The 53,746-nt window shown below is 40.0% G+C and overlaps 1 protein-coding gene across 2 annotated transcripts; it reads right to left on the reverse strand.

Annotated features, from left to right (window-relative positions):
- Positions 1-7,901: 7,901 nt before the first annotated feature.
- On the reverse strand, positions 7,902-18,182 carry HSBP1 (heat shock factor binding protein 1). Of its 2 annotated transcripts, none has more exons than XM_074881484.1 (4): positions 18,069-18,182; positions 17,196-17,262; positions 16,909-17,028; positions 7,902-8,231 (listed from the first exon to the last, which is right to left on the reverse strand). In XM_074881484.1, exons 1-3 carry the CDS (start codon positions 18,111-18,113, stop codon positions 16,910-16,912), a joined length of 231 nt encoding a protein of 76 aa, XP_074737585.1. In that variant the 5' UTR covers positions 18,114-18,182; the 3' UTR covers positions 7,902-8,231; position 16,909. The 2 variants fall into 2 exon arrangements, with proteins under 2 accessions (XP_074737585.1, XP_074737584.1); XM_074881483.1 differs by lacking the exon at positions 7,902-8,231 and adding an exon at positions 14,061-15,480.
- Between the last annotated feature and the right edge of the window lie 35,564 nt (positions 18,183-53,746).

The raw sequence follows: 53,746 nt of genomic DNA on the forward strand, positions 1-53,746 counted from the left end.
AATACATGACATGGATTCTTGGTTATTAAGTGAAAGATTGTACTATGTAAAACAGTGATTTCTTATTTGAAGCCAATTAAATCCTTCTCACGGGGGAATAAAATTGAGTTTAAAGACACCAACAGCATATGCATGTTTTGCCAAAAAAGAACTAACACCTCAAACTGAAATGTATATTATTGAATGGCTTCCAAGTTTGGCAATATAGGCCCTCTTGTACCTTAGAGAAACTGATTTTCTGCAAATGTTCAGCAGATTTTTTTTTTTGATCATACTTTTTTTTCCCCCATCAGAAGAAGGAACTACTGAATTTCTTCATATTTAAGCAGACATTCTGGAAGCCTGAGAATACGTGTTGTATATTTGCAACTTTTGACAATCTGGGAAAAGGAGGTAGGTATTCAATACCTGTCCCACATGGTAAAGCCTGTCTAAATCAATATATACAGCAGGAAGGGCAGCAGTCTTGTAGAGCGTTACAGTTATAGTTGCCACCTGTTTTTTGGCAAGTACCATATTTACTGGCATAAAGCCTATTCATCTTTGAAATGCTCCAGCTGCTGATGATCTATTCTATTTTAATAAGGTGTTTAAAAATCTCCAGCTGTTTATGAAGAACCAGCGCAAAGGAGATGATGTATTTGACAGGCAGAACGTGAGTATGGGCCTCACAAATACTCCATTGTGACTTTGGTGATTAATATTGACATGTTGAATTTGGCAGCTCTTATTGAAGCAGTCTACTGCCAGATGGTGAAAGAATAGAGGGAGGCTGGAAGGAGAGGCAGAGGGACATTCCACCTGCTGCTCCTCAGTCAGTAGTCACAGTGGCTGGCACAGCTAGGGATAAAGGGGAGGCTGGAGGGTAGTACTGCTGCATGGTGGGCTGGGTGAGATGCACGTTCTGGTCCTGCATCCCATCTTCTGTCAATAACAAACCTAGGATAGGTCATCAGTTCTTCTCCCACAAGGGAAACAAGCATCCATGGCCTCATTCCAACCCTCAACAAATTACCTTTGTTCTTCCAATTAATTTAGCCTTCTGCTTAGTGTGCAGCAAATGTATAATTAGCTCTAGAAAGACAGAAATGTTATTTCAAAAAACTGTTTGAAATATCCCAAAGAGGTATTCCAGCAGGCTTTACCCACTGTTCCTTTATCTTCATTCCCACTTTAATTACCAATGAGCCTCCTTGTTTAATACTATTTTATGGAGCTCTTCTTTCCTTCTGTGCCTCTATTAGAAAGTTGCTGATGTGGAAAAAACATGGAAGTGTTATAAGAAGAATCATGGCAGAATGAGTTCGTTTTGAAAAATCACTATTCAAAGCTAAAGTGGAGGATTGGTTTTTTTTGGTCTGAAACACAAAAACTCTAGGGGCAGGAATGAATTCTCAGCAGAAGAACACTGAATCTGCCATTCTTTCCTTTTTACTTGGGGAGTTGGGAGTAGCATGATGGGTGGAACATCATCTCTCTTGACCGTGTATTTGCTTACGAGAGTGGAACAGTGCAGGCATAAAGTACAACATAAATTTGACTTTCACTGTAATTGGAAATTGTGCTTATCCTATGCTTGTCAGGATGTGGTTTGAAATTCAAGTGAATATAAGAAGAGAGAAGGTTGTTATTTTCACCCAAAAGTGAGATAACAGTGTGATCTACGGCTTTCATCTGTGGATTCCCTGCCTCACCATCCCTAGAGTCATGGGTCTTTAATATTCCGAACTGTCACCTGAGCTGAGAGGAGGAGAATATCAGTAATGCACCCATCCATCCCACCTCACTCATCATGCCAGCCCTCAGGAACAAAAAGGTTTATTTCCTCACACCCATTCTGATTCTGCCTCATTGAAGTGAGTTGTTTCTGATTTGTGCTTTTATTAAAAAGCGAATAGCATTTTTGCAGAGGAACACAGAGATGCTACAGATTCTTGTTTTGCTTGGAAAGAAGTTTAAGATCTTCTACATCTATTTTTGCAGGACAAAGTGGGCCAGAAATGCTACTTCCTATTTGGTCACCAACACAATCTCATTGCCAAGTTTCTGACCCATTTCATTTTTCAGTCACCAAATTTATAGTAAGTAAAATACCTTCTGATTGTTGTACTGCTCGTATTCAATTTTGCATTACCTTCCCACCCCCATTACATCCCTAAAATGCTGCACATGTATACCCACATGGTTTTATCCATAGTTGATATGCAGCCTAGGTTGGAATACTGCTGTCACCAGTGATTTAGGATATGAAGTAAAGGATACCAGTCTGTCCAGTTTTAACACCATCAGGAATTTGGTTGCAGTCTGACCCTGTACTGAAATGAGTTCACAAAGGTGCCACTCTTGAAATGTGGCTGTCTATCTCTTTTAGACTGAGGTCAGAGAATGACTTTCCTTAGCAACAAAAGAGCTGAAAAAAGGAGACTGGCTGTGAAAAACTGAAGGACTATGTCTTCATTTGCTTAATTATGTAACTTGTAAAGTGTCTCCCCTAAGCCTAAGCGAAATATCTTTGACATCTTTCAAGATATTTCTTCATCCCCAGTGGACTACCAAGTGTTACATTTATGCATCCAGAAATCATTCAGCACAGCCTGGAATACAGTTCACTGCTGGGTTGAGAAGTGGCACTGAGATGACCAAGGAGTTTAGGACAGGAAATGAATGATGCCATTATGCCCAATTTCAACTTCACAGGAATTTTGGGAGGCAGATTGTCAATACCCAGTCTACAACTAGGTCATTGGGCTATCAAGCCTGGAGTTGAAAAGCACCCTGGATCTTGCCATCTGTTAAGGCCTATCAGTGGCACTTACTGCCACGGTATCTGAGCATCTAATGAGTACAAGGAGTAAGGATCTCAGCTATACTTCTCATCCAGAACCTGATTCTTCCCTTAACACTGTGCTGAAGCATGGCTTCATTACAGAGGGTAGAGTGCCATCTACTGAGTCAGGCTGACAATGTGGTTTTGTACCTTCCTCAAAAATGTGAAACGATCTTGTACATTTATCGATTTATCCTAGTGCTCTCTGCTGACGATTCATTTAAGATAGCACTCTCCGCTCCTTCAGCTTGGTCTGAGCCCTCCTGTATGTTCTGTCTAGAGCTGAATACACTAACAATAAATAATGGACAATAACTTAGCATCAGTAGTACAGAGTAGTCACACAAGCAATTTTGAAATCGCGTTATTCCAACCGCTTCCCTGTACAGTTTTGTGTCATTTTGAAGACTTTTTGACAGATTTCATAGAAAATGTCTAATCTTTATCCAAATCACATGTATTTCCATCAGCTCTTAAGCTCTTTTGCAGTTGTTCATCTCTTGAACTCTTAGCTGTTTGTGAACAATTATTGTATATGCCACTTACTCAGAAGCTTCCCAGTTATACTGACAAATATACCCACAACATGGCTGTTCTGAGAGAGGAAGGGAATATGGGATCTACTTGGTGGGCCGGAATCCTACAGTAAATGGAGACTGATTCTTAACTCAAGCAAACACTGAGGTTTTCTATAGCTAATGAATTAAATAGTACTGTCCTGGGTTTTTTTAAAGGCTATACGCACCTGTCATCTAAAGGGGAAAATGGATGAGATTTGCTCTTTTCATGTAACCTGGGAGGTTTGCTATCCCACCGGCTCCAAGTTTGACAGTTGTAAATGCTTTAGTGCTGCTTCACTCCTTCCCTTCAGGCAATAAATCTGTTCCTGTTCTTTGGAACAGGAAAAATCAAGGGATTGTTCTTGCTCTTCACCATGAGGCTCTGACTCCAGTGTATCAACTGTAGAATTGTAGCTGATCTATTTTGCTAAAGGTTGTGGAGACAGGGAAGTTTGACTCTGAACCTTATCAAAATTCAGAGGCTAGGTTGGGTCTGGCCTATGTGTCTGCTCACTGATGTGATCTCTTCAGAGCTAATCAGTTCCAACAACTGTACCCGAAAAGTGGTAAAATCAAAGCAATGAATAAAGTAGAAGATTTATGTATTTTACATGCAAGCCAGCTTACCTGGACTCTCAAAAACCTGGACTAATTTCACACTGAAGCAAAACTTCAGTTGTAATAAGCTCCTGTAATAAAAATGTAGCACCAGTCCAAATATGTCAGCTCAGAAAAAAACGTATTTCTGCTACTCAACCTATAGAAGGATTTTCTCTGTTAGCAAGATTTTTGCCACCCAGCTGACAATTCACTTCTATGTGCTAGAGAACAGTGGGAATCTAATCAGTTAACATTACCATAAGACTAGGATTTAAAAAATAGTCATTGTAACAAGTAAGATGGGCTGATGTTTAAACAACAGCAGATATTTGGGTGAAGATTAGAAGACTTTTAGTCATGGATCCAAATTCCTTAGTTAAATAAAAATTCTAGTGACATTTGTGCAATAATTCTGAGGAATTATACTGTGTGTATTTAGTTTGTGATAAAGCTTAACCTGTAGATCTCCTCCTACAGAAGTATAAGAGCCTTGTTTATTATAAAAAGTTGACCTGCTTGACCTGTTCTCACTGATTCTGTGATTCCACCTTGGCATGCATCATCCAAAGCGCGAAGAATTACAGGTTGAGCATCATCCTTTGAGGCGGCTCCAAGAGGATGATCAAGTGGGAGTGCTCCAGAATCACAAAAACTGACTGAAATTTCTATTATTGAGCATCTGTACCAACAGTTAAACGAAATCTGTCAGACTTCATAGCATACTTATGCTTTGGAGCAGACCAAGAGATAGCTGACTTCTCAAGGTACTTTCTTGTTTTTTCTATGATTCTAAAGACAGAATAGAAAATAAAGACAGAGCTAGAAAAACTGGTATGGCATAATTTTGGTTAGCAGTTCCAATTTCCCATTTAAAACAGACCATTTTCAAGTAGACTTGCATTGCGAGGCTCATAGTCTTTCCCATCTTTAAAGAAAATTTCCAATAATTGTATATTTATGCTGTGAGTGTGTTTTCACCCATCACCTTGGAGTTGGAGATAGTGTTCACAGTACCCTGAGGTGAAGCATATATCATCTGTGTCCTTGCAGCGAGGGTGTGCGCCCTCTACTCTTTCTCCCTCTGAGAGCTGAAACTCCCTGTTTATCTGCAAATAACATTTTTTTTACTCAGACTCAGTTAATACATGCTAACTTTAGTGTAAACATTTTTTCATAGATAAATTCCCTCAGGAAAACTTTCTGCTTGATTTTTGTGGAGTTACTTAGCTGTAATCATGCAGAATTCTCTGGGTTTCAAGCCGTGTGCCTCCTGCAGAGGTGTTCTGCCTGCTAATGATAGGCACTCAAGCTGTTCATTTTGTTTAGGCAAGGGCACTTGAAGGACAATTCTGTACTTTTACCATCCCTTCCTATCTTGTACAAGAGAAACTGCAGAACTTTTGCAAAGTGTCATAGTCCCTTTGCTTAGTAAACCTTCCTCAGAAAATACAGGGGTTTTGCTATCAAGAATGAGCCACTTGGTTCTGTGGTTTTTAAGAGGTTGCTATAGGGAGACATTTCTATCCTTTTCAGAGACAAGCTGTAAAACAGTAAGAAAAAGACTAACTGATACCAAAAATGAAAGCTTTCTGTCCTCGGAATGAAGATTCATTACACAAACACCAGGCAGATCTTTAAGAGTGAATTTGGAGTATGCAGTGAAAATAACTGTTCACTTAATTCCAGGCAAAGCTGTCTCCTTCAAATTATCTGCTCCTTTTTATAGGAATCAGGCTTATTTAGCAGGGTTTTTGAGACAGCCCTATTGCACAGGGTTCCTACAGTCTTTGCTGTGCCACTATGAAGTATTGCACTGCACTTCTGCTTTCTCCAAGGCAGGCACCAGCCTTGTAAATCCCAGTTCCAGTGCAAGTCCCTCTGCTACCTGAAATGGCAGCTGCCCTGTGGGTAACTGGCACTAAATCATTTATACACATTCGTTTGAAGGGGCAAAGACTTGCATCTATGCCAACTGGTTTTTGAGACGTGAATACGTGTGCTCGACACTGTCCCCATCTCCCTGTGCCTTTCAAGCAATCATCTGCAATATCCCTCCTTTCTTGGAGGAACTGGGAGAGGATGTGAACATCCTCTGTGCCTTCTGCAAAGAGCGCAAGTGCGTGTTACATCCTCCTGCTAGACAAGCAGTTAGGCTGAGATGCTTGGGAGTGCATATTCCAATAGCGGGCTGTACTTATACACAATATGTCTTGAACAAGAAAAGGTAATGAATCATGTTACTGGCTGTATGCACGCAATTAATAAAGCATTAATAATGCAGGGGATAGTAGCCCCTGTGTTAACGTTGCCTGCCGGCTAAATTCCTATAAATAAGCTTCTCCTCAAATTTCACTCATTTCTTTGCCAATGCTTGGGATATAACGTCATTTGTTCTACAATGATGATTCTGTCTCCTTGTTTATCTAGCGTGTTGTTTCCTTTAGTAGTGAATGAATGGAACTCGGGGCCGTGTAAGAGGCTTCAAAACATGTGGTGTGCTTCAGTGATCCAAACCCCCTAATGTCTTCGCATTGAAGGGTTGTACATGGTGCAACAAAGTCAGAACAAAGAATAGAGGAAAGTGCAGAAACTGGAGGTGAGGGTAATGCAAAGAAGATCAGACTCAGCTATCTGGATTCTAAGATTTCTGTAGCATGGTATGTGGTGACTGCTTGCTCTCCCTGCCCGGAGAGCCGGGCTGTTGGTCTGTGTAACAGTTCAGTTTGAAGAGATTTAGTTCATGCCTGATAATTTTAGTATTCGTGGCAGGAGTGACTGCATCTATATATTCCCTGTAGAGCTCTACGGTCACCTGTTACTGATGTTAAATAATCATTCTTTCCAGGTATAAAACATGGGATTCCAGTGGGGAAAATCTGCAGGAAAAGCCAGTGAGGTGAGTACATTTGGGTATTAAACATGGCTGAGAGAGATTTCAAATTCTCATCATGACTTTTCCTGAAGTATTTGTTCTGCCCTATCAGCTAATACAGCAACGGTGCATGCATTAACATCCTGAAATTGAAATAGAGATCAAGGGTATAGGGTATAAATTGGTTTTAGAGCATAACATTAAATAATCAAACCATGCTGGAGCAGTGTCTGTGACAAAATGACTTACATTTTTGGTGCTGCTTTTTAAATGTGATTATGCATTTTAATTGTTTAACTTCAGTCTATGGAGTAGTTTCAAAAATGTTTTAAAATAACTTACGGCATGAAAAGCCTCCTGATTTTTAAATACACCTCAGGTTCAATAAATTTGTTTTTAATTTTGTGTGATGTGTGAAACAGTGATTTTGTTCAGTGCTTTCAGGGGGGTTGAGCAGGATTTCCTAAAACACTCTGGATCAACGAGGCTACAAATGTGTAAAGACAGTAGAAATTTCCATTCTCTTTGTTGTCTTGTATCACTGGAAGAACACAGAGCTCCTATAAATTTCGCAGTATTTGGAAGAACAGGACACTTCTGCTAGTCTCTGCCTTAGAAGGAACAGCACTGGGATGTAAAGGGCCTCCAAATAGAGATGCAGAGGTGACTGGTTTGTCTTGCTGCACTCCTTCAGCCATTCATCTCGTCGTTATCTCTACAAAGCAGAACCCTATCTCCAGTTCCAGGTGGCCCAACTGAATGCAGAACCAATTACAAAACTCAGTGAATGTGCTTCAGCAGTGACCATATCCCCTCCCATGAACATGAGGCAGAAGCATGTTAATCTGGAAACCCATCTCACAAGCTCAGTAATGTGTGAAAACTCAGATTTAAATCTGCACTTTATTTGTTTTTGCTCCTCACTATTCAGAGAGCAGAAAATCATAATTTATAGTGCCAATTGTCAGTATTTATAACCAAATCCTTGCTTAAAACGCTGGAAAGATGACACAAAAGAAAAAAAAAAAGGCAGATGGTGTCATTCTGCTAAATATTGTTTACTGTTGCCTGTTGTTTTAGAAGTGCTCAAAATGGAATTTAAACAAGAGCTTTATTGTTCAAGTGACAAACCTTTCCTTCAAGGGCTTCAATTTGCTACATTTCTTGCTAATGAGTGGCACTGATAATCTAACTTGTCAATCACCTTGAATCCCAAAGAGTGTCTTCAGTGGGGATGTAGCCGGGAAGGCCTTGATCATACCTGGGATTTCTGTGAAGCAATTAAACCTTCATGGTCATATTCACTTCCACAGTTGCTCAGTAGTAAAATCTTAAACCGCTGTCTTGATTTTTATTTAAAAGTGGTTCTGAGCTGAAAGAAAAACAATGTTAATGTGAAGACGTTGTAGAAAAACAAAATAAGAACATTTAAAACCAGATTATCAGAGGTACCCCAATCATCTCCTCCACAGCCACCTGCAACACTCAAAGAATTTAAGAGCTCTTGCTTATGAATTCTGTACTGGTTCTGAATATATTTTTTTATTAAAAGCTTCAGTTAAAAAGGTGAGAATTAGGGCTACTCATGAAGAGCAGCACAATTCTGTACCTTCTCATATGACAGGGTAACACTAATAATTTGGAAAAGGACTTGCAAAGAATTGCCAGAGCATTGAATCCTGTTCAAGGATCTACGGTTAATTGTCTTTCAAGATGCACCCAATTCTCAGTTGCATGGTACACTTGTCAAATTTATTAAAATGACACATCTATTTGTAACCCTCTGGTAAGAACCTGATTAAATTTTTTGCCTGACTTGTTGGAGATCCCAATGATGTCCCTTCTCATAAATGTTGATTGCATTTGTCATCAATTTTAACATTTGCAGTTGCATTAATATTTTAAGATTTGGTCTGATTTATAATATGTTTTGTGTGTCAATAGCAGGAGTGCTGGCTTCACTGTGTAAGGTTCTGGTTTGGTTTTTTCCCCCCTTCTATCACATTAACATTCATTAACAATCACTTTTCCAGTTGTTGGACCTAGGTATTTTTTTAAAAGATTGTAACATGACTGAGTCCTGTACTTGTGTTTCACAGCATGAATTTAGGCAAGCCAGCACTCAGGTTGTTTTATCTCTGGTGACCAGTCGTTTGCATTAAAAATTTACTGCTCTGTAGAGCCAGGAAAAAATTCACATACTTTTTCCTAAAAGATCTGGTGACAAGCCTTGAAGCATCTTCTTTCTGGTACTTCAGGAGTGAACAAAGGCCTTGCAGAATCAATCTGTTCACAACAATCAATGACATTTGCACTTTTGGGACTTAGATATTTAACTATCGCAGTGCTCTCTGATTTTTCTCTTATTGCCTTCTAGCTCTAAAGAATACTTTTTAGAGTGAACATGTTTTGAAGAGAGGATTTGGCTGAGGTTCAGCCTCTTACAGCCTAACAACTGAATTGAGCACCTGTTGTACGATACAAAACTTCTCCTGTTTTATAGCAGTTGGCAAACTAAATTAATTGCTGTTCTTCTGCTGAGCAGCCTCTTGGGAAGCTAACGAACGCTCCTTCATTATTGCCCCTGGGATGTGTTATAGGTCAGAGCTCAGACCATGGTGGACACTTCATCACACAAAGTCTCCACATGTGGGGTCTTAAATGCCTAGAAACTAGCAGCTAGCCTCATGTCTTAAAGTTTGCCTCTTTTTCCTCTGTGTTATCAGTTACTTTAATTTTCCCAAACTACACAATGTCTGTCCTGGATATCCTTGGCCTCCTGACTTGTCAATCTGCTTGTAAAAATAAATGAACGAACAAAAACTTCCTGGAAACCTTCCTGTGTTGCTCCTAAGGAACTGATATTTCTGTGCCAGTGGATAGAGAACAGCTGATTGCAGTGATTTCCTCCAGTGTGGTGGTGCAGGATAAAATGCAAAAATCTTCCCTAAGATGTTTTAAACAGAGAGGGATCTGGTCTTCAAAACTAAACATGTCTGCAACAGAAATAAGTGAAATATTTATTAGAGCTGTGTGGGAATCAGAAACTTTTATCTGTTGGGAAATTCATATTCTTAGAGAAGGAGAAATTGGACTGAGGAAGAATGTTACAAGTAAAAGCTGAGGTGCCCTGTAGGTGAATTACGTTGAGCCTGAGCAACTGGAAATGTCAGCTGGCAGAATACCAGGCAGGTCTTTGTCAGTAATCCACCCACCTGAGCTGATGATATTCCTACGTGCCCATGAGATGGCATTTGGACAAACATTTCTCCACTTGACACCTACGTAAAAAGAGAACGCTATGCTGCATCAAAATGTGGGATACCTTTGGCTGAAGACAAGCAGACTACGCAGCACGTGTTTTTCTGATCTAAACTCTTAAGGGAATTCAGATGTGAAGGAGCAGATCATTTTTTGCAAGTATACCTGCCTGCCTACCTGTTTTGGGAGACAGGCAAGTGTTTTTTGCAGGTCACTTAAGAAAGATTTAAATCTAAGACCTGGCTCAGCCACTGATCTGCTGTGAAGCCTTAAGTAATTTTTCTCATATCTTTTGCCTCCACTTTTCAGGTAGCCCTTTGCCTGTTTTCTCCATTTTACCCATAAGAGGATGGATTCTTTTGCTGTTTTCCATATCTGTATGGGGGCTTGCACGAAAGGGTCACGGGTCTTCCATCCAGACTTGTCATATGAACACCCGTGAATCTGAGACTTGGGAAACACTTAACTCCATCACTTCTATGGTTGCTATTTTGAACAGAATTTAATCTCTCAAGCAAGAATTGTATATTCTACAGCTTTGTAAACTGAAGAGTTCTTTACATATGTATCTAACTACAAGAGCCTGATAAATAAAAATGTCAGGTCTGTGGCAAAATGGCATGAAAGAACACTTTCTATTAATACATGTGCATTTTTCAGAGACACAATTCCTGTTTAACCTTTCTTATCTCAGAGTGCTTATAAGAAGTAAAGTCTCTATTCCCATGCTTTATTTTCCTAATGACCTAAATTCATTAACTCTACATTGGAGGCAGAAAAAAAACTTCAGCGAGCATCAGGTCTTTTCAAAACACAGTAAGGCTTACAGCTCAGGAAGGGATTTGTGTATTCTATTAATTTTCTTAATTGTAAACAAAGCCTCGGTGTCTTGTGTAATAACCACATTTCAAAGCAGCATGTGGCTCATTAAAGTCCTAATATCTGAACTGGTACACTGAAGGTAACCGAATAATTAATCTGAGTACTGTTTCTTCTACTAGTGAGAGTGTGCCCACTAGAAGGCACTATCTGCTAGAAAGTAATGATCTTGAGGAAAAGTGGAGAGCTTCATTAAATAATTTCATGTGAATACCTCTAGAAAAACTGCAGACTCAGGTGTAATTTTAGAGAGAAGATGGACAGCGTCTCTGGCCTTGATTACAGGTGTTTCACAGCAAAACCATAAGGAATCAAAATTATTTTCTTTCTGAAGGCACAGTGTCAAATGTATTTACAATATGAAGGAATGAATTTCATGAGCTTTCAAGTCTGGAGGAAGAACCACTGACTTCAGCGCTCCCCCTGGGTTTGGAAGACAGGCGGGTTAGGTCTCTTACTGATTTCCATAGTAATCTCAGGCAAACCAATTCCCCGTGCCTCATTCATCTAAAAGGAACCAACAGTACTTCACTGGGAGTGCTGAGATAGTAAGTCTAAAGGAGGCCAGATAACATGAATTTGCACAAATGTTCGCTGTCTCCCCTGCCAACAAAAGATTGTGAGAATTGCAAGATAAACCCCAAGTAATCTCTCATGAGCTCCGTCCCAAAGCAGGCAGCAGTGCAGGCACTGGTATTTGCCAGGTGGCTGGGAGACCCGGGTTCAACTCAGGGAAAGGGGGGCTTCTAATTAGCTCCTGCAGACAGTGAGTGTGGCAGTTGGGTGCATCTCTCTGGCCTATAACCAGCTTCCCTTAGTGCATGGACCAGATGGTGATAGTCGAAGAGCTATCTGTGTGCGATCTTACATACCATACATTGTCTTTAGGGCAGAGATTAAATGAAAAATCCTCTTAAGGATACCATAATTTTGGATCACTTATCAGCGGGCCTAAGTGTTTCAAAACATGGATTTATTATAACACTGTTCCTCTGTACTGGGAGAGTATCATTCCTGCTTTAAAAATGGGAATTAAGACACCAGAAGAGACGAGACAGGCATTTCAGATTTATTTCTGTTGCCCAGTGTAAAATACATAGGCCACACAGCTCCTGAGATCTTCAGCTTGTTTCTGGGTTCTCAGGTCCTAAGTCTAGCATTCACAAAACAATACTGCTATTAATGACTGGCTAGGAAAGCTGTGGTTTTAGACTTGCATGGTGTCACTTCTAATTCCTGTCATAGAAAAAAACCTGATTGTTTGCTGTTCCTCATGTAGATCTTTGTGAAAGAGCATCAGTACTTAGTAGCTACCTGGAGGTAGTTTGGAAACTGGCTTTTTCCTCAGTAACAGCTGAAATTGGGTTCTGAAGAGTCAGAGTGGAAGAGAAGCAGGGGTTAAAGAGGGTGAGGGCAATGGAAATCTGGAGTAGAGGTGGTGAGAGGTGAAAGCAGAGACAATGGAGAGCTTAAGGAACTTGAGGGGGGGGTAAGTATTCTCCACCCTTAGCTCTTCTTCCTTTTCCCTGTAAGCGCAGGACCCCTAGACTCTACTTGTCCTGTGTAATTCCGTACCTCACACCTGCTTACGAAGAGGAGCTTTGCTATCCCCTTACCTGCTGTTTGCGCTAGGATGGGAAAGAAGGAAGCGGGAAGTTCAACACAGTGCATCTTCCATCTATCTCACCTCCTCCTAGATTATGCCAGAAACCCTCTTCCCTCTTGCAGGTAGGCAGGAGGCAGACGTGGGCAGATGCCCACCCTCACTCACACAAGCAGAGCAGACAGTTTTCCTGCCATAGCGTAGGTTGGCTATGCCTAGGAATTACAGCAGGTCCGCTCAAAGTTACACCAGCTTTGAACTGCAAACTGGAAAATACAGCATCCACCACGCCTGTCTGTACAAGGAAATCACAGCAGGGCACAGTTAATCTGTAACTGTTTGTGAAAATAAACTGTAGGAGGTAAATATGTCAATGATAAAATCCAAGTGTATGTTACCATGATGACAGGTAGCAGAAAATTTCTCTTGAAGTAGAAAGTGCTTATCTAGACTTTAGCGTAGAGATAAATAACTAAAAAATGCAAGTTGCTGTCTCAAACAATCCTGATCAGAACACAGCACGTAGTTTGATTTAAATGGAATATATGGAACAACTTTCTTCATATTCTGGTAACAAAGACAGTCCCTACTCAAGAGCTTGATTCTTTTCTTTGCAAGTGAAGCAGCCCAGTGGAAGGGACAAGTATTTGTCAGGTAAGATGTGAACCAGCATTATTCAGGAAAAAAAAAGAACACTATTATTTTGTAAAGTGTTATCAAATCCATATAAAGTAACACTTAAGAACCATCATCTTCTGCTTTGCTTTGTCTACTAAACTAACTGTACCTCAAGAAAATGTGGCTAAAAAGGACTGTACTTTGGCCTGCATATGCTGTTTATATGCAGAAGCTCTATCACTGGTTCTGAGTAAGAATAAAACATGTTTCTCAAAAATAAGCAGTATTTAAAGGGCTGCAAGTAATACCCTCCTGTCTGAAGTTTTGAATTGTTACTTTCCAAAATCAGTTAACTGTTAAATTTATGAGGGACAACTATCCCTATTGACTAGTGATTAGAATCCTTCCAGTGACTTGAAGAATCCAGCAGCTTCTTAAAGCTGAATAATTTTCCAGTAAGTTATTCTGACACGATAAACTTCAGGAAAGCAGGCCTACTACTGCTGTGTACAGGACAGTGCAAGCAAATTCAAGAATGACCATTTCTCCCACAGGAGGCCAGATGAGAATTATAGTTGTATCAAAATCATACAAAATGATCCTCCACTTTAACATACTCTCCTGTGAATTTGGTCTATATTGTAATTACCTAGTGAAATCCAGATTTGACAGGGCATGAATCACGCTCACCCTTTTAATATACAGAACACACTACATTCTAGACTATATTCTATAAGCAGCGGCTGTGCTAAAGTCTTTCTGTAATGTATAACTAAATACAGTTTCACATACAAGGATATACTTACACTAGATTTTGCTTTAATATATATGACCTGACTATTTGTTACCACATAATAGTTTATTAGATCTTTTAAATGACATTACAAAGAACCTAAGGCTGGTATTACAAAGCATATTGATACATTTCCTGTGTTCACAAAATTCCCATTATTATGAGCTTTCATTACAATTTCCCCTCAGTTTTGAAAAATGACCTGTCATATTGCCTTGGCAACACACAGGCGCTAACATGGTGGCGTTCAAAGAGCAGTCTTAAGCATGGTCCACGTATAACTGCTGACTGCCACTAGTGCTTTCTTAAATTTATATTTCCAGCTGGAGGAGCATTGCAATGATTGTCAGTAATATCCCACACTGGTCATTTTTCTTCACAAGTGACATAGTACAGACTCTTTAAATACACTTTTCATTGCCAAAATACTCTAATGTAATCATTAAACTCCAGGCCCATAAAGGTGGGTATCATTATAAAAGCAAACACCCTTCTAAACCAAATATTTTGAACAGTTCCAGCTAGTTGTTACTCAAAGAGAAGCTGGATCCTCTCCTTTTTTTGTTACTCAGTGTATCACTGCTTTGTTAGCAAACTGTTTTGTACGACCCAGTGATTTGAACTGAAAGCCCACAGACACGCCTGCAATCCCATCCCTATTCTGTCCTGTATCACTATTCTAATCATAATTATAGTTCAAAGGTGATGCTAAATGACATATCAGTTTCAAAGTAGTTTTACAGTGTTAAAAAACTTAAATCCCATAGCAAGATTTTTCATAGTTAATAGTTCCTTGTCTGTCTAAATATAACAGATTTGAACGGCAGTGGTTGCTCAGCTGTGTACCGATGTCTCTAATGTTTAATCTCTGTTTCTGGTTTATGTTCTAGGAACACACAGGTAAGGTAACACCAGGAGTAGGAGACAGGATTTTGCTGTTCAGTGTCTTATGTTTCCAAAATCACCTTATTACATTTATGAGAAAACAACATATAGTCCTCAACTAGTTAAGTGACTGATGCTTAGAGCTAAAATTAATGCTATGTTTCAATCTTGTGCTTCACTCCACAAAGTTACATAGGACAAGTTAAGATTTCCATTCCATAGGAGTCACTAGATGTTTAGCTATCAAAAAGAAAACGTCTAGAAAAAGTATAAGAAAGAGAAAAAAGTGACTTCACAAAAATATATACCCAGTAGTTGAGATCCATAAGATCTGTGTTTTAATAACACAACTAATTGATCCTCATAACAAGAATTCAAAGTGAAATTACAGTACACAAATCAAAATATAAACTAACCTATCCCTAACTATACAATATACATTAGGAATGCAAGCTCTGTAACAATATAAAAATGCTTTTACACACAGTAGTTGCAAAAAGCTGTTCTGCAATTCCAAGGATTTGTAATTAAAAAAAAAAAAAAAAAGAAGTCTTCCAGGATTCATCTTAAGTTATTGGCAACCTGTTGGGGAAAAATAATTTTAAAAAATATATTACTGAGAAGAATAAGAGAATCGTGCTCATCAGAAATTTTCATTTGTGGGGCTCAGGCTATGGGAACTGGCACTGGGTGCAACAAAGCCCATAATTTGTATTTCTGTCAAAGTATCGCAAAAAATAGGTACCTTAACAGGCAAGACACTCCCATTTCAAACATACAAGCCTACTATACAGGCTACATAGTATTCTGGATGTGACCTCAGAATTTCAAGCCTGAGAGGCTGAGACATGCCTTTCTTAGCCACCTCAAAAATAATCTAACACAATACATCTAGTATTTTAGTAAGCAGTTGCCTTCCATGCATTACAAAAATCAAGCTCTATACAAACTGAAGTGAAATCTTAGTGCTAATATAATTATAATTAAGCACCACACACCCACCTTGTTTATGCTGTAACAGTTCTAGTACTCTTGCACTGCCCCCACATTCTGAAATGCATTTAACAATTGTAAATGCTGTGTGTGGTGCCACCTGATCACTTGAATTTATTTACATGTTTTTCTACTGAATTTCAAAAGGCTACTTGCCAAGTAGATGAAACATCTACTTCTCCAATGTTTTTGTGTAATATAGGGAGAGGTTATCAATTAAGAAATTATGTAAGAAGAATAGATAATATCATCACATTTATCTCTCAATAAGAAATTTCTTTTTCCAGGAAGCGTTGCCCTAGAATACATCTTGTCTTGTGTCTCTGAGTGTTGTCTTACACTGTCCGAGTCAGGACCTGCTGCTTTGCAGTGGTACGTGAGAGTCACTTGCTCCCAGCAAGCTCCGAACTTACACAGCAGGAATTACAGCTGATCAACAGTAACTCACTCATCAGCCCCTCTGCATGGCAGCAAGTCGAGTCTTTAGGAGCTTAGTGGGAGCTGAACTCTACAGGATGCAGTGGAAGATGGAAGAGTAGCACCATGCTCAGGGAGCTGATGCTGGTAACGTATGTGAGATTATGGTCCTTTACAGAACGTTCAAATATGATGAGAAAAAAAAAAAAACAAAAAACCAGCTCAGTTTGTTACTGGTATTTTTTCTCATCTCTTCTCCTTCCCGTGCTGCAAAACCAGTCATTATTTCAGATCTCACTCAGAGAACCAGAGGATGAACGCAGTTATTGCACTTCCTCAGAACTAACTAGACATGAAGAACATACCTCTCCTCCCAATACTGATGAGGAAAACATCCTCAGTGAAGAGGCTAGTAGGAGCCTGCTGAGGAGCACTTCTTAAGGCTTCTTGTATTATAATATATAATTATATATATATAATTCTGCTCTGAATGAATTTCAGGCTACTGCACAAATCAAAGGAAAAAGTCCATCTACTTTATAGTCAGTAATTTCAAGTGACCCAAGGGTTTGTTTCAAGGCTAGCAAGCAATTGTCTCACTTTAACTCTTGTTAGTAGCAGGGGTCTTGTTCTCGCCTTCCAGTTCTTCCACTCCTGCTTGCGTCATGAGGTCCGCTATGTTCTTCTCCAGGTCATCTATGCGACAGCTCATGTCATCAAGTTCACTGGAGTTAAGGACTGTGATTGCAATCTAGTAGCAGTTTTATTACAGCTTTGCTCAAACTCTTCTGGTCACTTTAAATTTATCTTACAAATCCCACTGATCAATACACTTTAAAATACTTATGATTCTGCAGTGTATAGCACCTGACTTTAAAAAAGGATATTTCTTCCAATTATTTGGTCAGACATGGTTTGAAATTTGTCCTGCATTTGCTGAAGCAATGTCTGCACCTAATAGAAAGGAAAAATAGAAGTCTGTTTTGTTTTCATTAAAGAGGTTGCTACAGTATTTGATCTCAAGTAGTGAGACAAATACATTTTCTTTCATTGCTGAGCTCACCTGTGCACAAATTCTGCGACACAGTTCCATATTTAAGCATCATTTTTACATATATATATGTACAGAGAGAAGAACTGAGGCTTACAGTAAACAATTTTAAAGATCTAGAAAACGCCTGCGTTCCACAACCAGGACTAAACCCACAACAGCTGCTTCCAGCATCCTGTTACTCACACGATGACACTTTTTTCGGTATCAGCATAACAGCCTTCCTCTCCACACTCCCAAGCCCTTGCTTGTATCCACATCCCACCCAGACACAGGTAACTCCTCCTGGCACACGAAGGCCCCGGCTATCCTGGCTCAGCCCAGAGCACTTCAGATAAGCGAGCAGCTTTAGTGCTGCGAGGGTGAACACGGCTGTAACCGCGCTCCCACCTGAGCCCTTCCCGGGGGACCCAGCAGAAACAACTCTACAGTAGAAGCGGTTTATAAGAAGACCCGGGGAAAAGGCCCAGGCCACACCACCAGCCCAGCAGCCCCTCCACAGCAGGCAGACGCGGGTCACCCAAGCCCGGCCGTGCCGGCCCCAGGAGGCAACGCCCAGGCCCGCGAACGGGGCGAGGCCGGAGGCTTCCACCCCCTTCTGCCGGGGCCTCCCCTCAGGGAGGCCGCAGCCCGGCCGCCCCGGCCCGGCGCTCCACTTGGCACTGCCCGCTCCCCCCGAAGGCGGCAGGCCCGGTGCCGGCAGCCTCACCACGGCGGTGAGGTCCTGCACGGTCTTGGGGTCGGTCTCGGCCATGGCGGGCTCGGCGGGCGCTCGGCTCCCGGCTCTAGCGCAGCGGCGCTTCCGGGCCGCGCCCCGCCACTTCCGGCGCCGCTCTCGCGAGAATAGCCGGCCGCAGGGCATTCTGGGAAGCGTAGTCCTCCAGCTGCCCCTCCCCGCGGCCTGAGGGGCGAGGCCGGGGCAGCGCTGGGCGGGAAAATCCACAGCCTGCCCAGTCTCCAGGCTGTCCCCGCTCCCCACCCTGAGGCAGCGAGGGTGGCACTCGGCAGGGCACGGCAGCCCGCTCACACCTTGCCAGGCTGCCCACGGCGGCGGGGGCCGCGGGCCCCCAGGCTGCCGGCCCGGCCTCATCCCCCTCCGCTGCTGGCTGTGGGGTGTGAAATAAGGACTCTGTGGGCCTCCTCCGTGTGGGGTCACTCGGTGTAGGAGGCGACGTCTGGTATAAACAGAGCACTGGCACAGCAGTATGGGAGGGGAAGGTGTTAAAATGTATTTTTTCCCCTCAAAGTGTCAAGTTTACAGGTAATCTTATGCCTAGAGTAAAAGCTTTCCTCACACACAGATTTAATAGTTTTGCTCATGCTCTTAAAAAATCAACTTTGCAAATTGGAGATTACAAATGTATTTTTCTAGCATGAGAAATGGTGCTGCTTGAAGAGGCCTTCCCCCTTTTTATGGTTTTATTTAAAAAGGAATGAGCAGTTAAGCCCGGCCAGCAAACATTTGCAGGTCATCTGCCTTCGGAGAGTGGCAAGGCAGCATTAGGGATTAGCACTGGAAGTTGGAATGTTATGTAAGTGGATTGATGAATAAAGGGAATATATTATTGTGGCATATTGTCTTCATGAAAGAAAGTACAAATAACTAAGTTGCATACAGCTGATTAAATTCATGTCTGCCACAGATTAGTGACATGGTCTTTAAGACTGTAAAGCTTCATAGACTGGATTTTCGCGGTGGGGATTGACGTAGGATAAGTATTTCCTAAGTGTAAGTCTATAGGCTTTTTAGTCCTAAACAACTCATTTGTAGTTTTCCTTTGTGAAGTGAGTTGATATTTACATGACTTGGTTATTGTGTACTGAGAGAAGATCTAAACTGAAGTTAACAAAAACATTGTATATGAATGTGTAAATGAAGAACATTTCCCATTAGCCGTAGATGATTCTCAAATGTCTCATTTTGCCTGAAAGCCAATACAATGTGCTGACACACTCTGCCTTATCCCATAACTAGTAACAAATGTGAGATACAGGGCATTTGCATTATTAATGTGCCTTTTGGAGCACTGCGGTAGTAATAAAAAAACTACTTAGTGCCAGTTTGGGGAAATTTTGTTGTCCGTTTAAAAGTAACTATGGCTTCTTGTTCTGAAAAATGCTAAGAAATTAAGTCCCATTTATTTGTTTGATGTGTTTACAAAAGGCGGTTGTTTTTATGGCTGCTATTTGAATCACATAAACTGTTGTTTTGAAAAGGTCATCATATCAGGTCTCCCGGGCACGTCAGAGTGCAGATCTCTCGGCTCCCCCGAGCGCTGATGTGAGTCTCATGGCAAGTGGTGATGCTTACGGGGTCGGGCTGCGGCTGCTGCCCGGCTGCTCCACACCCAGAAGGATGTGGTATTATTGCAGTGTCTGTCTGGGGACTGTGTCTCCCCCAGCACACTTTTGAATGTTGGACTGTTCAGGGAGCGACACGGTGCTCGCTGGCATGGGACTCCCCCGTCTGCACCGTGTGTTGCTCTGTCAGGCAGTTCTGGCTTTCTGCGATGACTCCGGCAGATGCAAACACAGTGGGGAGAAGCTGCTTGACATGTCAAGCTGTTGGAGGCCATTTCTGTCTCTTCTAGCCACGTGACCAGGGTGTCAAGGCTCCAGCCTGTAGCTAGATGCCAACTAGGAAAAAAAATATGTCCGAAAGCCCTCTCCCTGCAGCAGTCCTCCGGGAGTTTCAACAGGTGACAGTGCACATGCCTTTCTTGGTTCTCCATCATTTAAGAAGAAAAAAAATCATGGATTGGCCTGATTCTCCAGCTTTGTTCTTGTAGATGGTTTTGTTGCAGCTTGACCTTGAGAATGCGACATTACTGATTTGACTTCACTACTTTGTGACCAAACTGATACCAGTTGTGGCAAGTTTAGATAAGATGCTTTGTAGATTCAGCTGGTGCCTCTTCTAGCACAATTGTCCCAATACTATGTTCCATTTTGGGGCAGGGACAGGCCCTAGATGGTTTTGACTTAAAATGTGTGTCCACTAAATGAGCATAGCAGTTCTTGTTATGCAGGGAGTCAGATCTGACTAACAAAATGATTCCTCGGGCCATTAAGATTTTTAGTAAGTGTCAAATGGCTGCACACTTGTTCTCATAACTTTAGGATTTTTTTTTTCATGTCAGGATAAAACATTTTCATTATTCATTTGCTTCCCAGCATGGCACAGTTAAACAATGACTGACTGAAAATTTGCAGGGTTTTGTCTCCTTTTTGAGACTGGACTGAAAGAAAATGCTATGCAAGGAGGACTGGTAGGATTAATGATCCTTTCACAGTAATGTTCAGAGATTACTAAAATGAATGGAGCTGTAGAAGGCTGAATTCTCTTGCTAGCTTTTTACTGACAAAGTCTTAATTTAAAGTGTACAGAGAAGGAGGGCCTTTAAAATTTACAAAGAGCCTGTTGTTTTCCTTAAAATCAAGGGAAATTTACAAAGATAAATTTAAAAACAGTTAATGAAACTCCTTTAAAATGCAGGGATATGTAATTCCAATGCAGAATGATTTGACTTCATGTAGCAGTAAGTCATGGTCAGGATTTGTACAAAAGCAGCCACGTTTTCAGTTTTCCAGAGAACTCAAAATGAACTTTGCCTTTGTGGGAACCTGATAGAGATTTCTGGTACTGGTCTCTTTACGTCTGATTCAGCTCCTGTTTCCTTTGGTGACGCAGGGTTACAGCTCAATAACTTGAAAAAAAAAGGCTATTCATTTAACAGCTTTTTTTTTTGTGCCATTAACTGGCACAAAATCACCTTAAATAGTCAGTGCTGCAGAATTAATTGTATATTTGTTGTTAGGCCTTCTTTCCAGAAATCTCAACACAGGGATTGGGAGGGATCTAATGAAATCGAAGTTTAAAAAGGCAGAATAAAATTTCCTAAAGGCAATTTTTGCAAAGAAAGTTTTTGCAAAAGACCCTGTTCTTACCAAAAGCACTGTTGTCAATTTTGTAATGACCTCAAAGAGTTGTAGTCCTATATTTACAGCTTTTTTAAATAACAGCTCTTCCAGAGGACCTAGTACAATTATGGTGCATTAGCTCAGTGGTAACAGCTTAGAAAAGACGTTATTATTATGTCTGTGTATTCTGTGAGGCAATAAACAGCAACTATACTTAAATTGCTTTGACCCTCAAATCTTTTTTGGGCTCCCTGATGACTTTCAGATAATTGTGGTAGTTCTGAGTATTATTCATACAATGATTGTTCACGCAAACTGTTGCAACTGTTCTTGCCTGCTCCCTTATTTGAATGTGCTGGATTTATGGATCTTAAGATACTCAGCACATAAAAATCACAGATATCTTCTTTTTATTTAAGCCAAAGACTTACAATGAAATCTTGAGAATGAAATTTTAATATTTCAATTGCGACCTGAGTTGCTCATGGCAGAAATTCTTGAGAAAATATAAAAATATAACAAATAGAACTCATTTATTACTTCTAGGGGAATAACACTCCTCAGAGGCTGTCAAATATACATGAGGTCAGAACATATTAAACAAAGAACTGTGCTTAGAAAACAACTGTCAAGGGAAAAGTAAATGTTCAGCATCATGACTCATGTGAATATTTAACTGGATAAAGCACAAATTATGGAAACAGCAAAACCAGGTCTAGAATAAATGTGAAAGTGATTTGTATTAAAACAGAAACAATCCACAGTGCTTTTTTCAGATTATTCTTCAGCAACTAAAACAAATAGCTTTTGTATGAGTAGTTCTCACATGAAGTTAACTCCTGTTACAAAATGAAATTGTGGTAGTTATTCCCCTCTGGTAATTTATCCTGTATTTTGCATTTTCAGTCTTCGATTAGCTTGCTGTTACCTGCCATCAGAACTGATCAAGGAGTATTTCTCTGGGCGCTTCAGATCCTTTGGGCCACATGAGGGAAGAGAAGGACAAACAGGGATTCATTAAGAGTAGACAGATTTCACTTTAGGAGGTCGGACCAGAGGAAGGCAAGCAAGGTAAGAGATGGAGATAGAGGGATGTTATCATATTTCATACATTACACTTTCACAGTCTCATTCCTCCTTGCTCTCCCACTTCATTCTTGTACACAGACACTTCAGAATGTTACTTCTTTAGCATTGCTACTAAACCCTCTGTGACTGAGAGAAGAAAAGCTTTTGTAATCTATACTTTCCTGAAGGGAAAAGCTTGATGATGATCAGTGACCACAAAGCCAAAAGCTCTTTCCAAAACTCCTGCTGAGGTGGTGGAAGGAGAAAGATGTTACACTGTTCTTCCTTTAGATTTACTAAACTTTCAGCAGCAGAAGGCAATCAGAAGCAATGCTAAAGTGTGGCAATGCATGGCAGTATCTGTGGCCTAATAATAACTGCTTTGTAATTCATGGTAGTGTATGGTATTGCTGACTGGCATCTCTAGGGCCAGGACAAGAGGAACTGTGCTCAAGGAACAACCTATAAGAAGACAATGAAGAGATTATAAGATTATACTTCGTTATTTTTAGTGGAACCAGTAGTTCTGTAAGAAAAAGGACAAGTCATATGTACAAACCCAGACATTTTACTAGTAGAAAAGCCAACTAAATATAGATACTTCCATTGTTGACAGGTGAGCCTTAAAAGAAACTATTAAGATATGTTTTTCTTCACATGGCCATCTGTCCTCTGGTAGATTCAGTCTTTGGAGATGTTGGTCAAAGAATCCACCATCAGCACATGTATAAAAACTTGTACGTGATCTACATGATCAGCACATGTACAGTTTGTTTGGTAGCAGTCCATTAAATGCAGTAATTAAATTCACCAAGAGAAATGTCTGATTGTACAAGAGCAAAAAAGTGTAGTAACTTTATAAAACTATTTGAATTTTGGTATTTTACATGTGGGGGGACATTTTAAATTGAGCATGAGAAAAGACTGCAAGATGGAAGAGGTAGGAAGGGTAGAAGGGACCTCAAAAAAGAGACTTGACTTTAAAACTGCACATTCCAATTCTAACTCTGCCTTGATAAATTTTCATGAGGACCACTGAGTCCAGAATCCCATTATTTCTGATAGGCATCTGCACATGACAGAAAAATTGGGCTGTGAAATGGTTTCAGTTGAGTACCAGAGGACCAGGAGGAATTCCTGTTGAAAAGAGAAAGTCTTCATTAGTGTGAAGTTGTCTGAGCTGCTCCTTGCCTCAATACTACTGAAGCTAAGGCAGCATGAGGAGAAGAGGAAGGGCCATACTCTGCTAACACAAAGTACTGCTGTCTCAGTCTCCTTTGGGCAGTTCTAGAGATAACAGTCTCTCTGATAACCTCTCCTTCACTGCCAATTTCAGGTCCATCCCTCATTTGTTGCCCTGTAGCACCAAATACCAGCTGATTTTTCTGTGGAGAATCACAGAGTCCAACTTCAGTGGAAGGGAATGAGCTCTGTGGATGCCCAGTACCTTACAGGTAAAATGTTAATGGAGAGATACAAATCTTTCATCGTAGCTATGCGCAGTATGGACTGTGCACCAAAATGAAATATTTGTTTCTCACATACATTGACATTTATGACCTACAGTGCCTGAAGACCTTCATTTTTAGAATCTTGAAGTTCATTTTCTCCTTCAATTATAAGTGTTCCAGAGAGTGTCTCATTAAGGTTCCTGAAAAGAGTGAGCATACCACAGATATGAGGAATAATTTTGTTGTGCTAATTAAATGTAAGTGATTGGAGTTTTCAGTCAAGTAATTAGCAGTAATGTTGGCTGAAATTCTCTGTGCCAAAAGGAGATTTGCAGTGCAGAAAGAGAGAAGTTCTTAATGGAGATTCAGGTTCTTCTCCAGGTAGGGATGCCAGTGAAATGTTTTGTACCTTGCTGGGTCTGGCTGTGGTGCAGGTAGTTGTTCTTGATGGTTTTTAGTACAGATCACCACCTCTGTTAAAGCCACTGTTGTGCTGAGTTCAGAGGTATCTGAGTGGCCATTGTCATCCTAACCTAGGAGTTGTGAGGCCCCAGTGAGATATGAAACTTGTGTCCAGGATCATTGAAAGTAATCTTCCTTTGTCTTGAATTCTGGAATTTCCTGCTGATGCACCTTCAGAGCAGAGGCAGATAAAACTGTTTTCTAGATTGTACCACAGGGAGAATTGGCTTTTAACCACAAAGAGATATACTTATGCATCAAGAGACATTTCAGTGTTTTATTTGCAAACATTGGGTTGATATTACAGTGTTGGGGCTGAATGGTTGTCCTGGTTTAAGCCCCGAGGGCAACTGAGCACCGTGCAGCCCCTTGGTCCCTCCTTCCCCCCCCCCAGGGATGGGGAGGAAAAAATAAAACCAAAGGCTCGGGAATGGAGACAAGGTCAGGGAGGGATCACTCACCATTTATGGTCATGGGCAAAAGACAGACTCGACTGGGGAAGAAAAAGGTCATCAATTTAATTTGAACACTACCACCACCACTTAATTTACCAGTCAAACAGAGTAAGACAGTGAGAAATACAATCACATCTTAAAAACACCTTCCCCCCACCCCTCCCTTCTTCCTGGCCTCAGCTTTGCTCCTAATTTCTCTCCCTCCTCCCCTGCAGTGGCGTGGGAGGCAGGGGATGGGGTTGTGGTCAGTTCATCACCCCTTTTCTCTTCTTCTCCTTCCTCCTCAGGGGGAGGGCTCCTCACACTCTTCTCTTGCTCCAGCGTGGTGTCCCTCTCACAGCAGACAGTTCCTCTGTGAATCTTCTCTGATGCGAGTCCTTCTCACGGGCTGCAGCTCTTCCCGAACTGTTCCAGCGTGGGTCCCTCCCACAGGGTGCAGTCCTCCCAGCAACAGACTGCTCCCTCGTGGGCTTCCCCTGCAGCCCCTGCTCCAGTGTGGGGTCCTCCACGGGCTGCAGGTGGCATCTGCTCCACCAGTGACCTCCATGGGCTGCAGGGGCACAGCCTGCCCTCCCACCACAGGCTGCGGGGGGGTCTCTGCCCCAGCGTACCTCCCCCTCCTCCTTTCTTCAACTGACCTCGGTGTTTGCACTGGTATTTCCCTCACAACTCCTCCTCCTCCCCTTCTTAAATACGTTATTGCAGAGGCACAGCCACCGTCACTAACTGTCTCGTCCTTGGCCAGAGGTGGGCCCAACTTGAAGCCGGGGGAGCCTCTAGAAGCTTCTCACAGGAGCCACCACTGTAGCCCCTCCCCTGCTACCAAAAAACTGCCACACACAAACCCAACACAGCACTCAAAGGTGAAGGTCAAACTAACACCCGGCCCACTTCAGTGAAAATTTGTTGTTTTTGAAGACATAGCCAAACCATTTTGAACTTGACTTTGAGCATGCAGTCTCCCTGTTCACGCTCCCAAATTAAGCAAAGGATAGGCAGTAAGTACTAAATAATGTATTTAGTTTTGCAGTAGTTTTTCTGAGCTAGAGGAACTGGAATTGCCCTTGGACAGCGGGCTAGTTTATTTGCAGCTTTAAATTGAAATTAGAACAAATAGAACAACTGAATGCTGGTTTTGCAGTCTTTGCATTTCAAATGTAATCAATCAAGTCAGGGAATTACTTGAAGGTTCACAAGGGTATAGTACAATGAAGTTATTTTATGATTTAACTCATAGATAAGCCTGTGTCTCTACAGTTTTATGCTGTTATTTAGCCCTATCTACTTCTTTGCCAAAAAAAGAATGACTACTAAGAGTCTGATCCTGCACGTTACTGATAATCCACAGCTGTCACGTGGAATTGCAGGTGCTGAGCTCCTCATGACACAGCAGGATTGAACCATGGTTGTTCTGCAGGGCTAGGTCAGTGTCACACAGAAGGTGGCAAAAACACAGCCTGCAAAACTACAGTCATTTCCTTGGGGAAGACGCTGTAGGTTACAGAGTGTGCCAGACACTAATTAAATGTTGGCCAGTTTCTGGTTTAAATACTAAAAGTGCTTGCAGAGATGTTTGGGCTACAAATGAGGTGATAATGTTTAATCTCAGCTGGAAGGTTTGAAGAGCAAACCATCAATTTAATACAAGGTTATAATAGCAACCTCAGTAACGGACACAAATTGTGTTGGTTTACTCTTGTGTAAACATCCTGTGTGGGGTATGGGAAGAGAAGTGCTTTGGAGGTGATGGACTCCAGTGGGGTGAGGGGGGAATTTCCATCCAATGACTGTTGAGGCTCAAGTGTTGTAAACTATACCTGAACAATGACTATAACTACACGGTAAGATTAGTTCACCTTTTTTTCCTGAAAAATTGTTATAATTGTTAATTGTTAGTTTTCTGAGAGGCATCAATACCATTATTCTCGTGTCTTCTAACTCCATTCATTATATTTGTCATTCTATTAAAAGAGCTGCTCTGCTCTAATGATTATACATTTTTGTTTGAATTACAGCTGTTGCCTCTGTTTAATATATCTCCATCTACAATTTGTTTGCTGAAGTCTTCATTTCTTTTCACAAAGATAATATAATGATTTATTTCCCAGTTTTAGTTTTTTATGCATAATAGTGAAATGTTCCTTTATTTTATTTCTTGTCTTCTTCTGGATGAGCAGTAAAGTTTAGGTATGTCTTACCTTTTGAATGTTAACAATCTACCCAGAATTAACTGAAAATTTAAAGGATGACATTTCCTTGAATATTTTTTAAAGAATTCATTGGCATTACTGCTGCTTCAAATAGACATAGCTGGATACGGATATATTTAATTATAAATACTTCATGTGTGGAGGAGAATAGGTAATTATTCTCAGTGTCTGCTCCACTAAGATGTTTTTTCCCTCTGTTATTGAGTTAAAAGAAGTTTGGCAAATCAATCACAAATTTACAACTACATATCCTTGACTAAAATTAAGGACAGTCAAAATTTTTCCTCATTGAATTTTAAATCTTTCCTTCCAAAGCCAACTCGATAAAGCCAGGAGAAAGGCATTGTTTGTAAATGGACAGAGGTGCCACTTGGAAAAGAAATGGACAACTGTGGAAGCCAGACCAGAAAAGGGGGAAGTTACATGGTCATGCAGCCAGTCTGAATAATGGGGTAATTATAATGGCTTTACAGAATGTGTAAATCTGTAACACTGGACATCTTGGGGCAGCAATAGCCAATTCCTACTCTGGCTGAATCTGGTGTTAAATTCCCATTGATTCTGTCATGATCACAATTAGGTCAATGCCAAGCTTTCTTGCAAAATCCACCTACTGAGGAATGAATAAAACTGGCATTTGTTTGTTCAGTATCATGATAGGAAAGGGAAGGTTTTCTAACTGCAACATCCAGGCAAACATGGGTCTGCATTTAGCTTCCCAACTTACTCATTAGAATGACTTCTTCATTTCCTGCCCAAACTGTGCACCAGTGCTCTCATCACACAAAAATATGCGGTTGTCTCATCTCTTGTAGGTAGACTGTGATATTCCCCTGTTTGCAACATGAATATATCTGCTTTGGTATACACTTCTTTAAATTTAGCAACCTTAAAAGTAATGCCTGTAGTTCCCCGTAGTTGTCCATGTGCTGAAAGAGCTTTTGACGATGAACAACAAAAAAGAATTCCTCCATGTGCATCATCCTTTTCCTAACTTTGGGCCATGTTGTTAGCAATTCAGCATGATGCATACGCAATAAATACTATTCTGTGCCTCAGATCTAGACAGCTGGTTCCCCAGATTTTGTGCAGAACTGTTTTACAACCTGTTTGCTTGGCATAGAGCAGTTCTCTGCTAAATTATTCACTTTATTCTGTGGCCAACAGACTGGATGCTTGTGACATGTCAAGTGAAATTCAGTCACTACATCTGATGTAAACAAACTCTCAAGACTTGTCTCTTTGAGGAACAGAGCTTTTGATAATGTGATCATCTTCTCCCAGTCTGTCCTTAGCACTGCCAAGGGAGGCATTAATAAAGTGAAGGCAAGATCCTCATCATTTGATGGTAGTGCAGCTTAGATCAAGTTGGGATGAGAATGAGTAGGAATCAGAAAAGAAAAAGGCAGTTTGCTCACAAGAATCCACACCAGAAACCACTGAAATAAAAGGGGGCTCTCCAGTAACCCTGGTGGGATTTGGGGCTCACATGGATCCTTTTCAACAGATGGTGGGGCAGAAAGACACAGTACATATGTGGACATGAGCATCATTTTTGTTTCAGTAAAACATGTCTTGTTTGGGGGCAATCAGATAAATTCTGGAGTCTGACTTTGGATTTTTGAGTCTTCAAGCTGCTGGCACTAGACACTAATTGTAACAGTTGACTCAGTATGGGAGACTGATTTATTTTTTCATCCCTAGAGTCAGGAGGTAAGGAATGGGGTGGAGGGTGTACTGTTGCCCCTGTCACAGGAAGGGAAGATTGTGTGTTTAAAAAATGGCAAAATGGTACTGTAAAATTTAAGCCTTGAGATTTAGATTTCCTCAAATTGTAAATGTGGCGTGGAAGCCACCTATGTATCATTTGTTCTACCATACAGCAAAAACTGATAGCACAAAGCACAAGGGATTTTTTTTTTTCTTCTAATGCTAGGGAAAAAAACATTGGTTTAATTCCTTCTCTTCCTCAGGAAAAGCTTGATGTGTCTTCAGTGGAAAAAATACAGAAAATTGTTATCACAGACAAACTAGAAATACCACTAGTGAAAAATAAGTACTTCTCCAAGCACATTATAACTGGCAATACAAAATGCTTCAAAGAAAAAAAAAAAATCTGCTTTAGTTATAGGCGGTATCTCATTTCAGCATAACATTCCTAGATTGCCTCTTTTTCGGGCCCCTTCCCTTTATCTGGAGGAGATATGGAAACTTTTCACCATTTTCCTGAGCCTGACTGTGACGAGCCACGGAGTAGGTCAGACGATGGAGGAGGGTTTGTAGGGAAGATTGCAGCTGGCAGATCTGTTCCCTTTAAAGGTGCTCCTCTGAGAACAGGAGCTGGGCCGAAAGCCTGCGCCCCTTGTTGCCACGCAACAGTCAGAGAGAACCCCGGGTACCAGCCACAGCTCATCCATCATTTCAGGATTTTTCAATATCCTTTTCAAACGTGGCTACCAGACTGCACAGTCCTCCAGTCTGCCTCAGCTGTGCTGAAAAATAACTTTCTTACTCCTACTTATTAGTCCCACACATACATTTGAAGATCCTGTTAGTATTTTATGATACCACACCTCATTAATTTGTATCTCAGTTTCAGATTATGTCAATGCTGCTCTGTCTGTATTCATCATAAAGCAACAAGGTCTCCTCATGTGAATTTAACAGCAGATCGGTCCTAACATTGGACTTATGTCTCTGCTAAGATAAATAAGATTCTCAGTGCAGGGAAAGCGGTTAACACATGGCTGTGAAAAAACATTCACTGATCCAAATTTCTCCTGTTTCTAAGTAAGCAGTTCCTATGGGAAGCTGTGTTCTTCACGCTGGATTCAGGGTGTTGTTCTATCTGTGACACAGTGCTAGGAATGTGTTATAGGGCTATTTCCTGCCAGATATGACGAAGACCAGGTTTTAACGTGTTGATCTCTCTTCCACTTACATCGGTAATATGAGTGGCTAATGTTGAAAGGAACTAGTTCTTTCTTTATGTTGGTATAAACTGTATGAAGATGTTCAGAGCATGTGATAAATGAGAGTTACACTTGTCTGCATGTGAGAGTCTCAAAACACTGCCTATTTTTAGACTGCACTGATAGTACATGATTATTTTCAGTTCTTGGATGCAATACATTTCCATACATTTCCTTTGATATTCAATAGTGAGTGCTTATTTATGCAGTAAAATGCATAACAATATATATACAATATCAAGCTATAAAAGTGTATGCAGGGCTACTGCTATAATCTCCTGTTGCATGAATGTAGTTTGTCTGGCTCTGTGCAAAAATGTGAAGTCTATGCCAAGTAGAAGGTTATTGAAAGGATCACACAGTCATAGCCCATTTGGACAAAACAACCAGCAAGTATAAGAAGAAATGGATTTAAACTTTAAACAGCACCCTAATTGCATGGCAGTAAAATTCAACTCTTATAATTCTGGTTACATTATCTTAGAAACGTTTTTAATGTATCTTAAACTATAGAAGAAATCCATTGAAGCATAACCTGAAAGGGACATGAAGAGGTCAGCTTTCATTTCCCTGCTGTAAGGCTACATGGGCTGAAAAACTTCAAGCGATGTATTGCTTCAAAAATGGTGTGTGTGTGTGCATGACTGCCAGGGGAAGACTTAAGGTAATATACTATAAGTTTCCTACTTTCAGATGTCAAAATACGTAACTTGAGCAGGGTCAGTAACACATGGTCATGTAAGTAAGAGAAAGATGGAAACTGAGAGGAGGCACATTTTGAAAATAAATTGGAACTGGAAAACAATCCTAGAAACAATGTGATAAATACTTGTGAATCAATACTTGTCAGCATGTTATTTGTGCACATTGTGATTTAGTTATTCAGCCAGCCATGAATAAAACTCCATCTAAAGCTAGGGGTTATTTTACTGCACTTTCCATAATCAAAGACTGTTGAAATTAAACTAGTGCATTAACAGATAATACTGTGTGCTGGCTGTTTTAGTTATCACGCCTGTTCTGATCTGCACCAGTAGGTGTGTGTCTAGGGAACACTAACAGTAGTAGACTCAAAGCACCTGTAATTATTACTGCAAATTACTAAATTGACCTTGCCAGAAGAAATGGAGCAAAAGTTCTCTTGTTAATTAATTTTCTCAAATGCTTTTGTAACTTGTGTGTATGGTATGGAGATAGATCAGATAAAGAAAAGGCAGGCAGGGAAGAAATGCACTTAGGGTGGTAAATGATGGATGAAATGCTGTTAGCAATTTGGGCATTGCGTTTCTACATGTACTAATCTGAGGAATACCACAATTATTATGTGCCAATATCTTAAGAGAATTGGTTAAAATGTTCTAAAAATGTTAAAAAATGATGGCAATTAAAAAGGATTTATTTCTTTATTGCAGTTTGCAAGTGAGGGTTCTGCTCTGGTGACAAGGACCTTGTGGAATATTCTTGTTTCAATTGGTTGATCTTGGAATAGAGCAGTTTCCCTTATTTGCCACTGGCTTGCAGGTTACAACACAGGTTTGAAAGCAGAATTTATGGGTAATACCAGTCCTTCTGTGGGAAGCAGACTTCCCCTCCTTTGGGCCTTAGCCAGCACAGCTCAGTGTGAGGGGGCAAAAGCTTTGCAAGCAAGAAAGGGTCACTGGACTGTGTTGCTGACCTGCTGTTCAGTTTCTGTTCTGCTTACAGAGTTGCATATCTATGGACTGCTGGCATGCAGGACAGTTTGCAAGATACAACGTTAATAAACTGTGAAATCAAGTTACTGATAACATCCTGAGTATGTTTGGAAGTGCCAAAGGTTCAAAGGATCTTCAGATATCAGAAAAGATGGACTGATGAGATTTTTTTGGTTTTTTTAATTGACATTTCCTATAATCCCAATATCCACAGTGTTCAGTAATTTAAATTCTGGGGCCATAGGACAATGGGACCCTTTGGCTGGGCTAAGGATGAGGCAAGTGCTGGGGTTTGGCTGGATCTGGAAAGGAGAAGGAAGAAGAAAAGCACTTCTTTCATCCTTTAAATCAAAGCCAATGGCAACCATTGATTTCATCAGGAAATTACTGCTAGTGTCAGGAGGAACTCTAGGGACATCCCTTCCCAAAAGCTCTTTTCTCTAGAAGGACAAAGGAGTTGCTTCATTTCACAAAGTTTCTTGCGTTTAATTTTCTGCTCTGCCTTAGTTTATTCAGAGGGGAGAATACTGAATGTCTACCCCTGTTTTTCCGTCCTGCAGTCACGCTGCCTCCTTTGGCAGACTGGGAACGGGTCAGATCACCGAGCCCTGCCTGCTCCTGGCCGGGGCAGAACTGAGGTGAGGAGCTGCACAGGTGGATGTTGAAGCTGGTTTGTGCTTTCAGCAGAGTCCTCCTCTTGGCAGCAATTTCTAGTGCGTTGTCAAACTGGCTGGCTGTGTCAGTTAATTGCTTGTTACAAAGTCATAACAGAGTGCTTAAAGATTGCAATGCACTTGTTAATTTGATTCTTTGAATAGTTTAGGAGACCTCAGTTGTGCGGGGCTAATACAAAAGCAATCTTACAAAGTACCTGCAGCACGCATGCCTGCCAAAGGCAAGGGTAATCAATCAGAGTGCTGCCACCACTATTGATGTAGTCTGAGATAGAGTTTGACTTGAAAGATGAAGAGGAAATTAAGCATAACAGAGTGATAATAGAATGATCAATGCTGCTTGCTGCGGACTTTGCATGCGCATTGAAAAGGAAGATACTTTGTCAATGCTGGCCACAGATGTGTAAATGAGGTGATAAGTCTTATCTGAAATACAAAGCTAAATAGAAGTGACTAGTATAGTAGAGTTAACATTGGTGCTTTACTAACAAAGCAAGGAAAAAAGGAAGGATGAGATAATGTCCCAAACTTCCTCTTTCAAGAAAGCATACATAGTGCTGGTGGTTGTCATGAAATTCCTTTTTCTCAGTATTTGAATCATGGTTCTGTTTTCTCATAAACATTGAGTGTAAAGAAGGAATTAGCAGAGAAGTCATTTTCCTCTAGCCCTTAAGTAGCCTGGGTTGTGAACCAGAAACCTGTTGTCATAAAAACGCTTTCTTGTTATTAAAAGTCTGCTTTCAATGGCAATAAAGTCATCAATTTGGGGCAAAATTTTCCTCCGCAATGGGATATTCTGTAGAAGGAGCCTTCGTTCAATAGCAGAATTTGTGCTAAGAATAATGGGCCTCAGATTCATTTAGTGTGAAGCCTTTTGTTCACCGGTGTTCCTGAATGTTGATCTGAGGAGGAATATATTTGTGTCTTACCTTGGGAATCCTCTGCGGTCAATAGGATTTGTCTCTGTAGCAGGTGTGTTTGCAAAATTCTGTTTGTGTAATGCCATTTTGAATTTTTTATTATGTTCATAGTTCCTGTAAAGGAAAACGAGACTTCTGAATGTCTGATGGCTTATAGGATCTAGCATTTATTATTTATTCTACATGCTTTTATTGATGGTTGTTGCTAAAGAGATATCCTCATCGTTGTGGGTTCCAGTGCTTTTATAGAATGTCAAGTTCTCAGGAAATCATTAAGAAAATCATTAGGGATCTTCATCTATTTCCCATCCATCCATGCATGTAAGAGTTTCAGTGTCACTCCACTATGTTATTTTCAGCAGTCTGACTTGCTGCAAAGACTAAGGTTTCCACACCCTGGCCTTTTTTCACAGCCATTGAGGTCCTTACTCACAGCATCTAATCCACTCTCTGAACTGTTCTTAGCTACTTTCCTCAATAATATCAGATGATGAACCAGATAATGGGATTGCCTTATCCCAATTGTATGCTTTAAAATATCTCGTGGGGTCAAAATTTCATTATTTTAATCTTCCATTGACCACTATATGAACTCTTTCAATTCACTGTGGTGTTTCTACAAAATTACATTACCTAGCAGTGACTTGTATGAAATCTATTTTTAATATCCTTGAATAGTCAATAGCTTTTTAACACAAGATTTTGTTCTAAAATTCCTTTTCCATGTAGTAGACTTTTCTTTCTTGGCATTACTGTTCATTCAAATGCCATGTCATTTACCTTTGTTTTTCATTTAATGTTAACCTCAGGTTAAACCCATTTACACCTCAATCACCACTTAGCTTTACATCTTTGTAGATACATTGTACAGAACTTCTAATTAATTGAATAGATATCCATAGTGAATCATAGCAGTCTTCTAATCTGGAATGACTGTAGCAGTCTGACCACCACCTGAGCAATTCTATTTATGGTTTAGATGATGACAATCACTGCATCATTGTTGGTGCTCTGAAATTGGCAGTCTTTGTCAAAACAGGAAGTTTTGAAGCAAACAGGAGAGAATTGAATTGATATTTGGGGAATCTTTTGAATATGGAGGCCAGTCACCAGTTTCAGAGATCATTTGAGTTTTAAAAGCCTTGGATGTGTAGGAATTTTTCAGAGTGCACTACAGTGAATTAGGCATTCAGAGAGAAACTCAGCCTTGAGCAAGGGCTTGTAGTGAAGCTCTTCTCCATCAGTGTCCTTCTTAGGTTCTCTTTTCAACCCACTATGAGTAAATTTCGGTCTACCGGTATAAGACTGTGTAGTTCTTTGAAATTAATTGCATTCAAAAATAGTATTGTTGGGGATTTTCTTCTTTTTCCTTTAGTTTTGTGAAAAGTTGTTTTTAAGTATATACATTTTCAAACTGGATGCAACCTAAGCCAAAACTCTCGAGTGTTTTCACCAGATATCTGGATTTGACCCAATCATATTATTTTATATGTGAATTTAGATATTCATATAACATATTAGACTTGAGCTTTAGAGCTTTGAGTACCTTTGGATCCTATTTTTTTGAGAGATCATGCTTTTCCTAAACTTTCATCTTCCTTCCAGGACTTTTCAATTGAGCCAATGCCAGTGCAGAGCAAGATCTGTTGTCATGGCCAGCAGGATCTTCTTGATCTTGCCCACATCAGTGATGTCTTCTGATAAGTTCTAAGTGCAGCTGGAAATGAGCCCCCCTGCAGCACAAAGGAAAGAGTTCACTTCCTCTCCCACACTGATCATGCCAATGTGCCCCTGCCTTGCATCAAGTGAGATACTCAATCTCTTGTGTTTGTGAAGGATGTGGGGCTCCATAACCCTAATTTTTCGCATACCTTCCCCCCTTGAAGGATTGATGGTAGGTAATAAAAACCTCACAGAGCTCATCTAACAATCCCATATCTTTGAAATGAGTAAGAAATAAAGTACAGCAGGAATCATACTTGGTAGATGACATGCTTTAACTGAGCTGAGTCCTTAAAGAATTAGTCTGGTGATTATAGGAAGACTACATCTGAGTGTCTTTTTAAATCAGGTAATTTGAAATTAACTTTCTTTTTCTTATCTAGTTAGTACAGTCCATTGTTCTGAATTTATGGCTCAGGTTGCTATCTGATGTTTAAATCATAGCATTTCCCAGAGTGTCTCCTGATGAGTTTAATGTAATTTGAGACCCTTTCATTCTTGAATGCTACAACTGCAATGAGATTAGGAAGCAGAGCGGTTAAAATGAGTTTCCATTGCTAAAAAAGATATTGGGAGATAATTCAGAACTTCTCAAAAGAGAAAAATAGTTAAAAGACTGGAAGGCTGAAAGTAATCCATACTGAGAGACTACCTGCTGTCCGGAGCAAGCATGGACTCCAGCTTCAACCTGCAGTTCCCTTTGCTTTCTGATAATATGCCAGTTATAATATGAATGTCTCCCAGATCAAGTGTTACTTGATAAAAATGGGTTAGAGAAAAGAAATGCAGTGAGAGCTTGCCAGTTCTACACTGTGCAGCTCACCCTGCCTGCCAGGCAAACAGGCAGCACAGCTATTATCATTCAGATAGCAATGAGATGTGTGATTTAGGTTTTTCAGGTCTCTACCTTTTATACTCGTGTAATAGAAATGATTAGGGATTCACTGAAATATTCCATTTATCACAGTAAATTTAGATGACTGGTGACATTAAGTGCTGTTATGGGTCTGGGTCATGATTACTGCCAAGCAGAGTCCTGTTCCGGCTGAGTGAGTATACATTAACTCAGATAGCTAGATTATTATCTGTCATGCCTGGTGAGTAAGGCCCAGTTTTTCTAGCAACAGGGTGGGTAGGAAAGTGTCCAAGAGAAGTGTCTGCCTCTTGAATCTGAGGATGAATTCAGGATCAAGTCTTCATTCTTTTGCTTGGGTAAAACAAAAGTGTTTGAGCTCATCCAGCCTTTCCAAACTGCACTCTTCTGCTTCTCATGCTGACTGAGGCCAACTCCTATTTATGCACTGGAGGAGAGTTATTACCTGTGTGCCTAAGAAAAGGAAAGGAAGAGGCAGGCATCTCTGGAGCCAGACAGTGATGAGGTTACAAAGAAATTACACTCCCAACTACAAGCATACAGAGTTATCACATACTATTAAGTGTTTTTCTCTTCTGTCACACAGTTTATGTCCAGTCTGTCACAGCAAGCTCGCTCTGGAATTTGAGTGAATCTCAGCCTTTAACTTCCATCCTCTCCAGACAGGTTTTTAGCTTGACAGCCAAAAATCAGGTAGCTTACAACATAAATTCACTGTCTTGAGTTCCAAACACTAGCTTTACAAATTGCACTCTCATTATGTAAAATAAAGCAATTTATATCCATTGACAGTAGATACAATGCTTCAGTGAATGTGTTTGGCTTGATCTGTTTGATAGCTTGAAACTAGCTGCCTTCCAAATGTACAAGTGTTTGTCCTTGTGTCTATAAGCACTAGCCTGCTCATCTTCCAGAATGAAGTAGATCAGTTTTAAATTCTGAGTTTATCCATTTTAATCTGGAATGAAATGTATGGATAGAAGTTAATTTTTTTTGTCTTGCTGGTAAACCTCAGGCTTCTGTTATTATAAGACTGCTTATCAGAAATAATAAATTCATGCACTTTTTTTCTCTGAAACACTGGCAAGGTATAATTATATTATGATTTATTTTACAACCTCAAGACCAGAACCTGAAATATTTACTCTGGCAAAATTAGAAATCAAGGAGAGTACTCAATCATTCACAGCTAGGGAACTGTAATTCTTTCTATGTCCATTTAGTAGACTGAGTACAGAATAACCGTGTTCTTAGGACCTCTGACAAATGCAAAGAATAAAAGTCAGGTTTATTGATTTCTAATGCCCTTTCACTCTGAGCCTTATTAAAGCACCTCACCCTGAGTAACAGTCATAAATAGTAGTTCAGCCTTCCTAATACCAAGGATACAGGGTATTAGTGGAAATGGTGATGATTTGGGACCCCAGTTACCTAGCTAAATGGGAGCACTGGTCAAAGCATCCTCCAACTTTCCATAGAATGTGGATATGGTGTATTGGTGGGACATCTTTCTCTGGTCAGATCTACTCCAAAAGCTACCAGTTGTGTAAGATTGTGTTTGGATTTTGGGGGAGGGATGTGTTACTGGTTTTTGCCCATGATATTTTCCTCTTCTCCAGGCCATGCTAGGCGTTCCTGATGGATAGCTGCCCTACTGTGTGTTTTAAGATCCAACCAGTCACTACAACTTCGGATGTAAACAGAAAAACTTCTTATGGCATTTAACTGTATGGACATGCAGAAGTAGATTATAAATCAGCAATGTTTTCAGGGAAAAAAACCTGCCCACCAAGGAACTGTTAAAGTATGGGAAAACAAGCTGATTTGAGAAATAACAATTAGCATGTCTCTGAAAGAATTATCCCTGTTTTCAAGCCTGAACTTTCAGGTAACTGTAAATCAGTATGCAGAAAATGATTTTTCGTGTCTAATTTATGTTTAGTTAAAAGGTCATAAAATTTTTTGGATTCTGCATTCTTTTAATTTCCAGCTGTCTCAGGAAAACTAAGAATTGTCACCATAACTCTAAGTCTTGACGTGTGTTTAGTTAACAAAACACTTTGTAACATCACTCCATAAGTCTTTACATTAATAGTCAATTTTTCAGCTTCTTTATTCAAGTAAATGGTGAGCCTAGAATAATAAAATACGGTGGAATCCGTGTCAACCAAAATCATTATGCAATGAAAACTTAAGTAACAGAGCAGGCAGGTAACCATACCTGAGTCACAGAATGAGGTCAGCTGCTGAGATGTAAGTCATCCCTGTTTAATAATTTTGAAAGGTGCTTTGGGTTCATTTTGTAGCCTGTTAAAAATGAGACATCACTGTGTCATCTTTCTTGTCCCTTAGAAATGAACTGCACAGAGGAAATCTCATACAGTTCATTTAAGAAATTATTAGCTGCATCTGTTAGAAGTCGGCTTTGTTTTTCAGTGGGGTTATGTTGGTTTACATCACCTGAGGATATGGTGGATATTGGATTTTCCACAAATCACTGCAAATACAGTATTTTGGGAATACATCCCTCTGAATGTGAATAAAAGTTTCTTGACTGTGTGGGTTTTGAGATATGTTGTGTGTGGAAGGACTCTAGGCCCTACCTATCAAATATATGCAGGTCCATTTTGGCCAGAAGCACCCTGGAAATTATGCTGTTCATACCTTTGATTTCAAAGTGGAACATTCACTGAAATTAGAATGATGCGTGTAAAATTGAACAGATCTTCTGCCTTCTGATTTTGTGTCTGTTAGGAAAGTTATTTTCCAGTGGGAAAAAGAACAGCTCTGCCATTTTATTCAGGCTACAGGAGCTATTATTCCTCCAGAATGGCTGTTTGCAAACAGTAATGTCTACTAAGTTCTTCCTTACAGTTTTTTTCAGCTGGTCTGCATAGAACACGGGTATATATGCTCATCCCTTACTCTTTTACAGATGCTACTCTGGCAAGTGTCACTGCAGCAATGTCCATCAAAAATGTCACTCGAGAGAAACATTTGCCAGATCTGCCTGCCAGCATGAGCTAAATCATCTCACTGTGGATCAAATGTAGTTTGTCCTTGCCTCTCCCTCTGTAAGAAGATCATTAGGGAGCCACAGAAGAGCTGATAACTAGCCATGAGTGACTTGCAGCAGATGCTAAATATTGTAACACTGATAACAGTTAATTTTTTACTGTGAGATCTGAAACTCTAGAAACTTTATTCATTGCTGAGGAATGGTTACTCTAATTTTAAGGGACTGAATAGAGGTCCTTGTGGGAACAGAACAAGCTTGTAAGTGAATATATGATCTGATTAATAAACATTCCATACTAGCCCTTAGCCAGGAGTACCCTGAGTTTAAAGCTAGCTCACATTCTCACTTGTTTATGCAATGATGCTTAACACATGGACCTCACTGAAGCTACAAATCAGTAAGAGGCCTCTCACGGGTTCACTGAACACTGATTTGGTTCATGTTTCTTGAGCAGTACAAGGCAACATTAAGTCAGGTACCATAAGTGTGATACATAGGAGATGGAGAGCAAAGCAAAATAGAGATAAAAGGAAAAAGGACTATGAGGCTTGTTTTAATTTGCCTAATCCCGTTGAGATGAATGTTTCATATACTTTATTTCTAATAAGTAGTCTTAACATTTTTCCACCTATGTCTTGTCCATCTATGCTGAGTTTCAGTCTCAAAGGATAGACAGTTGTTTGCTGCAAGACTGACAAGAAATATTAAAATTAATTAATTCAGGAAGTCAAAGTTGGTTCTTACATTTTCCAACATAGCCCAACTGAAGAGTATGTACTGTGCAGACCTAAGACCCCAGTCATGCTGCTGCCAGTTTCTCAGCAGATCACTGCATCCATGTCAGAACTTCCTTGAAGGCAAGAAGTGCCCACTGCCAACTGCTGGGCCCAGACCTTGCCATGGGAGAGAGCTGACCCCAGAGCAGATGAGCAGGAACTTCCCAGGTGACCTTTCCAGCTGTCAGAGAGTCCCACAGAGGTGCCTTTGATCCCAAGGAGAGGCACGAACCAATGCATCACTGTTAACTAATTTTAGCAGCTGCATGTGTTTAATTGGGACGCTTAGCAGAACATGACTCCAGAGTGAGCCTGAAGGAAAGTAAGAGATCACTGAGGTAGGAAATGAAAATATTTTAAAGCTTCACTCTCCCCTAGATGAATCCTCCCAGGAGCTGCGATATTTATGCTACTGCCATTCCTGGCCAAACTCTTGCACTTGGATGGGAAGTTTCTTCAAGTGCAGGAGAATATTTAATAGAAGTATACCAGAGGTCTACGTAATATGTGGCATTTCTCTGTCATACAGCATGATACTAAATATTTTCCAGAGCTACTGAAGATATTTGGACATATCAAAGGCTGTTTTAGACCATTTTCATAATTTTCTTCATGATTTGAATGCTAAACTCCTGGATTTTTTTGTTGATAGCTGTCAAAGGTTCCTTAAATACTAAAAATTTCTTTAAAATGTCCAGAACCTAAGCCACCTTTGAAAATTGCATAGGAGGCATATCAGTTGCTCTCTGACTGTGTCTTATGTTAGCAAGAACTGTATATATCATTGTTATCTTTTACCTGTTTATCAGTCCTGAATGCCACTGATATTTCCAATAGAGAACTTGGTGAGAGGTGCTGCTGAAAATGTAATACTTAAATATAAAAGGTAAACCTGATCTAGGATTGTACCAGGAGGTTGGCTCTAAATTCACCATCTTTCTCATATAAAAAAATTAACATTATTTAAATATCGTGCTAAATGAAAATTTATCTATTTCATTGTTCTTTTGAACAGTGTGACATTGCTGCCTAGTTAAGAACTGGATATAACCTTTTCCATCAGTATGTCAATAGTACATTGTTTCTACATTTAGAAACAGAGTGCCAAAAGCTAAGGCTTGAACATGCATCTGCTTTGGATTAGATTCACAGACCTTTGTGGAAACACAAGAAGCGAATAAAGAGGCATTGCTTATAACCTGGAGTAATTTGATTTCAGATTTTGCATCCATAACTTTGATTGTTATTCTCTTTTGAAAATAATTAAAGGTTGGCAGCACTCTCAGTTATGTGAAAGTGCCAGTCCCTTGTAGTGAGGGATTTTTGGTAGAACACATGTCAAACTGATCTTGTTCTCTTACAAGATGGATCCTACAGCTGCTAAGTCAGTGATGAGAACTTGAAATATGCTCTATATTGTGCATTTAAGTTAAAATAAATGTTGAATCTGCCAACAGTTTTCTTTAAAATACACATAAAAACTTTTCACAGCGTTTTGTTTATCAGCGGTTTGCTGCAAACCTCGTGAAACTGCAGCAATCTGACGTGTCAGCCTTTTCCAGTTGTGTCAAACTCTGACCACCAGTGCAACAAAAGTTACCCAATTTATAGAAAAATTCATTACTATTAGTGCTAAGCTGTCAAAAAAATAAACACTGCTGGTGCTTCCTGATCCCTAATGTTCTGTAATACACAGATGTTGGAAGCTGCATTCCCCTGGGAGAGGTGGATGGGAAAGTACTGCTGTTGAGAAAAACTTTGTCTTACCAAGACAGCAAGGGGGAAGCCAGCTTTTGAGAACCTGCAAGCTGTGAATTCTTTTTCCTGAAAAAGAAACAAAGGATTTTGTCCTACTGTTCTAGAGATTAGCTTTTGTTTAATCTTCCAATCTTCTGGCATGCTGAATCACTGACTACTCTAATAACGACATACTAGTTAATCCTTATGAAACATGTAGTGATAACTCAGCCTAAGAAACAATTCATGTTTTACTGCTGCCAGCTAAAAGCTTATGTTAAAATTTCTGCTGTTACAGAAAAAAAAAGAATTGTTTCTTTTTCTCCTCAATTTTTTTTTTTTTTCTGGTGAACTCTCTCATCACAGTAATCTCAGTTATTTCAGGCATCCTCATTATAGATAGTCAGTTGTTACTGGGTTTCATTTTATATTCTCTTAGAACATACCAAAGGTCCACCCTTTCACTTCATCAGTAAATAAGTAAGAAAAAACCTGTTAATTACAGGTGGTGTTTATGTCTAAAGATCTGATCTAGCTTCACATAAATCAACAATTTTAATTGTCTGCTTGGTAAAAAACAAAACAAAAAAATCTATAAGTAGAAAAAATCTGCAAAATGTCATTAAAACTTTTTGTTGATATGAGGAAAAAATAATTTTTTTTAAAAAAGGACAGGTTGAGACAAAAATGGCATATCAACAATTTCTCTTAAACACATTTCAGCAGTGTTACGTTACTTCAAAGGATATATATTCCTAATCTGCCACTTTCTGCTCATTTTCTGCATAAAAAAATCATCCTAAGACTCCAGGTTCCACAGCAGCAATCATACAAGCTGGCAAAAAGATAACTTTAAATAATTTTAAAAACTACCAGGCCAACAGCAAAATGTCTGATCAGAGTGAAATGAATGCTTTAAAGTACTCTTCATGGTCCTGCTGTGCTGCTGCATGCTTAGTATGTGAGACTGAACCAGCTGAGGAGCTTTTTCAGTACATTAATATGTAAGGGGCAGAGAAGGAGAGAGTTGGGTCAGGATTGAGCTTTGTAACTTTGTCAGGTGTCACCTTTGGTTTTCATCTGGGATTTGTGAAAATCTTGTGTGGTGCTCTCCCAGGATTTGAATCTTCACATATTGTCAGTAACGTAATTAATGATTTTGCACTGTTCTTGAAGTAGGGACATCTACTTGTTAAGTAGTACCAATGAACATAGTGCTTCTACTGGTAACCTTACTGCATATTTGCTGCTGTCATCTGGGAGGGGAAATGGTCACATTTTTATTGTTGGGTGCATGCCACACAAAATGCAGGTTTGACGGGACTTCACAGGCAAGTCAGTAAAAGAGTGAACATCAGTGAGACCCGATGATGACAAGCTTTAGGACTACAATTAAAGCCGTATTTCAGAGCGTGCTTTTATGGCAGTGAGACAGCTCTCCTACACTGTACATGTTCCAACCCAGTTCCCTGTGCAGGGACTTGCCTTCTTAACCTTGTCCACTGTGCTTCATTTTTCTCTTTTTAATTTGCCTCCTTCAGATCTTCCCACTGACTCACTTGCTAGCACATCCTTCTGAGACATATTAAAAATAGATGGCTGAAAATAAGAACATTACATAAAAATGTGGAACTACTAAGACACATGGAAAATTTACCTTTTGCATCGACTGTGAACTCTTCTGAGCAGACATCTTAATTCTCTCTATAGATAATACACTCAGTGTACAACATTGCTGGACCTACAGACAATTAGCAATGAGTTACCCTGTGTCAGACTCTGACTCAGTCATTTCAGTGGCTTAATGTGAAGGAAAAATCTACAGGCCAGGCTGGATAATCAAAATCATGGGTTTGGACTTCCAGTTCAATGGAACCACATTTGTAGGTGCTTGTCCATGTAACATGGCAAGGTAGTAACTACTGTGTTCAAGAATAGTTGTTTTAAGAATTTCATGCTGTACTTCAAATAGCATTGAATATCACACTACTCAGTGTAAAAACAAACCATTGTCAAAAATATGACAATTATAGATTAAATTTAATGTAATATAAAAACATGAGGAAGGGATTTAAATCTTTTAAACATGACATTTAATCTTTTGCCAATAGAAAGATGTGAGTTAATTTTCAATATTCCCTATTTTCCTATCACTCTTATTAACTTGAATTCTCTTTCGGTTTTGTGCTTAGATTTTTTTAATCTGGTTTATTTGTGTTTAATTTCAACAGAGATTTATCTGCAGAGGAAAGGCTGAGGTGTAAAGATCAATTCCTTTTGTTATGTTTTCTTCCCACCCACCTTTTCAAGTTTCAGAGCGATAAGGAGTAATCTGTTTGCTTTTCTGTATGCTTGCACACATTGTATTTGCATTCGTAAATGACAAAATACTAGCCTATTCTTTAATACTTCTGTAATTTGATCCCCTTGCTCTGATACAGTAAAAAAAGAAATAATTTGTTTCATCAGGAGCTCCCAGGTAGCTTTTGAGCTATTAGTGGGACCTTCCATTCTGGAAAGGTGCACATCAGTAATCAAGTCTACTTCTTCCAGTGTGAATTCATTGTGAAGGAGGGTCAGTCCTGAAACCTCTCTGTGCTTGATGCCTCTGAACTGTGAAAGGAGCTGGTATAAAGTCTCTGACAAAACCCACTGCCTTTTTTAATAGGGGCAAAAAGCTGAAAGTGAATTTCTCAGAGGGCATAGCACAGCATTCTTTTGCTGCACTATGTTCTGGGAAACTTATTGTGTCATTTTTCATCCCTCAGGATATTATCTTCCACACAAAGGTATATGCTTGGATGGGGGGCAGCTAAAGCTTTTCCCTTTATCTTCTTCCTTTTGGTTGCTTAGAAGACTTTACAAAGAGACATAGAGCCCCAGCAAGTGAAGCAACATCTCTGTGTTAATTAATCAGGCTGGGGGATGAGGGCCAGCTGGGGATCATTATATATTGCTAGGAACAGCACGCGAAGTTCAGACACCTAGGAGGTCAGTATGCTGGTGGACAGAAGGAAAGGTATCCTCTTTTCTGGAGAGAATTTAGGCTGGAGGAAATAAGGGCAGGGGAGGTGTTTCTCTGTCAGTCTTTAAAGTTAGAACTAGTTTCTCTTGCATTATTTATTGGTCGTAGGGTTTCATGTATCACTTCTGAGTGCTGGGGGAAAGTGTTGCATATGTGTTGTCTACAAGGCATCCCTACTGAGATAGGCTGAGGGGTTTAGTTAAGCTAAGGCTTGAATGTATTGAAGTTAGAGGAAAAACAAGCTTGAAGTCTAGTATGCTGAGATTTGCCAATACCTTTATCTTTGTAGCTGACCAGAACTTGTGTTCCTTCAAATCCTATTTACAACCTTTCTTTCTAGTAGGAACCCTAGGCTGAGTAATCTGCTTGATGCCACTTGGATAGTAGTTTGACTGGCTACTGTGTTCTGGGGTCAAATTGTGCTTTTGGCAGTGAGGTGTTCCCCTGAACTGTTTCAGTCTGTGTACTGTGAATTAACAACTATGTGTGCAGCTGCAGGCAAACACTGGAAGCAGTTAGTTTTCTTTGGGTTGCTCATGATATATGGAATAATCACACCCAACTCTGAATACTCATGCTGACTCTTTTAAATCTTCTTTTTCCTTTTTTTTTTTTTTTTCTTCCCTTAACACTAGAATACATTCCTGCCCTCTGGGTAAACCTGAATAAAACTTAATTTGCAATCTTCTTGCCTTCATGCTAAGCTACCCAAGATATTTTACTGTTAATTTCACAGTTCTCAGAACCTCAAATCAGTGCATCACCTGTAAAGTCTCAAAACTGGTGAACGATGGCTATAGTTAGGAATGAGTGCAATGGTCTACTAAGCTTAGAAATGTGCTCAGCATTACATGGGTTTCTGTTACTTTGTGATGCAAAGTATCTTGCTGATTTGTTCTATCTCTCATTGTTTCTGCTGGGGACAATTCAGGCCAAGGCTGAAGCAGGAGATTACAGAAGGGGTTAGGTGAAGGCAAAAGCATGAGAAAGGTCTCTAGGTGATTCTGGGCAGGTGGTCTAAATCAGCATTTAGAATACAAAAGGATGTGATTGGTAACTGAGGAAGGAACTAGAAAATCTCAGGTTGTTTTTCTTACAGTGGGCAGGAAATCCTTTGAGTCAACTGGAAATTACTGTAGCAAGGACCTTAGTCTGCAGAGGGAATCGGACAACTTTTAATTGGGTTGCACAAGATGTATACTTGAAAGCAGGGGAGGAATAAGAGTGGCACCGAGGAGGAGTAAGCAGAGCTAAAGGCTGCTGAAGAATCACTGCTGGGTGCGTTTAATAATGAAAACCTTTCAGCAAGACTTGTAGAGAGGCTAGAGTGGCATTTTCAGTGTCTGTGGTTGAACCACTTGTATACCTTGTATATGTTCTGGAGCAATCATCCACTGGGCAGCAGTGCAGGAAGAAAGCAGGAATACCCTGTACTTAGTTTTCCCCCGGAGAGGAAGAGAGGCCTGGCTGCAGGGCGGAGGGAGGTCGTGCACCAACATTTGTTTGAAGGAAGCAGCAGTGCTGGCTGTTATCTGTTATCACCTCAGAGGCAGGGTGCATCAGAGAGTGCAGTTAGCAACCCTAAAAAGTTGACAGCCATGAACAGCATTGTGGTGATGTGTTTAATGCATAGAAATACACAGTAATATAGTATAATATAATAGTATAAATTCCATCCTCCCAGAATAGCTTCTAGCTCTAACAGGAGAGGACCCATCTGTCTGAGCACTGAGTTAGCTGCTCCTTTCCCTTGCTAAGCAGTGCGGGTACCACTAGATGGCTGTCAGACAGAAGGTGTGAGGACCTCTGGGAGAGCATCCAGGGCAGACCAGGATTTGATGCAGGGCCTTTACAAAGTGTTTTTGAGGTGGGGTCTTAACTACCAGGAAGTTTGGGGGAGGGAAGAAGACTTAGTCGTGCTGAATTGTCTTTGTGTGATGCAAATCATCACTATTAATTATAAATGGACTAATGTTTTGGCTTGGTAAGCAACATTCAGAGTCAGGGTGCTTGTGGTCTGCTATGGGGTTTCATAGGCTGGAGGCATCTCTATGAGCCACTGGTGTTGGGTTAAATAAACTCTGATTTGGTAGTTCATATGTTGAAGAGACAGAGGTTCTAGAGACAAAAAGAGCTCAATCACTGGAGCATTCTCCTATTTTCGGTGTAGTGTTATAATTTCTATAAAAACCTTAGAAGGGTATCTTACAGCTGCCTTGTGATATTACAAAGTGTTTGTCTCGGAAGGCAGTAACGAAATAGAGAAGATCTTAAATAAGAAGGGCACTGTGACAGTGACTTGACTGTGGGGGTCCTGTTTGGCCCCTAGTCTTAGGCTCAGATCTGGCTGGAACAGAGCTGCAACACAGCCCCTGCAGAGCAAGCACATCATCCATCCATGTGTGCTTCACTTCCTTGATGGACAGGAAGAGTGGGAGAAAATCCTGAACACTGATGTCTTAATACTGGCTCGACACCAAAGCGGTGTTCCTGCAGATTCAGTTACACTCATTTGGACATTTGGTGCATATGTTGATCAGACACTGCAATAATTTTCTTCAGTCAGAAGTACACCAAGTGACTGTATTGGGAGGGAGGCCAATGCAGTGTTAGATATACACTTCACTCCTCAAATGTGTGACTGCAGGTCACAGCTGGGGAGACGTTAGCTTAAAAACTGTCTGCCATGGCACAGTGTATTTACTGATCCTCCTAAAGCCTATGAATAAAAAATGGATTGTCCCCATGCAGCACAAAAGGCATGAGGGGAAATAAAGAGGAAACTGTATCTGTGGCAACCAGTGAGCTGTGGAAATTGGGGTAATTACTTATGGGCAAATCCACAGGTTTCCTGAGGAAAAACCTCCATTAGTACTCATTCTTCTAGACCTGCATCACCACTATCTCATGAGACCCAGTCATGCATAAATTATGATAGGGTTAAACTCTGTGCAGAGTCTTCAGTTTAGAAGCCACTTGACTTACCCACCACATCTTGGTAGAGGAAAACTTCCAAAACTAATATAAGCTTAATTATTCAGCAGAAAAGCAGTTAAGAGAAATGAGTGCTATTGCTGCCTTGTTATGTTCAGTGTGCTCCAAGACTCTTTGGCTGGTTGTTCTTGCTCTCTGCATAAAATGGGAGAATCACATAAATATTGGCAAGTCTTCAGTGCTGCTTTTTAGCCAGAGTTGGGCAAGCAAACAGCTATGACTGTGCCAGCTTTTCTCTCAAATGAGCATGCCCTTAAGGAGCAGGTTCAGCACCTCCTTCTACTTGTAATTGGAGCCTATTCTCTCCCATGAACAGGAACACAATTGTCTAACAGTGGTTTAAGGTTGGGATATTCCTTCCTATTAGAAGCCCTTTGGTGGCCCCTCTTCTCTCTGTTGGAAACAGGATGAGTCAATAATCTCACCCCTCTTCTTCCAGTTTCCCACTCAGAATCAGCCACGCTGGAAGTCTTTGAAGGTTTTATGAAACTCCCTCCCGTTTGGAAATGCAGGTGTTGGGGAGAGTTCAGTGTAGCTGTTTCAGAGAGTGCACGGTCAGTGTTTTTAGGAAGATCAACATACATATAAAACTACAGCAAACAGTGGTAGGAGTATAGATAAGAATGGAAATACAAAGGCTTGTGTTTGTGTCTGGGTTTGCAGGTCTTGTCAGCAGGTTGCAGGGATCACAGTCCAACAAAACTTGTGAAGCCTGAAGTGTTGATCACAGTTGGTGGTAAAAGGAAGGTTGCTTTTTCTCTTCAGCTTTCTGATTGACTTTTTTACATTTCAGAATCACTTGATGAAGGAAGAGAATGACAGTGAACGTATTGCAGCAATGTAGAAGTGCTTACAGCCTTATTCTCAACTGTGGTAAGTTGAATTAAGTCTATGGATTTTAAGAGTGATACTGATTTACACCACATCTAGGCTGCTTTGCTTTTCTTTTTTCTTTGGTATTCCAAGATGAGATATGGAAGCAGACAGTGTGAAACATTGAGGTCTCTTCTAAAACCAGTCAGAATCTGTGTTACTTCAATGAAATAAAGTATAGTCAAGGATAAAATTTAAGTACCTCAGTTACTTAGTCCCACTTCCTAGAGTTTTCAGTGTACTGGGTGATTCAAACTCTTCAGACTTTTACAAAGCCACAGGCATGTAGCAATTTACAGGAATTATCCAACAACCTGCAAAAATGGGCCTTTAATTTGCTGTTATTTCAACAAACAGTGATTAAAGAGCAGCAAACCTATGCTGCTGACATATTTTGCTCTTTTGGGAGATAATTTGAAACTGATTTATCTTTTTGTTCTGTGTAGTGTTCCCTCCAATATCCTTGCCCTTGAAATTCTGTAGACAAAATGCAGTTTTAAATTCTGTTAGAACATTTCACAATCTCTGAATCACTTATGGCATAAATCTATTTGACCTTCAGTTTTCCTTGGGTATCTTTGTATCAGTATGAAATTAGTTTAATTTGTTTAAGCATGCATGCTTACACCTTAATGAGCGCATTATCTTTATCAACTCTGGAAATGACTGTACTAATTCCTGCAAGCACTCTTCAAGGTATGAACCTGTGTCTCAGACCTGGAATTACAGATAGAGCTGGCTTCAACCTATATGGTTTCACCTTCTTTTTCCTAAAAATATCCTGTAAAAAACATAGTAATTGTGCTGTATGAGTCTATTCGTGTATCTTTGCCAAACTGTGTAGTAATAATTTTTTTTAATCATGAGTAGCTCACAGATATTTTGTCTCTCTGAAGCTTTGAAATTTCCTGGAGTTTGTTATCTTTGAGCTGAGATGATTTTTGTGAAGTTCTCATATAAAAGTCTCTCAGAGGTAGCACAGCTCTAACTAATTTGGTGTGTTTTGGTGTGTTTGGTGTGTTTCCTAATTTGGCAATTAGGAAAGCTTCAGGATAGCTAGGTAAAACATCAGACTAATGAAAATTTATATAATTTGGAAAACTAGATTCTCAAGGCATAATGTTTTATGATTGTTACCAGCTTTGTTCTTCTGGTGAAGATATTTCAAAAGCAGTGATTTGCAAGTGAAATTTTAATTAGAATATTTTAATGGATATTTTCTTAAAAGGTGGTGTAAGACACTTAAAGAACAGTACAAGACACTTAAAGGACAGTGTAAGTCCTGTTGTTTGAAGGACATGAAAGCACTCCCTTTGTGTTGTTTTCTCTGTTCATGAGTGCAATCCAATTATCTTTAGTATTTGTCACATGGTACCTTTAAGGTTATGAATTTTAATAAGAAAGATCTTTAATGAGATGGCTTTTTGTATAGCAAAGGAACAATTCCTGATGTGGGGTTCCAAAGTGGGCAGGTGAAAACAAAAGAAGCTGTGGAACTCAGAAGGTACTTGGGCTGTGTCCTGTCTATGGGAGGTGATGTGGACCTGGATGTGGAGTTAAAGGCAAATGGTGGAACATCAGCGAATGATCGTGCTGTTTGTCTGAAATCAAGTGAAACATCACTGGATTCTTTCAGAGGCATTGTGAGGGCTTCATTGCCCTGCAAGGTCAGGATAAATTGTACCTCATCTGCTTTAACTTCAGGCAGAAGTATCACTTCATTTGTTCTTCCTGAGAAGAGTCACAGTTTCTTGAAAGCTGAAGAGATTATTTTGAAGAGAGTGAGATAAAACGTGTTTACTTGTAGTTAGTGTCTAACTGACTAATATTTGGCTGAATGCTAGAATTGGCAATCAGGAAATTTTGGAAGATATTATGACTTTATTATATGCATGTGTGGAGTTCTACGCTAATACATGAAGTCCTAAATGATTTTTTTAAACAAAATTGTCAGGTATCAAGCAGTAGACCTTTTCATTTAAGATTTAAAATTTTAAGTGTTGTTTCAGGATGATTAAGTTTTATTACTTAGTTATAGGACTTATTACTGGTGATAAAACAGACTAACTTTCAGAAGAGAGACATCCAAAGGGTCTTCTACTGCCCTTCACTTTTAGATGTATGCTTGGTTTTTACAACTGGTGTAGTATGACAGGAATCAAGTATGGAAATAATGAAATCCAAACTGGATTTTTATCCCTTTTGCTGAATCTACTGTAATATTCTGCTAAGGTGCTCCTTAAACACTTGGTGCTGTGATCCACACCTGTGATTTTTACATGAGTTGTTTCCTTGGTACTATTCTGAATGCAGATCTCTCTTACAGTGAGGTAGCTTTGGGACAGATTCTTTTCACCTCTGTGTGAGTTTTTCATGGTGATCAGATACTGGCATAAGGGAAATACTGGAACACTAAGATCTGGGGAAGACAAGTGTTTGAGAAGTAGCTTCTATCAGAAGTAAAATGGTAAAGACAGGAGCATGGAGGGAAGGGAAGCACCTTAGTTCTTTCTCTTCATCTTTTCCTTGTGAGTATCATTTTAGTCATCCAGAAAAAAAAACAATTAAAGTAACCTAGAATATTAGGTTCCATCCTGATATTGCAAATCAAGAACTTTTAAGTTCCTGACAAGGTCTGCTTCCCATATGCAACAATCGGTTTGCCCAAAGTCGTGGGGAAGTTCTGCAGACCTCAGGTGAGCTGAATGCTGGTGTCCCATAAGGAAAGAGGAGTATTCAGCTCAGTCTCTGTGCTTTGCCTGCTGGGAAAATCCAGTTTAATGCCCTATGTCAGAGGCCAGGAGAGAACCCGGTGTGCATACTATGTACCTGATACATTCACAACCTTGTCCTGTTTCTTAGGGATTTGCCAGGTACTGTGCCATGGCTACAACTCAGAGAAGTGGTGAAAGCCCAATTTAGCTTGGATAAGCCACTGCTACAGAAGCAAAATGGTTCACAGGAAGGAATTTAATACTTTCAGTGAAGTGTGCTAGAATATCTAGCTTTTTACCATGCAGAAACCAGATTCCATTTAGGAAACATGAGTATTATATCAGCCTTTTATCAGTTTTAACATGTGGCTATTAATTTATTACTTGTAGAAGTAAAAACTTTCTAATGCTCCATCAGGGAATATGCTGTACTTTTCGTTTCCTTGACCCTCTAGGTTTTCATCGTTATTTATAGACTACTGCAATGTATTAAAATAATTTTCTGAAAAAAAAAAAGGGAAAAAATCATTAGGAATAAAATCAGAGGGGGCAGGTTGAGTGTAATTTCTGTCAGCAGATGTGCTTAATTGTGCAAAATAACTGCAGTGTACTGTTTGGGTATGTTTGAAATAAAAATATTGATCAATATAAGTTTTAAATAGTTCTGCTACAATTTATACATAGGATATACAGTACACCGTGAATTCTTTTGCAGTTTACCCCTAAAATAATGTACTATTCCCTCCAATGAATTTACGTGACTTAAATAATAAACCTGGTAACATTAATTATATTATGAATACTGGTGACTGCATGCAAACTTCAGATTGCCAAAGACAGATGAAAAGCAAGTTTCAGGAGATCTAGCAGTAGGTAAAAATAATAAAATACTCAACCCATGAAACTAATGGGAGTTCATTACTGAAATAATAATGTGTCCACCTTACGTAATGCTTCTCTACCAGCATAATGGATGAAAGGCAAAGAGAAGGAATAGCTGGGAGGTGCAAGAACTGCAATGAGAATTTGAAACAATCTGCAGAATCCCTGAAGAAATGAGTTAGGTCAAAGGAAAGGTCTTAGCCTCTCAGTGCAATTTTAACATCATAGAAAATTTGCATTTAGTCCGTGATCAAAACCCTTTCACTGTGTTTCAGTTCCAAGTCAGATCAGTAATTGGAAGGGTCCTGTATTGCGTTTTCATGTGACTCTACCACTCTCTCTGGTGTCTGTAGCTGGTTTGTGAAGCAGGGTATCTATTGTCTTCCCCAAACTAACGCAGCATGGTGGGGAGTTTTGTGGGTGCCTTCATTATACAGTAGGAGTTGCTGCTATATCAGACTAGCAATTAGAAGCTGAAAAAGAGATGTAATGCATCAGTGAGGGCTGTTCCTCAGCTGCTTCTCAGATTTAGATTTAGGGAAAAGGCTTTGAACTAAGAGAAGCTAGATGCCAGGCACCTAAACTGCTCTTTTAATTAAGTCTGGTTATGAAATGATATGATCTTGGCAACAACAATATCTGCTAATTGTAACTGCTTGTTCTGAATTTGTTACTCAGTTGAGTTATACAGGAACTAAATGTTCCTCTCAACATATTTTTTCCCTCCCTAGTAACAAGTGAATCATGAAGGACATTTTCTATGAAAGCTGGTGCAGTCCAGACCCAGCTATAGGAGGAGATTGTTAGAAACAGAAATATATGTTACAGTTCTGATTCTGCTGAAAGTACAGGCACTTGCTTCACTGTTAAACATTGGTGATATTTCTGTGTGTGTGATTTAACTCCATGTTTCAGCACATTATTGCATTGTGTTTTGGAAGAACTTACAAAAGCTTAAATGCTTGACTGAGTCAAGGTTTGGATTGCTGTGAATTTGGATGCATGTTATGTCCACAACCCCACCTACATCACAGAACCTGTTGGACATCAAGCTGTTGTAAGTACTTGGACAGTAAAAGCCCCAATATTTTTCCGGCTATCTGCATGTTTAGAACAATGTGTCTGGGCTAATTTTCTGGGGGACCATGTTGGACTAACTCCTGAACTAGCAAAAAACCTGTTAATCAGAAAAACCAAATCAGCTGCACTACCTAATTGTATTACCAAAGTGTGTGTCAGTGGGGAGAAATGTCTCTTAAAATTGTGGCTACTCTGCATCAGGATACGTGTTCTAGCAGGCATTGGTCAGCAGGGAGCAAGCACTGTCTTTGGCTTTGCCTGACCAGAGGGACAGAAGTGGACTGTGCTGGGTATTGTGGCAGTGTGCAATTGTTTTTCCTAAGAAACTGGAGTAACTGTAAAGAAATCCAGACTTTCCCAGAGAAATGCAGGTGGCATCACCATGCATAGGACCCTGGAGAGGTCTGGGTCATGGTCTGGGTTGGGGTTGGGTTTACCATCTAAGTTGTCCTACAGTAGAGAATTGCTGGCAAAAAAAAGAAATGCTCATTGCAAAAAAAAAAAGAAAAAAATCAGATGGACCTATGCATAAACCAGCAGAAATGCTATCCTTTATGTGGCAAATATAAGTGCTTGTTATCTAGTGTGGACCTGTTCCAGTTGTGTTGGAACATCCGATCTATAATCTGCTACAGTTTCTCTGGTTTAAATCATAGGGTCAGTGGCAAAATAAATCTAAGATTAATTTGAGTCACATGATCCAAACTGTGCCAGCAACTGTGCTTTTCTGTGCTTAAGCTATGCAGTGCAGTGAGGATAGTATCTAAAAACCGAAACTCCCAAATGCCTGCATGAAGTTGCATAACTCTGCAAGTGACTGTGTTTGCATACCCATGTGGGAGACAGGTCACAACGCCTGAAGTT

This window comes from Strix uralensis, chromosome 12, assembly GCF_047716275.1.
Source record: "Strix uralensis isolate ZFMK-TIS-50842 chromosome 12, bStrUra1, whole genome shotgun sequence".
Lineage (NCBI taxonomy): Eukaryota > Metazoa > Chordata > Aves > Strigiformes > Strigidae > Strix > Strix uralensis.

Coding starts and splice junctions, on each gene's coding strand:
- HSBP1 (XM_074881484.1), bottom strand. CDS start 18,113: ATGGCCGAGACCGACCCCAAGACCGTGCAGGACCTCACCGCCGTG. Junction 17,263..18,068: donor TGCAGGACCTCACCGCCGTG/GTGAGGCTGCCG, acceptor CCTTTCTATTAG/GTGCAGACATTGCTTCAGCA. Junction 17,029..17,195: donor TGACCAAATAATTGGAAGAA/ATATCCTTTTTT, acceptor ACTCCAGTGAAC/TTGATGACATGAGCTGTCGC.